The 72089-nt window shown below is 45.0% G+C and overlaps 2 protein-coding genes, 1 long non-coding RNA gene and 1 pseudogene across 3 annotated transcripts; 2 read left to right on the top strand and 2 right to left on the bottom strand.

Annotated features, from left to right (window-relative positions):
- Window positions 1-18472: 18472 nt before the first annotated feature.
- On the top strand, window positions 18473-22814 carry LOC139832117 (uncharacterized). The gene is made up of 6 exons (XM_071821621.1): window positions 18473-18646; window positions 18738-18950; window positions 19030-19206; window positions 21583-21642; window positions 22663-22767; window positions 22809-22814. The coding sequence occupies exons 1-6, from the start codon at window positions 18473-18475 to the stop codon at window positions 22812-22814; spliced, it is 735 nt and encodes a 244-aa protein (XP_071677722.1).
- A 73-nt stretch (window positions 22815-22887) lies between these two features.
- LOC127330906 (protein FAR-RED IMPAIRED RESPONSE 1-like) lies at window positions 22888-25452 on the top strand (annotated as a pseudogene).
- Window positions 25453-26081: 629 nt separating this feature from the next.
- On the bottom strand, window positions 26082-27817 carry LOC127337254 (uncharacterized). The gene is made up of 2 exons (XR_007873710.1): window positions 27167-27817; window positions 26082-26675 (listed from the first exon to the last, which is right to left on the bottom strand). It is a non-coding gene; the product is annotated as an uncharacterized lncRNA (long non-coding RNA).
- Window positions 27818-30314: 2497 nt separating this feature from the next.
- On the bottom strand, window positions 30315-30881 carry LOC127330916 (dirigent protein 1-like). The gene has a single exon (XM_051356990.2). It carries the CDS (start codon window positions 30879-30881, stop codon window positions 30315-30317), a length of 567 nt encoding a protein of 188 aa, XP_051212950.2.
- Window positions 30882-72089: the final 41208 nt, after the last annotated feature.

Raw genomic sequence — 72089 nt, forward strand, 5'->3', positions numbered from 1 at the left:
ATACTTAATGCAATTGTCTTTTGTTAGCAACTTAATACTGGAAGGGGTTCGGATGATAACCTGAAGGTGGACTTTTTAGGCATAGATGCATGCTGGATAGCGGTCTATGTACTTTGTCGTAATGCCCAATTAAATCTCACTATACTCATCATAATATGTATGTGCATGGTCATGCCCTCTTTATTTGTCAATTGCCCAACTGTAATTTGTTCACCCAACATGCTATTTATCTTATGGGAGAGACACCACTAGTGAACTGTGGACCCCGGTCCAATTATTTACATCTGAAATACAATCTACTGCAATACTTGTTCTACTGTTCTCTACAAACAATCATCATCCACACTATACATCTAATCCTTTGTTACAGCAAGCCAGTGAGATTGACAACCTCACTGTTTCGTTGGGGCAAAGTACTTGGTTTGTGTTGTGCAGGTTCCACGTTGGCGCCGGAATCCCTGGTGTTGCGCCGCACTACATCTCGCCGCCATCAACCTTCAACGTGCTTCTTGACTCCTACTGGTTCGATTAAACCTTGGTTTCATACTGAGGGAAAACTTGCCGCTGTACGCATCACACCTTCCTCTTGGGGTTCCCAACGGACGCGTGCTGTACGCGTATCAAGCAGATTTTCTGGCGCCGTTGCCGGGGAGATCAAGACACGCTGCAAGGGGAGTCTCCACATCCCAATCTCTTTACTTTGTTTTGTCTTGCTTAATTTTATTTACTACTTTGTTTGCTGCACTAAATCAAAACACAAAAAAAATAGTTGCTAGTTTTACTTTACTTGCTATCTTGTTTGCACTCTATATCAAAAACACAAAAAAATTAGTTACTTGCATTTACTTTATCTAGTTTGCTTTATTTACTGTTGCTAAAATGGGTACTCCTGAAAATACTAAGTTGTGTGACTTCACAACCACAAATAATAATGATTTCTTATGCACACCTATTGCTCCACCTGCTACTACAGCAAAATTCTTTGAAATTAAACCTGCTTTACTAAATCTTGTTATGCGAGAGCAATTTTCTGGTGTTAGTTCTGATGATGCTGCTGCCCATCTCAATAATTTTGTTGAACTATGTGAAATGCAAAAGTATAAAGATGTAGATGGTGACATTATAAAATTAAAATTGTTCCCTTTCTCATTAAGAGGAAGAGCTAAAGATTGGTTGCTATCTCTGCCTAAGAATAGTATTGATTCATGGACTAAATGCAAGGATGCTTTTATTGGTAGATATTATCCCCCTGCTAAAATTATATCTTTGAGGAGTAGCATAATGAATTTTAAACAATTGGATAATGAGCATGTTGCACAAGCATGGGAAAGAATGAAATCTTTGGTTAAAAATTGCCTAACCCATGGACTGACTACTTGGATGATCATGCAAACCTTTTATGCAGGACTGAATTTCTCTTCACGGAACCTATTGGATTCAGCTGCTGGAGGTACCTTTATGTCCATCACTCTTGGTGAAGCAACAAAGCTTCTTGATAATATGATGATTAATTACTCTGAATGGCACACGGAAAGAGCTCCACAAGGTAAGAAGGTAAACTCTGTCGAAGAAACCTCCTCCTTGAGTGATAAGATTGATGCTATTATGTCTATGCTTGTGAATGATAGGACTAATGTTGATCCTAATAATGTTCCGTTAGCTTCATTGGTTGCTCAAGAAGAACATGTTGATGTAAACTTCATTAAAAATAATAATTTCAACAACAATGCTTACCGGAACAATTCTAGTAACAACTATAGGCCATATCCTTATAATAATGGCAACGGCTATGGTAATTCTTATGGAAATTCTTACAAAAATAATAGGAACACACCCCCTGGACTTGAAGCCATGCTTAAAGAATTTATTAGTACACAAACTGCTTTTAACAAATCTGTTGAAGAAAAGCTTGGGAAAATTGATATACTTGCTTCTAAAGTCGATAGTCTTGCTGCTGATGTTGATCTTTTGAAATCGAAAGTTATGCCTCATGAAAATCATAATAATAATATTGTTACTACAGAAAATGCCATCCAAGTTAGAATTAATGAGAATATAAGATTGATGGCTGAATTGCGTGCTAGGTGGGAAAGAGAAGAAAATGAAAAAGAAGATAATATAGCTAAAGTTTGGACTATTACCACCACTAGTAATGCTAATGCTACACATGTTGCTGCACCTCCTACTATTAATGGTAAAATAATTGGTGTTGGCAATGTTTCCACTTCTAATGCAAAGCGCGAAAAACTGCCTGAAACTGCTAAAACTGCTGAAACTGCTTGTGATAAAGCTGCTGAATTTTTTTCCAACATTGGGGATGATGATCCCATTGCTTTAGATTATAATGGTTTGGATTTTGATGATTGCCACATCTCTGAAGTTATAAAGTTCTTACAAAAACTTGCTAAAAGTCCTAATGCTTGTGCTATAAATTTGGCTTTCACAAAACATATTACAAATGCTCTCATAAAAGCTAGAGAAGAGAAACTAGAACGCGAAACTTCTATTCCTAGGAAGCTAGAGGATGGTTGGGAGCCCATCATTAAGATGAAGGTCAATGACTTTGATTGTAATGCTTTATGTGATCTTGGTGCAAGTATTTCTGTTATGCCTAAGAAAATTTATAATATGCTTGACTTGCCACCATTGAAAAATTGTTATTTGGATGTTAATCTTGCTGATCATTCTACGAAGAAACCTTTGAGGAAAGTTGATAATGTTCGCATTATCGTTAACAATAACCTTGTCCCCGTTGATTTTGTTATCTTGGATATTGAATGCAATGCATCTTGTCCCATTATATTGGGAAGACCTTTTCTTCGAACTGTTGGTGCTATCATTGATATGAAGGAAGGTAATATTAAATATCAATTTCCTCTCAAGAAAGGTATGGAACACTTCCCTAGAAAGAGAATGAAGTTACATTTTGATTCTATTATTAGAACAAATTATGATGTTGACACTTCATCTCTTGATAATACTTGATACACACTTTCTGCGCCTAGCTGAAAGGCGTTAAAGAAAAGCGCTTATGGGAGACAACCCATGTTTTTACTACAGTACCTTTGTTTTTATTTTGTGTCTTGGAAGTTGTTTATTACTGTAACAACCTCTCCTTATCTTAGTTTTGTGCATTGTTGTGCCAAGTAAAGTCGTTGATAGTAAGGTTCATACTAGATTTGGATTACTGCGCAGAAACAGATTTCTTTGCTGTCACAAATCTGGGCCAAATTCTCTGTAGGTAACTCAGAAAATTATGCCAATTTACGTGAGTGATCCGCAGATATGTACGCAACTTTCATTCAATTTGACCATTTTCATTTGAGAAAGTCTGGTGCCTCAATAAAATTCGTCTTTACGAACTATTCTGTTTTGACAGATTCTGCCTTTTATTTCGCATTGCCTGTTTTGATATGTTCGATGGATTTTTCGATTCCATTGACTTTCAGTAGCTTTGTGCAATGTCCAGAAGTGTTAAGAATGATTATGTCACCTCTGAACATGTATATTTTGATTGTGCACTAACTCTCTAATGAGTTGTTTTGAGTTTGGTGTGGAGAAAGTTTTCAAGGATCAAGAGAGGGAGATGATACAACATGATCAAGGACAGTGAAAGCTCTAAGCTTGGGGATGCCCCGGTGGTTCACCCCTGAATATATCAAGAAGACTCAAGCGTCTAAGCTTGGGATGCCCAAGGCATCCCCTTCTTCATCGACAACATTATCAGGTTCCTCCCCTGAAACTATATTTTTATTCCATCACATCTTATGTGCTTTGCTTGGAGCGTCGATTTTTTTTTGTTTTTGTTTTGTTTGAATAAAATGGATCCTAGCATTCATTGTGTGGGAGAGAGACACGCTCCGCTGTTGCATATGGACAAATATGTCCTTAGGCTTTACTCATAATATTCATGGCGAAGTTTCTTCTTCGTTAAATTGTTATATGGTTGGAATTGGAAAATGATACATGTAGTAATTGCTAAAATGTCTTGGATAATGTGATACTTGGCAATTGTTGTGCTCATGTTTAAGCTCTTGCATCATATACTTTGTACCTATTAATGAAGAAATACATAGAGCATGCTAAAATTTGGTTTGCATAATTGGTCTCTCTAAAGTCTAGATAATTTCTAGTATTGAGTTTGAACAACAAGGAAGACGGTGTAGAGTCTTATAATGTTTACAATATGTCTTTTATGTGAGTTTTGCTGCACCGCTTCATCCTTGTGTTTGTTTCAAATAAGCCTTGCTAGCCTAAACCTTGTATCGAGAGGGAATACTTCTCATGCATCCAAAATACTTGAGCCAACCACTATGCCATTTGTGTCCACCATACCTACCTACTACATGGTATTTCTCCGCCATTTCAAAGAAAATTGCTTGAGTGCTACCTTTAAATATTCTATCCTCTACCTTTACAATATATAGCTCATGGGACAAATAGCCTAAAAACTATTGTGGTATTGAATATGTACTTATGCACTTTATCTCTTATTAATTTGCTTGTTGTGCGATAACCATGTTCCTGGGGACGCCATCAACTACTCTTTGTTGAATATCATGTGAGTTGCTATGCATGTTCGTCTTGTCTGAAGTAAGGGAGATTTACCACTAAAATGGTTAGAGCATTGCATAATGTTAGAGAAGAACATTGGGCCGCTAACTAAAGCCATGATCCATGGTGGAAGTTTCAGTTTTGGACAAATATCCTCAATCTCATATGAGAAAATTAATTGTTGCTACATGCTTATGCATATAAGAGGAGTCCATTATCTGTTATCTATGTTGTCCCGGTATGGATGTCTAAGTTGAGAATAATCAATAGCGAGAAATTCGATGCGAGCTTTCTCCTTAGACCTTTGTACAGGCGGCATAGAGGTACCCCTTTGTGACACTTGGTTAAAACATATGCATTGCGATGATAATCCAGGTAATCCGAGCTAATTAGGACAAGGTGCGGGCACTATTAGTATACTATGCACGAGGCTTGCAACTTGTAGGATATAATTTACATAATACATATGCTTTATTACTACCGTTGACAAAATTGTTTCTTGTTTTCAAAATCAAAGCTCTAGCACAAATATAGCAATCGATGCTTTCCTCTTTGAAGGACCATTCTTTTACTTTTATTGTTCAGTCAGTTCACCTATCTCTCTCCACCTCAAGAAGCAAACACTTGTGTGAACTGTGCATTGATTCCTACATACTTGCATATTGCACTTGTTGTATTACTTTACATTGACAATATCCATGAGATATACATGTTATAAGTTGAAAGCAACCGCTGAACCTTAATCTTCCTTTGTGTTGCTTCAATACCTTTACTTTGAATTATTGCTTTATGAGTTAACTCTTATTCAAGCCTTATTGATGCTTGTCTTGAAATACTATTCATGAAAAGTCTTTGCTATATGATTCAGTTGTTTACTCATGTCATTTACATTGTTTGGATCGCTGCATTCATTACATATGCTTTACAATAGTATGATCAAGGTTATGATGGCATGTCACTCCAGAAATTATCTTTGTTATCGTTTACCTGCTCGGGACGAGCAGAAACTAAGCTTGGGGATGCTGATACGTCTCCGACGTATCGATAATTTCTTATGTTCCATGCCACATTATTGATGATATCTACATGTTTTATGCATACTTTATGTCATATTTATGCATTTTCTGGAACTAACCTATTAACAAGATGCCGAAGAGCCAGTTGCTGTTTTCTGCTGTTTTTGGTTTCAGAAATCCTAGTAAGGAAATATTCTCGGAATTGGACGAAATCAACGCCCAGGGGCGTATTTTCACACGAAGCTTCCAGAAGACCGAAGAGTCAACGAAGTGGGGCCACGAGGCGGCCAGGAGGTAGGGCAGCGCGGCCCAAGCCCTGGCCGCGCCGGCCTGTCTCCTGGGCCCCTCGTGACGCCCCTTGACCTGCCCTTCCGCCTACAAATAGCGTTCGTCGCGAAACCCCCAGTACCGAGAGCCACGATACGGAAAACCTTCCAGAGACGCCGCCGCCGCCAATCCCATCTCGGGGGATTCAGGAGATCGCCTCCGGCACCCTGCCGGAGAGGGGATTCATCTCCCGGAGGACTCTACACCGCCATGGTCGCCTCCGGAGTGATGAGTGAGTAGTTCACCCCTGGACTATGGGTCCATAGCAGTAGCTAGATGGTTGTCTTCTCCTCATTGTGCTTAATTATTGGGTCTTGTGAGCTGCCGAACATGATCAAGATCATCTATCTGTAATGCTATATGTTGTGTTTGTTGGGATCCGATGAATAGAGAATACCATGTTATGTTGATTATCAATTTATATCTATGTGTTGTTTATGATCTTGCATGCTCTCCGTTATTAGTAGATGCTCTGGCCAAGTTGATGCTAGTAACTCCAAGAGGGAGTATTTATGCTCGATAGTGGGTTCATGTCTCCGTGAATCTGGGGGAGTGACAAGAACCCCTAAGGTTATGGATGTGTTGTTGCCACTAGGGATAAAACATTGATGCTATGTCTGAGGATGTAGTTATTGATTACATTACGCGCAATACTTAATGCAATTGTCTGTTGTTAGCAACTTAATACCGGAAGGGGTTCGGATGATAACCTGAAGGTGGACTTTTTAGGCATAGATGCATGCTGGATAGCCGTCTATGTACTTTGTCGTAATGCCCAATTAAATCTCACTATACTCATCATAAGATGTATGTGCATGGTCATGCCCTCTTTATTTGTCAATTGCCCAACTGTAATTTGTTCACCCAACATGCTATTTATCTTATGGGAGAGACACCACTAGTGAACTGTGGACCCTGGTCCAATTCTTTACATCCGAAATACAATCTACTGCAATACTTGTTCTACTGTTCTCTACAAACAATCATCATCCACACTATACATCTAATCCTTTGTTACAGCAAGCCGGTGAGATTGACAACCTCACTATTTCGTTGGGGCAAAGTACTTGGTTTGTGTTGTGCAGGTTCCACGTTGGCGTCGGAATCCCTGGTGTTGCGCCGCACTACATCTCGCCGCCATCAACCTTCAACGTGCTTCTTGACTCCTACTGGTTCGATTAAACCTTGGTTTCATACTGAGGGAAAACTTGCCGCTGTACGCATCGCACCTTCCTCTTGGGGTTCCCAACGGACGCGTGCTGTACGCGTATCAGCGCCGTGTCTAACTCTTTTAACTGCAAAAGAGAACACGAAGATACATCAAGAGGGACACATTTGTGGAATAAGGAACAACATGATGAGCAAGGTTAAGAGAAAGCCTTTTCTCACCTTGTTCTGCATGATCACGGTCATGGGCATGCTGCCTTGCGTGTGTGACCCACCTATCATTGTAGCTCTCTTTAGCTGTCCTGCTATGTGCCTCCTCTTGAACTCCTGCTCTAGGTCTTCAAAGTAAGGAAGCTTCCATAAGCATGGAATGTGGGTCCACCGGTGTGCCTCCCCGTATCCCAAGAAACCATTACCATCGGGGTTCGACACGAGAGCCTCTAACTCAGCCTTGGTATCCTTGCCGGTTGGCAGATGTGGACGCGGAGTATGGACAACAACGCCTTTCTTGAAGTTATTTTTGTCACTTCTGTATTTATGTTTCGCTTCAAGGTACTTTCGGTGTTCATCAAAGCAGGAATACTTGCCTCAGTTCTTCAGCCAGAAGAAAGTTATAGCCTACCTACACAGCAGGCACGACCACTTTCCATGTGTACACCAGCCGCAGAACAATGCACGTGCTAGTAGATCATGAAGTGATGTGTTGTACCAGGCATACATATCGAAGTGTTGCTTTGTTGTGGCGTCGTAAGTTCGCACCCGACGGTCGTTCCACTCGACAAGCAAGTCATCCACTAGCAGCTCCAGGTACACGTTCATGTTCTTCCCTGGGTATTTCGGCCCTGGTATTATCATCGATACAAACATGTTCTCGGATCTCATAACAACACCAGGAGGGAGGTTGAGGGGAATAACAAACACAAGCCAACAACTATACGTTGTAGCTGATATACCATATGGATTGAACCCATCGGTTGATATCATAACTTTTGTTGAATGTGCTTGATCTATACAAGTCATGCATGCAATATGTAACCTCCACTAGAATTTCCAAGACCATAGTACTATCTGCAATATCGGTTGTGAAACCTTATCAATGTTTTAAGCTATATTCACTACAGGAATGGGCCTATACGCCGACGGCCAAACCCTACGCCGAGGGCATTTTATCGGGGCCGTCGGCGTACGGCCTCGCCAGGGCAGCGCCGGAAGCCGACCGTCGGCGTCTAGGTACCGTCGGCGTATAGGCTCCTACGCCGAGGGCCGCCGTCGGCGTCTACCTGGCCCTCGGCGTAGAGGTCTCCATCACCTCCCCTCGCACCCGCACCGTCACCGCCCTCTCACGGCGTCAGACAGACGCCGAGGGCTACCCTCGGCATAGGGCATGGCCACCCTATGCCGACGGCCACCCTCGGCATATAGACTTTTTTTTTTATTTTTTATTTTTTCTCTCTCTCATATTACTTTATATTATGTTTCTATTATTTATTTACTAGTATGCATTATGTAAAAAATGGTTCTATTTTTTAAGAATTCGTAGATGGCATATGTAGGTCCCACGGGTGACGCTCTTCGCAGACGGGTCAACCGGAGCCACTAGGCCCAACATTTGCTATCGATGTACATATGGGTAGATCCGCGGGGTCCCCGCCCTACGGTTTCCCTAACCCTAACTCTAACCCTAACCCTAACCCTAACCCTAACTCTAACCCTAACTCTAACCCTAACTCTAACCCTAACCCTAACCCTAACTCTAGCCCTAACCCTAACCCTAGGGTTTCCACATACATTGCTAACTCTAACCCTAACCCTAACTCTAGCCCTAACCCTAACCCTAGGGTTTCCACATACATTGCTAACTCTAACCCTAACCTAACCCTAACTCTAACCCTAACCCTAGGGTTTCCACATACATTGCTAACCCTAACTATAACCCTAACAGATCACTTGGTAAAACCCTAACCCTAGGGGTCCCGCCCTAGGGTTTCCCAAGAAACAGATCACCGGAGCGTCGGAATTGGTGGAAAACTTGATTCTGCCCTAACATACATGTACAAGTGTGATGTAAGGTTTGGCTAACCTTGGATGTACCGGCGTTGACGATTTCCGCATAATGGGCTACCAGTTGGTAAAATCCAGGATCTGTATGTGGAAACCCCCGCCATGGCTCGAACGGAGCCTATTTTATGGTAAAGTATGCCCAACCTATCGTTTCCATGTACATATGTCCTAAACAAAGCAAACTAAATAAAAAAGTCCACTGGTAAACCCTCGCACGGAGAAAGCTATAGGGGTAGATGTGTGGGGTCCCCGCCCTAGGGTTTTCCAAGTTCTGAGACCACCGGAGCGTCGGAATCGCTGGAAAACTTGTGTGTGCCCACATGGCATGCACAAAAGTGATTTGAGATGGTTTTATATCCAAGGATACCCCCCAAGGTGTGTCCGGCTTCTCGGACAGGGGGTTCCTACACTTAGGCAGATTCTGGATGTATAGGGGGGAACTCCCTCGGAGGTGAACTGGAGAGAAAAGTGATACATTTAAGAACTTAAGACCCAGACACGATACAAAACACTTAAATAACTAGACCCACACACATACCAAAGCGCTTAAAGTACTAGACCCACACACGAACTGAAACACTTAAAGAACTACACCCACACACAGGAACCAACACACTTAAAGAACTACACCCACACAGGAACCAAAACACTTAAAGAACTAGACGCACACACAAACCAAAACATTTAAAGAACTACACCCACACACGAATAAAGCACTTAACGCTAGACACACGGACTCGACACACACACATATTAATCAGAGAAGTCAAAATCTTCGTCCTCGCTGGGGGTGTCCTCTGAAGCGGTGGTTGTGAAGATCCACGACCACCGTTCATCATCCTCCCCCCATGTCGACGCCTCTCCTTTGGCGTACTCTGCTTCAACCGCAGCCTTCCTCTGCCGCTTTCCCGCCCTCCTCTCTCTCCTGTACGTCTGCTTGTCCTTCCAGAATGCGCGCTCTGCCTCGACGGCTCCGGGATGGTCTCTGCGCCACTGTGCCATGAACTGCTCGTCCGCCTCGGTGGTATCAATCCGCCGCTGGCCAGACCTGTACCGCCGCGCTTCACCCTGTGAGCGAAGTAGCGGCTCAGTAGAGAGACTCTGAGCTTCCGTCAGAGACCTGACCTCCGGGAAGTTCATTTCGTGGCGCGGCCGGCCAAACCTCCAAGCCGCAACGTCATATGCGCGGGCAGCAGCCTCCTTCGTGTAGAAGGTGCCGAGCCACACACGCGTACCACCGGCGGTGATTTCAGCCGCGAAATGTCCCACAGGCCGCAGGCGAACGCCGATGAAGCCCGTGTTGCTACGGCGACGAGGAGCCATCTCAGCGGCAGCTCAGCTCAGAGGATTTTGTGGTGCTGTTGGATGAGAGAAGTGATGAGGGGAGAAATGTTGCTGGTGCTGTTAGTGGAGAAGACATGGCTATATATAGGCCGACGAGGGGCTGAAACGGCGGGAAAACTTGGCGGGAGAGAATGGGCGGGAAAACTTGGCGGAAGAGAATGAGCGGGAAAGGGTGGGCGGGAAAACTTGGCGGGAAATCATGGCGGGAAAAAAGGGCGGGGAAGAAGCAGCGGGAAAGGGTCAGCGGGAAAAAAGGGCGGGAGAGAAGTAGCAGGGCGTAGGGAATGGCCCCAAAACTTGTGTGTGTCCACATTGAATGCACAAAAGTGATTTGAGATGGTTTTATATCCAAGTCTACCCCCCAGGTGTGTCCGGCTTCTCGGACAGGGAGTTCCTACACTTAGGCAGATTCTGCATGTATAGGGGGGAACTCCCTCGGAGTTGAACCGGAGAGAAACTTGGGATCATATGTGATGATCCTTGTTTCCAAATGTACCTATGACCTAACCAAGCTCAAATGGAGGCATATGCCCACCGGGGGACCCCCGATGGGATGCAGTCAAAGGGGTAGACCGCGCGGTCAACAGAACTAGGGTTTCATCGGAAATCGAGCATCGGATCTAGGGAATGGCCCCAAAACTTGTGTGTGTCCACATGGAATGCACAAAAGTGATTTGAGATGGTTCTATATCCAAGGCTACCCCCCCAGGTGTGTCCGGCTTCTCGGACAGGGGGTTACTACACTTAGGCAGATTCTGCATGTATAGGGGGGAACTCCCTCGGAGTTGAACCGGAGAGAAACTTGAGATCATATGTGATGATCCTTGTTTCCACATGTACCTATGACCTAACCAAGCTCAAATGGAGGCATATGCCCACCGGGGGAGCCCCGATGGGATGCAGTCAAAGGGGTAGACCGCGCGGTCAATGTAACTAGGGTTTCGTCGGAAATCGAGCATCGGATCTAGGGAATGGCCCCAAAACTTGTGTGTGTCCACATGGAATGCACAAAAGTGATTTGAGATGGTTCTATATCCAAGGCTACCCCCCAGGTGTGTCCGGCTTCTCGGACAGGGGGTTCCTACACTTAGGCAGATTCTGCATGTATAGGGGGAACTCCCTCGAGTTGAACCGGAGAGAAACTTGAGATCATATGGGATGATCCTTGTTTCCACATGTACCTATGACCTAACCAAGCTCAAATGGAGGCATATGCCCACCGGGGGAGCCCCGATGGGATGCAGTCAAAGGGGTAGACCGCGCGGTCAACAGAACTAGGGTTTCATCGGAAATCGAGCATCCGATCAAGGGAATGGCCCCAAAACTTGTGTGTGTCCACATGGAATGCACAAAAGTGATTTGAGATGGTTTTATATCCAAGGCTACCCCCCCAGGTGTGTCCGGCTTCTCGGACAGGGGTTACTACACTTAGGCAGATTCTGCATGTATAGGGGGGAACTCCCTCGGAGTTGAACCGGAGAGAAACTTGGGATCATATGTGATGATCCTTGTTTCCAAATGTACCTATGACCTAACCAAGCTCAAATGGAGGCATATGCCCACCGGGGGACCCCCGATGGGATGCAGTCAAAGGGGTAGACCGCGCGGTCAACAGAACTAGGGTTTCATCGGAAATCGAGCATCGGATCTAGGGAATGGCCCCAAAACTTGTGTGTGTCCACATGGAATGCACAAAAGTGATTTGAGATGGTTCTATATCCAAGGCTACCCCCCCAGGTGTGTCCGGCTTCTCGGACAGGGGGTTACTACACTTAGGCAGATTCTGCATGTATAGGGGGGAACTCCCTCGGAGGTGAACCGGAGAGAAACTTGAGATCATATGTGATGATCCTTGTTTCCACATGTACCTATGACCTAACCAAGCTCAAATGGAGGCATATGCCCACCGGGGGACCCCCGATGGGATGCAGTCAAAGGGGTAGACCGCGCGGTCAATAGAACTAGGGTTTCGTCGGAAATCGAGCATCGGATCTAGGGAATGGTCCCAAAACTTGAAAAATACAAAAAAAGGGGCTATGCCGAGGGCTGCCCCCGGCATATGCCTGGCCCTCGGCATAGGGACGGTCGGCCGGGTCAGTTTTATGTGCTGGTCTGGCTCGACCAGCACCTAACCCTAACCACCACGCGCCCTCTCCCCCGAGCCCGAGCTCCCGCCTGCCCGCCGCCGCCTCCCGCCTTCCCGCCGCCGCCTCCCGCCTGCCCGCCGCCCTCCGCCGCCGCCTCCCGCCTGCCCGCCGCCCTCCTCCACCTCACTCCTGCCCTCGCCGCCCTCCTCCGCCGCCCTCCTTCCCCGTCCCGCCATCTCCCCTTGCCGCCCTCCTCCCGGCCCCGGCCTGCTCGCGCCGCCCTCCTCCGCCTCCACGCGCCCCTCCCGCCTGCCCGCCGCCCTCCTCCTCCTCACGCCCCCCCCCCCCGGCCCCCCCCCCCCGCCCGGCCTCCCCCGCGCGCCCCCGCCCACCGAGCTCCCTCGGCCGGCCTCCTCTCGCGCCCCCCGCCCACGGTAAGATTTTTTTATTTGTGTATTGGTTTTAGTTGTTGAAATTGAAATGTGTAAGAAAATAGTAATTGAAATGTGTAATTGATTTGAAATAGAAAGAAAGAAATAGTAATTGAAATTGAAATTGAAATTGAAAGAAATAGAAATTGAAATTGAAATTGATTTGAAAATTGGAAAGAAATAGAAATGAAATGGAAATGTGTAATAGAAATAGAAATGAATTTGTTTAATAATGGAAATAGAAATGCAAATGTGAATTTGTTGTAATAATGTGAATTTGTAATAGGCCATGTGGTGACCGCCTCGTCATGAGCACCCCGGCGTGACGATCCCGGATCTTTGACGCGCTTCTCGACGTTCGCCGACATCGACACTCCGTTGTTGGACTACTTCCTCTTCAGCCGAGGGTGAGCTAAATTTCCAACTTCTTCTCCGCATTTTCTTATGTCACTAGATTCATTTTCCAAGTCCAGTTGCGTAACCTAGGTGTCACTTCCCGTCCGCGAGCGTTACGCGGATAAATATGCATTAGTGGTCCGCATATTTTGAACCGTAACGCTTGCGGCATTTACGGACAGTCGGCGGATGCGTAGTTGTCTACGTTTTCCATGTTCTACTCCGGTCCGAGTCAGGATTTCGGCGGCGCTCCCCGTTGTTCTCCGGATGCACATCCTCTCGGCTTTTTGCCGAGACGTGTATCGGGAGAGCAGCGGGAGGTGCTGCCGAAATTCTGACTTGGACCGGGTAGAGCATGGAGAACGTAGCCAACCACGGATCCGGCGGCTGCTAGGAGCCCACCTAGTAGAGATGTAGGTTGATGCATGCGTTTCGCCGGTAAAATAAATAAAAATATGATGCATTTAATTTCCTATTTGATATAAATGCTATGTCTGTGGTTTGGCTCCCAATAAAGCAGAGGATGGCTGATAATGGATGGATGTACAATGAGCGTGTTAGTGCGACTGAGAAAACAGATGAGTGGACAAGGAAGACCCATTTTCTAGTGAATGAGTTAGCGCGTGGTACAAAGGGGCTGGTTCGGGCACTTTGCCCCTGTGTTCGCTGCGTGAAGTGTCAACGTCGTGGGAAGGATGAAATGTATAGACACCTTCTGCAATATGGGTATATGCATGGGTACGTCACGGAAATCGACTTTGATGAGCGCGAACGTGACAGAGGTGAGGTGATGCGGCAGCGGCTCAATGGCAATGCGTACGATGGAGTTAGAGACTTTCTAGATGATCTCGTCCATGCCGATGTCCCGGATTCGCCGCGAATCCGGAGGCGCCGCCAACCGGAGGCGCCGCCGTAACCGGAGGAACCAGGAGCCAACCGCGAAGGCCTTCTATGATATGATTGCCGCGGCTAAGAGGCCTCTCGTACGAGGGCGCCGCGATTTCTCAGCTCGATGCCATCTCCCAATGTCTAGCCGACAAGACCGGTACAACACCACCCGTGAGGGCTTTGAAGCAAGTCTGAAAACAATCGGTAACATGTTGCCCAAAGATCATTGTCTGCGCTCAAAGCCTCGCACGCGACGAGGAGAATGATGAAGGACCTCAACATGGATTATCAAAGGATAGACTGTTGTCCGAAAGGCTGCGTTCTATTTTGGAGACAAGATGCGGAGGACAAGTACTTGTCCCATCTGTAAGGCAGTCTAGGTATGAAGAGGTAACGGGAAAGGATGGTCGGTGAGGCAGTCAAGCACCGCAAAGTCGATTCTTCGATATCTCCCATTCATAAAAAGAATCCAGCGGCTTTACATGCACGAGGAGACAGCCAAACAGATGACGTGGCACAAGTATGGGAAGAGATTCGTGGACGAAAACAAGCAGTTGAAGATGGGACATCCATCCGATGGTACGGCATGGAAGAACTTCGATACAAAACACCGCCTTAAGGCAGCCGAGGCTCGGAATGTCAGAATTGCGATAGCAACAGATGGCTTCAATCCATATGGTATGTCCAATTCCAATTACAGTTGCTGGCCCGTGTTTGTTATTCCGCTCAATCTCCCTCCCGGAGTCCTAATGACGAGGAAGACCATGTTTCGTCGCTGATCATTCCAGGCCCTCATTACCCGGGGAAGAATTTGAGTGTCTACATGCAGCCGATTGTGGAAGATTTGAACCACTCTTGGCACCACGGGACATTGACGTACGACCGAGCATCGAAGACAAACTTCTGCATGAGAGTTTGGTTGCAGTATACCATGCATGACTTGCCCGGGTACGCCCTAACATGTGGATGGTGTACAGCTGGTAAGTGGCCATGCCCAGTGTGCAGGCATCGGCTTGAGTTCCTTTGGCTACAGAAGGGTCGCAAGTATGTTGCGTTTGACACGAATCGACAGTTCCTCAAAAGGAGGCATCCGTTTAGAGAAGACAAAAAGAACTTCAAGAAGGGCAAAGTTGTGCATGAAAAAAGATGTGCCGAAGTTTGATGGTACACTTGTTGAAGCCGAGCTACGTGCTCTCGTGCCGGCAGCCGACGCCTAACCGGCCATCAATTTGAGGGATATGGTGTAACGCACAACTGGACTCACGAGGCGGCTTTAACGAAGCTCGAGTATTACAAGGACCTCGAACTTCCCCATAACATCGATGTGATGCACACTGTAAAGAATGTCGCGGAGTCCGTCTTTCACACATGCCTGAACATTCCCGGGAAGTCAAAGGATAATGTCAAGGCTAGAGTCGATATTGAGATCCTCTGTGATAGGGAAAAATTACACATGAAGCGTCCTATTGGCCGTCAAAAGAATTGGTTCAAGCCGCATGCCAACTTCTGCCTTGATTCCATCCAAAAGAAGGAGGCATTCAGGTGGCTCAAATACGTCGTGATGTTCCCGGATGGTTATTGCTCGAATATGAGTAAGGGAGTTAATCTTTCGACGGGAAAAGTCACCGGGCTCAAGAGTCACGACTATCATATATGGATTCAGCGGCTCATGCCGGTGATGCTTCGAGGGTATATCCCCGAGAAAGTCTGGCGAGTGCTTGCGCAGTTGAGCCATTTCTTCCGCACGCTCTGTGCTAAGCAGATATGTCCCGAGGTTATTGCAAAGCTACAACATACAGTGCCGGAGTTGCTATGCAATTTGGAGATGATATTTCCGCCAGGCTTCTTTACTCCGATGGCACATCTCATTGTGCACCTCGCCAACGAGGCACTCTTGGGTGGTCCGGTGCAGTTTCGTTGGCGCTCCGTATTGAGAGAGAGTTTAAGTATATTCGAAAGATAATCGGAAACAAGGCCAAGATTGAAGCATGCATAGCTGAGGCAATATGCCTTCGGGAGATGGCAGATGCCGCGACAACGTACTATCCCGATGATGTTCCCACTCAGCATAACCCGGTCACTCGTTACAATGTCGACGTGCCCGAGAATGACCCCAAGCTAAAACTATTCCAATTCCCCGGTGGCAAGGCTGGTAAAGGAACAAAATATAAATTGGAGAACGAAGAGAAGGATTGTATAATGCTATATGTGCTTATGAACATGGAGGAAGTGATCCCATTCGTAAGGTAAAATGGTGAACAAATTACTTTGCGGCTAAACTAGTAACCTCGTCTCGGTCTAATGCTTATTTTCTCCTTTCAGCGAATTCACGGATGAAATGTGGCCGTATGATGAATTGCCCGAAACCTCGGAGATGGACACTCTACTGAAAGACGGTGCTCCCAGAATTAATAAAAACTTTGTGACATGGTTCATGGAAAAAGTAATTTCTAACCTTTCCTCTTACATTGCAACACGTGACTTGTCCCTCTTATTACACATAACTAATGCACACAACAAATTTGAAATGTTCTTGTAGGGCCGTGAGAGAAACGTTGATATGATAGATGAGTTGAAATGTGTTTCCCAAGGTTGTAGCCGTGAGGTGACCAAGTATGAGAAGTATGATGTGAATGGGTTTCGCTTCCACAGAGACGCACCGTAAGGGCCGGCGAATCCCAAAACGATAAATACCGGGGTCTTCACCAAAGGAGCCAACAACTTTGATTACTACGGTTTAAGGTTACAAAGTGTATACGAGTTGACATTCAATCGTACGAACGTGCAACTCAATATCGTCGTGTTCAAGTGTCATTGGTTCGACCCAATAGGTGGACAGAGAAGTGATAAGTCCATTGGGTTAGTTGAAGTTAAGCCTTCAACCACCTATAGCGGAGCCGATGTCTTTATTGTGGCTCACCAAGCCAAGCAAGTTTATTATTTGCCCTACCCATGCCAGAAAGCGGAACTCAAGGGTTGGGAAGTCGTCTTCCAGGTATCGCCACATGGTAACCTACCGATTCCCTCTGAGGATGATTACAACAACATTGACCCCGTGACATACGAGGGGATTTTCTATCAAGAGGAACAGGACTTCGGGGAATATATTTTAGAACCGTTTGTTCAAGAGGACCTCGGTAACGATGCAGAAACTCGTGGTGAGTCAGTGGTGGATCTAAAGGACATATCTATGCTCGAGAAGTTACTTGAGGCGAATGACAATTATGATGAGCCTCCACCCGTCGACCCTTCAACTTTGTACTCACAAGATAGTGATAGTGATAGTGGGCCAGAGAAAGAGAAAGAGAAAGAGATGGAGTATGAGAGTGAGCATGAGAGCGATGATGGCTGGTGAGGGTCTTTTATTCTTAGTATTTATTATGTCAACATGCTTCTTAATTGCATTGTGCCTTTTATTCTTAGTATCTTCATTTTATTATGTCAACATGCTTCTTAATTGCATTGTGCCTTTTATTCTTAGTATCTTCATTTTATTATGTCAACATGCTTCTTAATTGCATTGTGCCTTTTATTCTTAGTATCTTCATATAATATGTCTTTGTGCTTAACCGTTTTATTCTTCTCAATGCAGGATCGGACAATATGAGCAGCGGCAAGGCAGACTCCGAGAGCTTGCTTAAGACGCCGGCGCAGGTGAAGAGGAATATTCCTAGACCCACTAGACGGAGTGATCGAGCCCCGGTGCAAAATCCGCGTTACGCCGATGGTACCGATGGAGGACGAGGACGAGGAGGACGAGGTGGAGGTCGAGGACGAGGACGAGGAGGACGAGGTGGAGGACGAGGTGGCGGCGGGGTACACACGGACTTTGACGAGCCACCCTCCGCTTCTGGCGACGTGGCTCCTGAGTTGTACCTAGAGGGTCCGTCTAGTGGGGAGGTGGAGATGGAGACGGAGTCTACACACGAGTCGGACTCTAGGGCTGAGTTGGAGGTGATGGAGGATGGGGGTGCGCCGAAGCCCTTGAAGCTTCGTGGAGAAGCTAGAGTCCCCGATGCGAGGAAGGAGCCGAAGACCCATGATGACAAGGCCCTTATCATTCCTTCGAGCGATGAGTAAGTGTACTACTTCAGAAATTTCGAACATGTATTTTCATCTTGGGCATAATAAACAATTTGGCATGTGTACTAATGTGTGATTTATATGCACAAACTGGACATGGGATGCCAAGCCCCCCCGCATGCCTAACAGCTTGCTTGGGGCTCTGATTAAGAAGTTCTGGCCCGGCAGATACACTCCCCTTAGCACGGTCCCCGGTGGCCCGACGAAGCTAGCCACAACTTGGGCGGACTATGAGGATGCCCCTGCCGTAGGCTTCGCGACAGCTGCTGAGGCTGTGACCACCAAGTTCTGGGTAAGGCATATATTTCTCGAGCACCGTTCATAGTTGATGACCCTAATGTGCTAACTCATGACTTTCACAACTGATTTATGCATGATTGAAGTGCTTCTATCGTGTGGACCCGGAGCATGACACGCAGGCGCGTCTCACTTTGCGTGGCGCTTGCGAGAGGTTGACACCGCAGCAGTGGTACAACCAAAAGTTCACCAGCGCTAGTGCCTTCTGGGCTAACAAGGGTAAGAGGGTCAAGAAGGAGTACTATGTTGGTAACGAGCCTACGGAGGAATGGGCAATGACCATTGAGGAGTACATGTCGGTGAGTAAAATGTCAATGAGATTCTACATTGCTGCTAAGTTTTCATTGAATTATCTTGAGCTGAGTATTGCGTTTTCAGGTTTGTCCGGAGTGGGCCGAGCAGCATAGGGAGGCATGGGAGGAGCTGATTAGGGCGAGGTGGCTCAGGCAGGACGACGAGTTTGCAGCCGTGTCGAGGCGTAACATGGAGAACCGAGGCACCGGTGGCACACACTGCGCGGGAAACCGCGACTACACCCGCTTCAAGGGGAAAAAGGTATGTATATACATGGAACGACCTTCATTCATTTCCCGCCATGTCTCATTTGTGAGTACGCTTAACTTTTCTTTTCGCGATGCGGTGGCCGAGGCACCACTCCGGGGTGGTGCTTCATGATGCCTGATATATGACATGATGCGGACGAAGCGAAGCCCAATCCCGCATTGCCTCAGCCACGATTACTACGGCAATGCCAAGGCCGCCAAGGAGGACTACTGCGACATGGTCAAGTCTCGTCACCCCGAGGTGGATGACCCCTTGAGCATTCCGGTCGACGAGGAGTCGTTGGTCCTGTCGGGGCACGGGCGTCCGCATGGCCGTTTCCTTGGATGAATAAGGCGGTCAAGCCTACCCACTCCACGAGCTACACGCGCCTCAAGCATACCCTCACCGCCGACAGCCCCCAGCCTCGTCCACGGCCTGCTCGTCCACCCGCCTACGATATAAGTTTCCTCATTTTCATCCTCTTTCCGGTTTTCCTTCCTACATGGCTAAGTGTTTACGAGATTCATTGTTTCTGAAATTGTAGCCTGACTTCGAGGCGGCCTTCGAAGCCTGCAATGAAGCGTATCAGCAGGCCGTTGCCCAGTGGAATAGGCAGAATACGGCCTATATCACGTATATATCAGTAAGTCTGAATCTTCCTTCTCGCGCAAGTAGATGACAAGTCTCGCTTTGATGCTTTATTTACGCAAAGCCTAACTTGTAACCTATCTTGCAGGAAATGATGATCTCTATGTCTACTGGTACACCGCCACCGGATCGAGTTGCCGTGGCGGGGGACATGCCTATCATGCCATCGAGGGCAGCTTTCGCTGCGACTTACTACGGATCCACACCGGAGGTAAGTTCTTTGCCAAACCGGTAGTTACCACTTTCCTTTGCCTCGCAAGTTGCTAACATGTAGGGAACACGTAGGGAACGGGATGGTCCGGGAACCAGGCATCGCCGGGTGGGCGCGAGGTCACACCGGTTCATGAAGGTGGTCGGTCTGCGGGCGTTCGCTGGTGTCTCTCCGTCGACTACTCACCGGGACTACTCCCGGTGCCTCTCCGTCGACTTCTCTGGGCGTGCTACCGGTCCTTCTCCGGTGGTTCTTCTGCAGCTTCTACCGGAGCGAAACCCGGGCTCCTCGTTTCGCCAACGATGTGGGCGGACACACCCGGCCGGGTCCTTCCTCCGCTAGTCAGCACCGGGCTTCTTGCTTGCCATCATTTGCTAGCTACTACTATGTATTGGATGACATGGCACTCTCCTCTTGTATGCTACTACATGCACCATGTATGCTACTATGTGGATTTCATGCTATTTATGTGAATTATGGTGATTTTGGATGAATTATGGTACATTTGGTTGATTTTGGATGAATTTGGTCGATTTTGGATGAATTTGGTCGATTATATGATATTTATGTGAATTTGGTCGAATTTGGTCGATTATATGAACTGGAACTGGATTGCAACGAGCTAGGCCCAGGCTTGACAAAAAAAAAAAAAAAAAAAATGGCAGGCGCTATGCCGAGGGTAATGCCGTCGGCATAGACCCTGACATAGGGCCATATGGTCAGGTCTATGCCGAGGGGGTTGCCCTCGGCGTAGCCCGACGCGCCAGGTGCTGCCGCGTGTCCACGGTGGCGCTGCATGGGGCATGCATACGCCGAGGGGGTTGCCCTCGGCATAGCCTCTGGCTAGGGTGCGCCTCCGTGCGCCACGTCGCCTCTCCCGTCTCTCTACGCCGAGGGGTTGGGCCGTCGGTGTCTCTGGCCGCTCCGTTAACGTCGACGGCGCGCCGCCACGCTACGCCGACGGCGTCAACGCCGAGGGGCTTCTTCACCGTCGGCATAAAGCCAGGACGCCGAGGGTTAGCTCTACGCCGACGGCCCACCTACCTATGCCGAGGGACCCAGACGCCGAGGCGACACGCCGAGGGCTGCCGTCGGCGTAGCCTACGCCGAGGGCAAGGCGTGGCTACGCCGAGGGCAGCCGGCCGTCGGCGTAGAGTAACATTCCTGTAGTGATTTGCCTTATCAGCTCAAGAAAACAGTGGGCCTCACATCAGCGTGCGTTTCTCACATCACACTCTATAAAACTGTGCTCTCTGCTAGAGTGCTCCGGAAACCACGACGAACGCAACTTTTGAGACGTGCAATGGATCGAGTTATGCAACCGTTGCTGGACGAGCTGGGAGTTGATTAGCAATAATGCTAAACATACGGATGTTTACGGACGACTTACGGGGCGTGGCTCGTCTGCAGTACAGTTGATACTGTACGGTACAGTAATGAGCTCCATCTGCCGTCCATTGCATCCGACGACGTACAACTAGCTCCTAATTCCAGTAATCTCAATGTCTTCTTCCTCTGCGCGTATGAAGCCACAGTGCCGCACTACCTCTGATATCAACGCGCGCCCGCAGCAGGCAACTGCTCAACCGGTGAGTCCATGGACTTAGCTGCCGCAAGGAAGGGCATGTCTGGCACTCCGCTGACTGTTGTGCTTGGTCTGCTACGAGCAAAAGGGTCATAATCGACCAGGCATATGGCCATTGACAATCTCTAGGGGCAGGATTCCTTGTGGATCTGCTTGTGCCCTGCGCTGCGCCGGAGTGCCATTGCTAAAGGCCTGATTCCTACTGGAACTGTCGCGGTCGAACAACAATAAATGCATGTACGAGGTCGTGTGCGGAAATCGATGGCCACCCGATGAACGGTGACTCTGAAGACGATTAGTCTCGCATGCTCCCGTTCCAGGACTTTGGGCTGTTCGGCAGGGCCAACACGCATACTGCGCAGCCAATGGAAAGCGAGTTTCCCATCCGCCTCCCTTCTTCACCAAACGTCGCCGGATACCAGTACCTCGTCGGAGAACCCCGCAGCAGCGGTCCATGATAACGGCGCTCTTTGCTACGCGCGGACTTGCAGAAACCGGGGAAGAAGAAGAGATTGAAGGTAGCATCTGAGATTGTCTTTGGATGCAAATCAACGGCAGATAAGTGCATTACTGTACGCATACAGTAATAGTTCTACTGCAGACGAGCCACGCCCGGCTGGCTGACGAGGCCTGGATCCTACATGGAGGCTGAACGGAAAAAACAATCGCGGAAAAAGGCAGGGGCTGCCGCTAATTTTGCAACGAAAAGCTGAAACTGCTCCGTATGTTTTGACCTTCTTTGAGATCGGAAACTGCACCTTCGTCTTCGTCGTGATCGGCTGGACGTGCATACGGAGAGCACCGTCTTCCTCAACCTCAACCTGCAGATAGACCTCGCCGTCGTGCCACCGGCCGAGCTGCTCCCCTAACACCGGACTTGCCACTAATTATGTGAGAAAGAGAAACTGCAACGTAAGTTTGGCACCTGATTCAGATCGGGGAAGACAGAGTTGCCTGCCTCCATGCTGTCGTCAATGCAAGGCCACATACCGGTAGATCACTCTTTTCTTTAAACCGCATGCAGGTAGACCTCGCCGTCGTGCCGCCTGCCGAGCTGCTCCTTGTTGATGGACGCCCACCCAAGTACCCGGACTCACATACGGCCAAGCTTCTCGAGTCTATCAAGAAGGTTTGCCATCATCCAGATCAACCCAAACTGAAAATCTGCAGGTTTGATGTCCATATAAATAGGTTAAAGTGCGTCATGTAATATCCTTCATGAGCTGAAATTTATTTATGATTTGTCGGAATGGATGATCAAACTTGCACTGTTCAAGATTCAAGTGACATGACTATTTCAAGCGATGACGATGGCATTGAGCATCAGAAGAAAAGCAGTGTGGAACTTGAAGAGGACCAGAGTGCAACTCAAGCAGATGTGTTACTTGAAGATCCAGAATTGGGGATGACATTTGACACTGAGAATGATGTGCACGAGTACTACAAAAATTACGCTAAAGCAAAAGGGTTTGGTGTGACGAGAAGAAGCTCAAACAGAGACGAAAATGGAGAGCTGAGGTACCTCACAATTTGTTGCTCTCGTCATGGTAAGACTGAGTCCAACTCAAGAAATATATTGAAGCCAAAGCCAACAGCTGGGTTAGGATGTAAAGCTAAAGTTAATATTGTCCATGGTCCGTCGATGGTCATTTTGGGTCATAATCATACACTAAGTCTGCATAAATCTCAGTTATTTAGATGCAACAAAAGGTTGAATTACAGTGTTAAACGCAGGATTGAGTTGAATGACCGGGCTGGAATACGAGTAAACAAGAATTTCAATTCTCTTGTTGTGGCAGCGGATGGTCTTGAGAATTTGACCTTTGGTGAGAAAGAATGTCGCAATTATCTAGAGAAAACTAGAAGATTGAAACTTGGAAGTGGTGATGCCGAGGTTGTTTGTAACTATTTTATAAAAATTCAATCAAACAATCTAAACTTTTTTACTGTCTTGGATGTTGATTATGAATCCCGACTTAGAAATGTCTTTTGGGCTGATGCAAGAAGTAGAACAGTATATGATTCATTTGATGATGTCATAACTTTCGACACCACATACTTGGTTGCCCTTTGCTTGTTTTGTTGGAGTGAATCATCATGGACAATCTGTGTTGCTAGGGTGTGCTTTATTATCGAATGAAGATACTCCAACATTTGTTTGGTTATTTGAAGCATGTATGTCAAATCGTCAACCAAAAGCTATTGTGACCGATCAAGCAAAAGCTATCAAGAATGCCGTAGAAAAAGTTTTCCCAGATGCCCGATACAGGTGGTGCTTGTGGCATATAATGAAGAAGCTACCTGAGAAGTTAGGCGGATATGATGAACATGAGTATACCAAGACTACAATTGGCAAAGCAGTTTATGATTCGTTAACAATTAAAGATTTTTAAGATTCTTGGATGGGTATGCTTGAGAGGTATAATATTTCTGATAATGAATGGCTTAAAGGGCTCTATGAAAATCGGCACCGTTGGGTTCCAACATTTGTGAAAGATGCATTTTGGGCGGGTATGTCCACTACACAACGTAGTGAGAGTATGCGTGCATTCTTTGATGTGTATGTTAATGCCAAGATAACATTGAAGCATTTTACCATCCAATATGAGAATGCTCTTCGTGATAAAGTTGAGAAAGAGATACTTGCTGATTTTATGTGTGCTGACTCACAAGAAAATCAAGCAGATCGGTGGAGAAAAAAATGTAAAAAGAAAACACAATTTTATCCGGTGCACATATGGAGGCATGTAAGACTCTCCTGTTGCAAAACGTTTTGATAAGTTGTGCAATTTTTTCTTCCCACTTGCTGAGACAGGCTCCATCTCAGAGGAGTCATGCAATGATTTGATTGAACAACTTCGCAATCTGAAAATTAAACCATCTGGTAACTCAAGTTCTGAAAATAGCAACGAACATCTTGGTACAGAGGAAGGTGGTGCACCATCTATTGGGGAAACAAGTAAAACTATACTGAGTCCAATAGATGTTAGATGTGCCGGACGTCCTCCTTCATTGAGAAAAGAATCTAAGGTTGATAAGCTTATTCGTGAAGCAAGAGAAAAGAAGAAAAAGGCCGAACAAAGGGAGAAAAAGAAAGATGCACAAAGGGAGAAGAAGAAAGCTAAACAAGAAGTATTTATGCCAATATCTTGTTTCATTGAAAATCTCTACATATTTTAAGTTTACTAATTTAGTATTTATTTCAGGCTTGCTCCACGAAATTGAAAAATAAAAGATCCAACGCAAAAAGAAAATCTTCGGAGAATGACATTCTACAACAACAAAATATGGAACATGAGGTACATATTTTAGTTTCATTGCTATTCAAGTATGCATTTCTTTATTTTCAGTACATACTTGAGCATCCATGTCATTTTATGGCTTTATTTGGAGCAGGAATCTTTTCAATTTGGCATTAGTTCTGGCAACATAAATCCGCTCATCACAACTCTAGTACCATATGGCACTAGTAGTGACCACATAAATCCAACCATGACAACTACTATCCCATCTGGAGCAACTAAGGTATCTTTATTTTCATTTCTTTATTTCTAATAAGTACTTCTACATACAATTCACCATATGAATTTGCTTCGTGCAGGAATCGTTTGAATTTGGCGTCAACAACATAAATCCAATCATGACAGCTACATTACCATTCGGAGGTTCATCGACTGTTGCTACTCCTCCTGTTCTCGGGAAATATACGAGCAGGTTGTTTCAAGTTCAGCAATGCTCCACTGCTCTGTCCAGATCTCCACGCTTACATTTTGATGGAACTGAAGGGCCCAGCAATACTATGGATCATATTTAGAACGATTTTTGTAATAAAAAAAGATGTTGGGCGTAGTCCTTTTTTATGCACTTGACAACTTAATGCTGCTATCAGTGTTCAGCCCAGTAGAGTTCATCGGCAATACTGCCCAGTAGAGTTCATCTCCTTTTGCAATTTATTCTACTGGTTCTTGTTCCTCAGAAATGTAATATGGTTTGATTTTATCTTATAGTGCGGAATTCAGCTTTCAGCAATCTTAGCTTGCATGTTCCAGTCTCCTATTGTACTATGCTTTTGGAATCATGTGTGAGAAGCCAATCCTACTTCAGAATAGGTGTACTAGCCTTAACATCTTAATTTTGATTTCTCCAGTTATAATCTTCTTAACTTGGTTGATCATTTTCTCCAATCGTATAATTCCCTTGTATTCTATCTGCTTTGATAACTTCCATCCACCAACGAAACACAAGAAATACACAGTTATAGTTTCTAGTTTCTGATTTCTCAACTATCACTAAGAATACCCTGAGAAAAATGTACTTCATAATAGAAGACATCAAACAAAGCCTTTTTAGCCATCGGTAATAGTGAGAAGAATTAGACAAGTATTCAAACTCCAACATATCTACAATGTATCACATCTGCCAATCAAGATAACAGAATGCAAATTTGCCAATCAAACATGTTTCTTATTCATGATCACAGCATACATCATGTCACTTTATTTTAGCAGAACAAAGCTACAAGCTGCAGCATTTGCAATTTCTCATACATTTGATAGTTCAAATTCACACAAATGAGACCAAAAGCTGATGCTTCTGACAAGTGATCTCACGAGATGCTGCTTCTTGCAATCTACACAGCGAGACCACCATTTGCCGGAGAGGAGGAGGTCACACTGCTGCTTCTGAAGATAGCGAGCTCAGCTGTTCGCCGACCAATAGCGTTTTTTTTTAGATTCAAGGCTCCACGAGCCCGACTTTAAATTAATAAAGCCCACAACGGCCAGAGTTTACAAAATGCTGAAAGACAGCTTACAGGAGACGAAGAACAAGCACTAAAAAGAAAAAGACATTGAAGCAAAGCTTGATCTACGACGCCATTGTTCCGCGCTGCGATCTGACTGAAGAGGAAGTGAGATTCTGGGAGCACGCCACATAGGACTCGTACCATCGTCGAACACCATAGGAAAGCACAATGCCAGACGCTCCACCTCCGAAGAAAACCCCTGTTTTCTCGCCCCGGATCGGGGGGCGCCGCACCTGTCAAGAGGGGGATCTGCTCACCTGAGCACGCCTGGGCAAAGCTATGAGGTTGGGAAGACGCTGGTCACCGCCACACCGCGTCGCTACCGGAGACCGCCACCGCCGCCATAGCAACCATCACCACGCCGCGACCCAAACTGCCAGAAAAGAACACACCGAAGCTGCGGGAAAGAAAGTGCCAGTGCCCATGGTTGGCACCCTAGCTCAACCACCGGATCACTGCGGCTACCGGAGAAGGGACCCTTCCCCTCTCACTCACCAAGGCAGAGAGCGCCGGGGAAAGCAGAACGCCGTGCCAGCACCAGCCCTGCAACATAGAAGACGCTCGCTCCCAGCAGCCAAAACCACCATCGAAGACACGACCACTGACCTAGCCATCCCAAGGCGGCGCCTTCAGGAAGGGGACGACGCCGGAGCGCCGCCGCCGCCCAAGCCGAGACTTTTGGGTTTTCACCCGAGATAGGGAAGACAGGGAGGGGGTAGAGTACCTCGAAATCGCCTTCAAGAAGGAGATCGGCGCCAATAGCGTCGACGACTTCGTGGCCGCCCCGTCGGCCAAGGGTTTCCCCCGGTCCAGCGCTCCACCTCCAACTGCAGCAACCCAGCAGAGCAAGTCCAGGGTTGGGCAGGGTCGATCTTGACGCAGAAAGGCCACAGCTCCAGATCCGGCGCGGTAGACCACCGGGGCGATCTCCCCACCGCGTCCCTTCCACCGGCGCCTCGCCACCCGCGTAGCCAAGGCGCACGGCAACCAGCATCAGCAGACGGAGCCCGCCGGCCAATAGCGTTGAGCCGCCGAGGACGAGGAGGTCGACCCCAGCTGCCGAAGAGGGCGAGCTCGCCGCGCCGCTTCCGAACACGGAGGGGGTCGTCGCCGCGCTGCTTGTGTAGAGGCGAGCTCGCCACGCCGCCAATGACGACCAAGAGTTTGTTGATTCGCTTCCGATGAGGTGGAGGTCGATGCGCCGCCGTCAGATGAAGGGGAGGTCACCTGGGCCACTTCATAAGAGGGTCAGCTCGCCGCTCTCCTCCGAAGAGGTCTCGCAGCTTCTGTCGCCAGCGTCGCGGCGCCGCCACCGGCGAGTTGGAGATGGGGATCGAGGAGCAGTGCGGTTGTACGGATGGTTCTATCTCGTGGGAGAGATTAATTTTCCTTTTTCTATTTCCTTTCATGGTTCTGATCAAGTAATCCACACGTCAGCGCGTAAGAGCATCTCCACTCGTCTCCCCGACGAGGCCCCCACCACTGCGTTTTGTCATCCGGACGGCGAAATTCGCCCAGTCGCGCCCCCGGTTCCTCGTTTTCGTCCGGATTTGGGCCTAAATTCATCCGGCGATTCCACGCCATCCCCAGCCCCCCGGGGAGCTCTCGGGGAGTCCGGACGAAACGAAAACGCGGGAAACGCCGAGGAAACTTCCCGCGCGTCTGGTGGCCCCAACTTGTCGGCGAGGGACACCGATCGTCGTCCTCATTGCATCGTCTTTCGCGCGCTGTAAAAGCCTGCCGCCGTTCAGCATTCGCCGGCCGCGTAGCTTCCACGCGGCGAGTTAATGTCGTCGCATCGTCTTCCGCGCACGCATCGTCTTCCACGCACGCATCGTCTTCCACGCGGCATTAATCGCCGGCGCCCGCCGCGCCTATATAAGCCGCTCCACTCGCCGCACCGTCCCTGCTCCACTCTTCCTCCATTCTCCCTCCACTCACCCTCCACCGATGGCGTTCTACGACGACGACGGCGCAGCCAACAACGGCTTCCCTCGCCGATCGCTCCACGCGTGGGAGGGGCACCTCCTCCACCAGGCGGGGTACCCCTGCCCGCCGGACATGAGGCCCCCGGCGGCGGGTGGCGGCTAAGCGCTGGTGGCGTGCCAATCCCGTCGCCGCCCCAGGGCCACGGCCTCGACGTTGCCATCGAGGAGGCGCGGATGGCGATGACGGAGGAAGAACGCGCCGACCCGCACCACCACCCCGAGAACTACACTCGGTGGAACTCTTTCTTTCTCCGGCGGTGGGAGCGCGAACTGGCGTCCTACGACGGCCCGCCACCTCCGCCTCCGCGCAACAACGCCGCGGGTCGCCGGCGTTGGTGGAGCGTCCCGAATAGGACGCTCCATAACGTCCTCGAGCACATCGAGGGCGGCAACTCGCCGAGGCTCACGATGCCCCCTCCATCGAGGGCATCGACCAGCCGCCAACGGGGAAAGAGCTGGCAGCCACGGCGCATGGCTGCCAGTTCCTCGTCGTCCGGTTCGGCGGTGAGGTCGATCTCCTGGTCGGCGCCGGTGAAAAAGGAGCCGGATTCCCCGCCGAGCCACCGCACGCGCGGCGGCGGCATCGTCATCCGCGAGCCATCGACGGCACAAGGACGGCGCCGCCCCAAGCGCGAACATGACACCTCCGGCGAATGGAAGCGAAAACCGGCGAAGGTGAAGGTGGAGGAGGACGAAAGCGCCGAGGACGCTGCCATCCTCGAGGCCGTCATCGCGAGGTCCCTACAGGACCTCGTCCCCACCGACAACGCCATGCCGCTCGACCAGGCCTGCGCCTGGTCGAGGGAGCAGTGGGAGAAGGAGGAGGCGAAGCGGCAGGCGAGGCTCCTCCAGGACGTCGCTCGCTACCGGCGGCCTGCGACTCCTCCATCTGGCGCCACCGTCCCCACCGTCGACCTCGAAGCCTCCGACGACGACCTATACAAGCCATCACCGTCCCCGCCTCGCACCAGTGGCCGGTGGGGAGACGCCGGCCAAGGCAGCAGCCAGGCGGCTTCGGCGCCGCCGCAGTTCGACGACGACGGCTCCGACGACGATGGCGGCGACTACACGGTGTTCTACCGCCATTTCGGCATGCCGTGTTTTTATATTTACAGTTGTATTCCCCTAGCCGAATTCGAAATATAGTTGAATTCGGTCTCTATGTATGAACTTCGTCCTCTATATAGTAAATATCATTAAATTTAGTCTAAATTTGACCGTTTTATGCCGTAGTTTGTCAAGTTTCCGTTTTTCAAATTTAGATCGCCGTCTTCGCCTTAGATCGCGGCTGGGAAACTACTCCTCCTCACGCCAAATTTACGTCCAATCCGGACGTAAATTTCCCCGGATTTCGGCGTGGGGAGGGCAAACGAGTGGAGATGCTCTAAGGAGTCCGTAGGCTGTTTAGTCCCTAGGTGTAGCATTATTGGTTAATTAGAGCGATCTTCACTGTCACCTCCTCTCCAGGCAATCGCCAACATCAGACATAGCTAGTGTGTGTGCTGGTGTGTGGGTTCTTTTGTGTTCTTGTTGTTATACTTCTTGTTGTTATACTTCATTAAGCTTACTGGTTGAATCTGTAAAACTTAAGCTGAAATGCCCAGCTGATGATGTGCTACTGTTGGTTAGGGGCTTTATTAATTTAAAGCCGGAGGCACGCAAGATGTGACCTCCAGTTGCTTAGGGCCGGCCGTGGAGCGTAAAAGGTATTGTAAAAGTTTTGTATATGATGCGACTCACACTCAGAGACAGTGAAGTTGACAAACTCCACACGTACCAATGCTAACGGCAAGCAATGCAACGATCACGTTATTCCCAACCCAACAAACTGAAAACACAAGCTAAAACAACCCAGCAAATTAAACCATGAATGGGGCGTTCATTTCATGCACCGGCGGCGGCGGGACTAGCGTAGACATAGGCATCCAGCTCGAGGACGGCATTCCTCCCGCGCCAGCTCGCGGTTTTCCAGAGCACGTAGCCGGTGGCCATCCTGAAAGCCCCGGTCCCGCCGACCACCGCCAGCTCCCTCTCCGGCATGGCGATGTCGTTGCGGCCCATCACGGCGAGCGAGCTCCCGTTGTAAGGCCCGTCGTCGGTGAACAGCACGTTCATGGAGAGGAGCATCGCGGGGTCGCCCTGGGACGCCGTCACGTAGAATCCCTGGGCGTGCCCGATGACTCTCGACGCCGGTGTAGGGCCCTCGGTGAGGCGGTCGTCCATGACCACCGTGTCGCCGAAGCGGGCGCCTCCGCCGGAGCCCTTCAGCGGCTGGCCGGTCCCGTTGACGATTAGGACGGCGGTGGGTTTGGGGCCAGTGTAGCCGTCGTGCATGTAGAAGTGGAGATGTTTGGGGGCATTCTGCGTTCCGGTGCCGTCTATGGAAGAAACGGTGGCCATGATGCCGGTGAGTAGCGTAGCTAGAGACACAGAGGTGAGTAGGGAAGCCATGTTTGATTGTTGCCGGTGTGTTGATGTTCTTAAATAGTCCACTAAGGCTCGTATGATCGCGTTGGCGCTCGTAGGAAGGAGAGGACAGCGTATTGTAGGTAGGGCGATCGAATGAATTGCTTCCGAGTGCTGCTGACACTGTTGGGACTTCGCCGTCGACCCCTACATGCACATACGCAAACAATGTTAGTATAGTAGATGGTGCGGTGCGCGCTGGTAATTAATTTAAGGAAGTCGATCGAGGGAGGTATTTTGGAGCGGAAAAAAGGTAGCCGTTGGGTGCCGAGGACTACAGACCGATCGACGAAGAACTCGAACGTGACCGCGCATGCACAGCTGCATTGATGGAGTACATACGGAGCAGGGGTACTTCTTTTTCTTCTCTCACTTTTTCCCTGTCGGCGGTTGAGCTCCTAATAAAAACAACTGTACGTTCACTAGGGAAAACAGCACTTTGCCTTGCAACGATTTGCACGGCAAAGAGCTCCATATACATGGCAAAGCCTTTGTTGTGCGACGCCGCACGGTAAAGATCATACGGCAGTGCTGTCGACGGCAACGGTTTCTTTACCGTGCGCGCCCCGAAAGTTGCACGGCAAAGCCTTTGCCGTGCTCGCCGTTCGCTGCCGTGCGCCCAACAGACTACCGTGCAACGATCCTTTGCCGTGCGCTCGCAATCTTTGCCGTGCGCTCAGACGCTGCCGTGCGCCATGGTCGTTGCCGTGTGTTGGGGCTTTGCCGTGCGTCAGCCCAGTGCCATGCAACGACGCTTTGTCGTGCGCCCTGCCCCTGCGTGCAAAGGCACCTCCATTTTTCAGATTTAGATGTTTTTCATTGTTCTCTGTATACAATTCAATATATATGATATATATCCATAACAACAATATATGTAGCACTTCAACAACATATAACACGTGCATATAGTCCATACAAGTGCATATAGAGTCCATACAAGTCCATTACAATGACGACAAGTGCATAATCCAACAAGTTCATAGAGTTCATAGAATCCAACAACGACAAGTGCATAGTCCAAAGATGAAAAGGAAGAGCATGACGACAAGTTCATAGAATCCATATGGCATTAACCTTGTCCTCCTCCATTGCTTCCCATGGCACCATCTTCATTGCTTTGTCCTTCTCCTACAAGGTGAAAAGGAAAAGCACGACATGCGATGCATTTAGCATGCATGGCTACATTTACATATTGACATGGAATTAGCATTTGCATATTGACATGGAATTGAACAAGTATTAGCATTTGCATATTGACATGGAATTGAACAAGCATGGCTCTATGGCTACATTTTAACAAGTATTAGCATTTGCATATTGACATGGAATTGAACGTGGTGGCATGGAATGGCTAAATTTACAAGTGTCATGACATTCTACCTAGAAGCACGTTGGGCACAAGTGTAGGAGAACTCACCGGGGACCAGGTTCCGGATGATGTTCGTGTTGCTGACGGTGAAAAGTGTCACTGGGCTCTGAGTGAGCGGTACCTGGATGAGCGGCATGTTCGGCATCATCTGCGAAGGCGCCCCTGCAACTGATGTCATGATTAGTCAATAAGACAAGAGAAAGGACATTTGGTGGAGATATGGAGTTAACCACTTACCCACAGCAAGGAGAAAGGAGGAGTAGGAAGACTCCCCGGTGGAGAAGATAGAGCGGCTTGGCTCATCATCCAGCTCATCTGCTGCTGCTACATCTGCTGCATCATCTGCAGCAGCTGCTGCTGGTAGTCCCTAAGCTGCTGCTCCAGATGCGCCTGCCGCTCCTGGGCCTTCTGTTCCCTTGCTGCCATCTCCACCTACGTTGTGTTGTCGTGATGTCATTAACATTTCAATGGAAAGCATGTAAAGAAACATAGAGGACCGAGGAAGAACATACCCGTAACCGCTCGACAGCTAGATCCGAAACTCGTGGCCGGGTCTCTACCTGAGGCTGGCCGCTCTGACGACCATGACGGATCTGGCGAAGAGTTGGACCAGTCGCTGGGTCGACGTACCCGTCACCAAGTCATTGGTGTCGATGCTTCATGCCTTCTCCCGCAAGCACCGCAACCTCAACGTCAAAGTCCTCGGCCTCTGGCTGGGAGGTCTCGTCGTGCTTCTCCTTGAACTTCGAGACATATGCCGTACACTGGGTCTCGGCTTGCTCGTTGACCCACGTGGACCCCGTCTCAGGATGCGGCGTGCGCCTTTGCTTCATCTTTCGAATCAAGCAAAAGAGAACATGTAATTAAGTGAAGTGGGACACCCTTGCGAAGTTAACAATATATAACGTGAATTCAAAGAATGAAGGAACCATTTGCTCACCTCGGCCTGCATGTGAAGAGAGATGGGGATGCTGCCTTGGATATGCAATCCACCTTGCATCTCTGGCCGCTTATGCTAGCCCTCCTCGTGCTTCTTGAGGTACTCGGGGCATGTCCACCACATGACCATCGCCAGAAAGCACTTTTGGTCGTTGCCGATGTACTGAGGAGGGTTCTACATGCACAAGATAGACCCATTATGCTAAAATAAACTACATGGTGATAAAGAAATCAATAACACATAAATGCAAATACCTGGAGGTACTGCCACGGTCCCATGAGTGTGTCCCGAGCGTCCTTGATACGTCTCAAACGTATCTATAATTTTTGATGCTCCATGCTTGTTTTACACCAATTCATATATGTTTTGCTTACACTTCGTTGCATTCTTACATGATTTCCGGCACTAACCTTGACGTGGGCATTACCCTTCGGGTAACCAATGTTGCCCTATCATGTATTTCCTAGTTGGAGGCCCATGAAGGCACTCGATGGCAAGATGGGCCACTAAGGCGGTGCAACGGAAGATTCCTTGAAGTACAAGACGCGGAAGGAGCCGAACAAGGAAAGTCTAGAGATAGATATACTGTAAACCTAGTCGTACTCGACTAGACCTCTTGAGACCTGGCCTCCTATATAAAGGCCAGGAGAGGGGCTGTCGAGACACACAACCAATCTTAGCGATCTTAGCCAACAGAAGCTTAGAGCTAGGTTACCCTAGTACTTAGCCATCTCGACGAGATCTCAGCCGAACTATTCGGCACCCCATTGTAACCCATTATCATCATAATCAAGAACATACAGGCAGGACGTAAGGGTTTTACCTCATCGAGGGCCCCGAACCTGGGTAAATCGCTCTCCCCGCTTGTCTATGAACCGATGTCTCGTGTCAGCTTGCAGGATTCCATCAACCCTAAGCCCCTATCGGAGGGTATTGCCGAGGAGCACCCTCGACAATTGGCGCCATCTGTGGGAACCCTGTCGACACAAGGCAGGACATCGGCAATACCAGTCACGTCTGCGGCGTTCGTACTCGAGTCGCCAACGCCACCAGATCCAGAAGACCCGATCCGCTGCGGATCCTTTGAGTTCATACCACATCTCGAGCCACCACATTCGATCTCTGCAGAATCGCATGACGGCATGACCACAACTTTCGGAGGCGTTCACTTCATCATCGACTCCGGAGGCTTTCTTCGCCTCCCTAGGGCAAGTACATCTGGCTCAAGAACCTCAGTCTCGGCAGGTGACGTTCCGGCGGCAACCTTGGAAATCCCGCCCAGAAACGCGCAGGGAGGCAGCCGAGGAAGTTTCGACCTCGCAACGGGACGAAGGAAAAGACGAAGGGATTCGCACCGTGGAGAGGAAGAACGTACAGCGACTCACCCTCGCCAATCTGAACGAGGGCAGCAGGACATGCAACCGATCCACGGCCGCACCCGTTCGCCATGTTTATCGGCTACAGAGCAACTCGAGGCACCATGTTACCTCCACTCCTACATTGATCCGAAGGATGGTCGAGAGAAATCCAGTCACCTACTAAGGAACTGCCGACACTTCCTGGAGATTCGACAGTTCTGTGATGATCTTAGAGCCGAAGCCATATCAAGAGTTCACATGATGGAGAAGAGGGCAAGATCTTACGGCCATCCGCCAGAACCGTATGTACCAGAGCCGTACGAACCAATGGAGAGAGAGGAGTATGTACCAGCCGAAGCATTCCCAGAGCCACGCGGACAGGTCAACATGATCCATAAAACCAGCTTTTCAAAAAGGGAAATCAAGAAATTCTCGCGAGAAGTGAAGTATGCAGAAGTAGCTATGGTTGACACACCCGAATTCATCGACTGGTCGGAGCAAAGTATCTCCTTCGACAGGACAGACCACCCGAAAGCCGTCCCTAGACCGGGTCACGCAACCCTTGTCCTTGAGGCGCAGATTGGAGGGTACAACATGAGCAAAGTATTCATGGATGGAGGAAGTGGCTTGAACCTACTATTCGCAAACACAATGAGAGCAATGGGTTTAACAGTCGACATGCTAAGAGAGTCTGACACAGGGTTCCATGGCATCATACCGACTCGACCCACTTATTCCCTTGGTAAAACATCACTGGATGTAGTCTTTGGAACACCCAACAATTTCAGGAAGGAGAAGATCGAGTTCGAAGTAGTCGACTGGGAGTCTCAATATCACGCCATCCTCGGCAGGCCCGCGTTTGCCAAATTCATGGCCCTACCTCATTATGCGTACCTAAAACTGAAGATGCCAGGCAACAACGGGACCCCAATAACCGTTCATGGGAGCTTTGCTCGATCAGACACCTGCGATAGGGAGTTCCAGAAAATCGCCTCGAAGTTCAGTGCCAAGGAAGAACACAATGCAATCGATGCTGCCACAGATCATATGCAACCACCAGCCGACAATTGAAATGTAAGATCCGATGAATTCGATGCTACAAAGGAAGCCAAGAAGCTGCAGGTGCATCCCACTGACCCGAAGAAAACGGTCAATACGTCGGCTGACCTTACGGTCGCATAGGAAGGCGCGCTCATCGAGTTCCTCCGTGAGCGCTGGGAGATATTTGCATGGGAACCATCCGACATGCCAGGTATCCCCAGGGAACTCGCTGAGCACGCCCTTAATGTTGACCCGACAGACAAACCAGTGCAGCAGTCGATGCGCCGATTTTCCGAGCCTAAGAGAAGAGCAATTGGCGAGGAAGTCAATCGACTTCGCAAAGCAGGATTCATCCGAGAGCTCAAGGAATCTGAGTGGGTGGCCAACCCTGTTATGGTGCCCAAAAAGGACACCACCGCTCTGCGTATGTGTATCGATTACACCAGCCTCAACAAACACTGTCCGAAGGACCACTTCCCGCTGCCTCGTATTGATCAGATAGTCGACTCCACAGCCGGATGTGATCGCCTCTCCTTCCTTGATGCGTACTCCGGATATAATCAGATCAAGCTGAAGAAAGAAGACCAGGAGCTAACCGCGTTCATCACACCACACAGCGTTTTCTGTTACAACGTCATGACATTCGGATTGAAAAACGCAGGAGCAACTTATCAACGTTGCATGCAGGCTTGCCTTGGAGAGCAGATCGGGAGAAACATCGAAGTCTACATTGACGATATCGTGGTGAAAACAAAGCACATTGCCACTCTCGTCGATGATTTGCGGGAAACTTTTGACAACTTAGACAAGTATAAAATCAAGTTGAATCCCAAAAAATGTTTCTTCGGAGTGCCAGGGGGGCAAGTACTAGGGTACTTCTTCTCGGTCAGGGGAATTGAAGCCAACCCTTTGAAGATCAAAGCTATTCTCGACATGGAGCCGCCAAAGAATCTGCACCAAGTGCAGCAACTAGCAGGACGATTAGCAGCGCTCAGCAGGTTCATCGCCAAGCTAGGAGAAAAAGCTTTGCCCTTCTACAATTTGATGAAAAAATCAGAAAAGTTCGAGTGGACAAAGGAGGCGCAGGAATCCTTCGACAATCTGAAGAAAATCTTGTCGACATCTCCAGTCCTCGTAACCCCCCGTGAGAAGGAAACACTGCTAATGTATATAGCTGCGACATCCCAAGACTTTAGCAGCGTCTTGGTCGTCGAACGAGAAGAAGCAGGGAGAGTTCATGGCGTGCAAAGGCCCGTTTACTACCTCAGTCAAGTGCTCACACTGATACGCGTAGATGACGTATTGTCTTTCCGTTCAACACGCATCCTTTGGGAACCCCAAGAGGAAGGTGTGATGCGTACAGCGGCAAGTTTCCCTCAGTATGAAACCAAGGTTTAATCGAACCAGTAGGAGTCAAGAAGCACGTTGAAGGTTGATGGCGGCGGGATGTAGTGCGGCGCAACACCAGGGATTCCGGCGCCAACGTGGAACCTGCACAACACAACCAAAGTACTTTGCCCCAACGAAACAGTGAGGTTGTCAATCTCACCGGCTTGCTGTAACAAAGGATTAACCATATTGTGTGGAAGATGATTGTTTGCAGAAAACAGTAGAACAAGTATTGCAGTAGATTGTATTTCAGTAAAGAGAATTGGACCGGGGTCCACAGTTCACTAGAGGTGTCTCTCCCATAAGATAAACAGCATGTTGGGTGAACAAATTACAGTTGGGCAATTGACAAATAAAGAGGGCATGACCATGCACATACATATCATGATGAGTATAGTGAGATTTAATTGGGCATTACGACAAAGTACATAGACCGCCATCCAGCATGCATCTATGCCTAAAAAGTCCACCTTCAGGTTATCATCCGAACCCCCTCCAGTATTAAGTTGCAAAGCAACAGACAATTGCATTAAGTATGGTGCGTAATGTAATCAACAACTACATCCTTAGACATAGCATCAATGTTTTATCCCTAGTGGCAACAGCACAACACAACCTTAGAACTTTCATCACATCGTCCCGGTGTCAATGCAGGCATGAACCCACTATCGAGCATAAGTACTCCCTCTTGGAGTTACAAGCATCTACTTGGCCAGAGCATCTACTAGTAACGGAGAGCATGCAAGATCATAAACAACACATAGTTATAACTTTGATAATCAACATAACAAGTATTCTCTATTCATCGGATCCCAACAAACGCAACATATAGAATTACAGATAGATGATCTTGATCATGTTAGGCAGCTCACAAGATCCGACAATGATAGCACAATGGGGAGAAGACAACCATCTAGCTATTGCTATGGACCCATAGTCCAGGGGTAGACTACTCACACATCACACCGGAGGCGACCATGGCGGCGTAGAGTCCTCCGGGAGATGAATCCCCTCTCCGGCAGGGTGCCGGAGGCGATCTCCTGGATCCCCCGAGATGGGATCGGCGTTGGCGGCGTCTCTGGAAGGTTTTCCGTATCGTGGCTCTCGGTGCTGGGGGTTTCGTCACGGAGGCTATTTGTAGGCGGAAGGGCAGGTCAAGAGGCGGCACGAGGGCCCCACACCACAGGCCGCGCGGCCAAGGGGGGGCCGCGCCGCCCTAGGGTGTGGCCCCCTCGTGGCCCCTCTTCGTCTCTCTCCTTCGGACTTGGAAGCTTCGTGGCAAAATAGGACCCTGGGCGTTGATTTCGTCCAATTCCGAGAATATTTCGTTACTAGGATTTCTGAAACCAAAAACAGCGAAAAACAAAGAATCGGCACTTCGGCATCTTGTTAATAGGTTAGTTCCGGAAAATGCACGAATATGACATAAAGTGTGCATAAAACATGTAGATAACATCAATAATGTGGCATGGAACATAAGAAATTATCGATACGTTGGAGACGTATCAGCATCCCTGCTTAGTTACGCTCGTCCCGAGCAGGTAAAACGATAACACAGATAATTTCTGGAGTGACATGCCATCATAACCTTGATCATACTATTTGTAAAGCATATGTAGTGAATGCAGCGATCAAAACAATGTATATGACATGAGTAAACAAGTGAATCATAAGCAAAGACTTTTCATGAATAGCACTTCAAGACAAGCATCAATAAGTCTTGCATAAGAGTTAACTCATAAAGCAATAATTCAAAGTAAAGGCATTGAAGCAACACAAAAGAAGATTAAGTTTCAGCGGTTGCTTTCAACTTGTAACATGTATATCTCATGGATATTGTCAACATAGAGTAATATAATAAATGCAATAAGCAAGTATGTAGGAATCAATGCACAGTTCGCACAAGTGTTTGCTTCTTGAGGTGGAGAGAAATAGGTGAACTGACTCAACATTGAAAGTAAAAGAATGGTCCTCCATAGAGGAAAAGCATCGATTGCTATATTTGTGCTAGAGCTTTGATTTTGAAAACATGAAACAATTTTGTCAACGGTAGTAATAAAGCATATGTATCATGTAAATTATATCTTACAAGTTGCAAGCCTCATGCATAGTGTACTAATAGTGCCCGCACCTTGTCCTAATTAGCTTGGACTACCGGATCATCACAATGCACATGTTTTAACCAAGTGTCACAAAGGGGTACCTCTATGCCGCCTGTACAAAGGTCTAAGGAGAAAGCTCGCATTGGATTTCTCGCTATTGATTATTCTTCAACTTAGACATCCATACCGGGACAACATAGACAACAGATAATGGACTCCTCTTTTATGCATAAGCATGTAACAACAATTAATAATTTTCTCATTTGACATTGAGGATATATGTCCAAAACTGAAACTTCCACCATGGATCATGGCTTTAGTTAGCGGCCCAATGCTCTTCTCTAACAATATGCATGCTTAACCATAAGGTGGTAGATCGCTCTTACTTCAGACAAGACGAACATGCATAGCAACTCACATGAAATTCAACAATGAGTAGTTGATGGCGTCCCCAGTGAACATGGTTATCGCACAACAAGCAACTTAATAAGAGATAAAGTGCATAATTACATATTCAATACCACAATAGTTTTTAAGCTATTTGTCCCATGAGCTATATATTGCAAAGGTGAATGATGGAATTTTAAAGGTAGCACTCAAGCAATTTACTTTGGAATGGCGGAAAATACCATGTAGTAGGTAGGTATGGTGGACACAAATGGCATAGTGGTTGGCTCAAGTATTTTGGATGCATGAGAAGTATTCCCTCTCGATACAAGGTTTAGGCTAGCAAGGCTTATTTGAAACAAACACAAGGATGAACCGGTGCAGCAAAACTCACATAAAAGACATATTGTAAACATTATAAGACTCTACACCGTCTTCCTTGTTGTTCAAACTCAATACTAGAAATTATCTAGACCTTAGAGAAACCAAATATGCAAACCAAATTATAGCATGCTCTATGTATTTCTTCATTAATGGGTGCAAAGCATATGATGCAAGAGCTTAATCATGAGCACAACAATTGCCAAGTATCACATTACCCAAGACATTTATAGCAATTACTACATGTATCATTTTCCAATTCCAACCATATAACAATTTAATGAGGAAGAAACTTCGCCATGAATACTATGAGTAGAAACTAAGGACATACTTGTCCATAAGCTACAGCGGAGCGTGTCTCTCTCCCATAAAGTGAATGCTAGGATCCATTTTATTCAAACAAAACAAAAAACAAAAACAAACCGACGCTCCAAGCAAAGCACATAAGATGTGATGGAATAAAAATATAGTTTCAGGGGAGGAACCTGATAATGTTGTCGATGAAGAAGGGGATGCCTTGGGCATCCCCAAGCTTAGACGCTTGAGTCTTCTTAGAATATGCAGGGGTGAACCACCGGGGCATCCCCAAGCTTAGAGCTTTCACTCTCCTTGATCATGTTGCATCATACTCCTCTCTTGATCCTTGAAAACTTCCTCCACACCAAACTCGAAACAACTCATTAGAGGGTTAGTGCACAATAAAAATTAACATATTCAGAGGTGACACAATCATTCTTAACACTTCTGGACATTGCATAATACTACTGGACATTAATGGATCAAAGAAATTCATCCAACATAGCAAAAGAGGCAATGCGAAATAAAAGGCAGAATCTGTCAAAACAGAACAGTTCGTATTGACGAATTTTAAAATGGCACCAGACTTACTCAAATGAAAATGCCCAAATTGAATGAAAGTTGCATACATATCTGAGGATCACTCACGTAAATTGCCATAATTTTCTGAGTTACCTACAGGGGGATTTTGCCCAGATTCGTGACAGCAAAGAAATCTGTTTCTGTGCAGTAATCCAAATCTAGTATGAACTTTTCTATCAACGGCTTAACTTGGCACAACAAAACACTAAACTAAGATAAGGAGAGGTTGCTACAGTAGTAAACAACTTCCAAGACACAAAATAAAAACTAAGTGCTGTAGGTAAAAACATGGGTTGTCTCCCATAAGCGCTTTTCTTTAACGCCTTTCAGCTAGGCGCAGAAAGTGTGTATCAAGTATTATCAAGAGACGAAGTGTCAACATCATAATTTGTTCTCATAATAGAATCAAAAGGTAACTTCATTCTCTTTCTAGGGAAGTGTTCCATACCTTTCTTGAGAGGAAATTGATATTTTATATTACCTTCCTTCATATCAATGATAGCACCAACAGTTCGAAGAAAAGGTCTTCCCAATATGATGGGACAAGATGCATTGCATTCAATATCCAAGACAAAAAAATCAATGGGGACAAGGTTATTGTTAACGGTAATGAGAACATTATCAACTTTCCCCAAAGGTTTCTTTGTAGAATGATCAGCAAGATTAACATCCAAATAACAATTTTTCAGCGGTGGCAAGTCAAGCATATTATAAATTTTCTTAGGCATAACAGAAATACTTGCACCAAGATCACATAAAGCATTACAATCAAAATCTTTAACCTTCATCTTAATGATGGGCTCCCAACCATCCTCTAGCTTTTTAGGAATAGAGGCTTCGCGCTCTAGTTTCTCTTCTCTAGCTTTTATGAGAGCATTTGTAATATGTTGTGTGAAAGCCAAATTTATAGCACTAGCATTAGGAATTTTAGCAAGTTTTTGCAAGAACTTTATAACTTCAGAGATGTGGCAATCATCAAAATTCAAACCATTATAATCTAAAGCAATGGGATCATCATCCCCAATGTTGGAAAAAATTTCAGCAGCTTTATCACAGGCAATTTCAGCAGTTTTAGCAGTTTCAGGCAGTTTCTCGCGCTTTGCATTAGAAGTGGAAACATTGCTAACACCAATTCTTTTATTATTATTAGTAGGAGGTGCAGCAACATGTGTAGCATTAGCATTACAAGTGGTGGTAATAGTCCAAACTTTAGCTACATTCTTTTCTTTAGCTAGTTTTTCATTTTCTTCTCTATCACACCTAGCACGCAGTTCAGCCATTAATCTTATATTCTCATTAATTCTAACTTGGATGGCATTTGCTGTAGTAGTAATTTTATCATCGAAATCCTCAGGTTTAGCAGCCATTTTATTAATTAAAGAAGATTGTGATGCAGACATGTATGAGATTCGGTTTTCAGCATTAGCAAGTTTAGTTTGCAACCCCGAGATCTCCCTATTCAGATATTCAAGTTGATTCCCTATATTCTTCAACAAGGTAGATTGCTCATTCATTGATTTAGTAAACAATTTATTTTTCTCATATTGTGATTGCATAAAGCTCTTAGTGGATCTTTCAATTTCTAGCATCTTCTCTTCATTAGGTGAAACATATCTACCATGAGAATTACCATTAGCAGGATATGGCCTAGAATCATTGTAATTGTTATTTTTAATGAAATTCACATCAACATATTCTTTTTGAGCACCCAATGACGCTAACGGAACATTATTAGGATCAATATTAGTCCTATTATTCACAAGCATAGACATAATAGCATCAATCTTATCACTCAAGGAAGAGGTTTCTTCGACAGAATTTACCTTCTTACCTTGTGGAGCTCTTTCCGTGTGCCATTCAGAGTAGTTGATCATCATATTATCAAGAAGCTTTGTTGCTTCACCAAGAGTGATGGACATAAAGGTACCTCCAGCAGTTGAATCCAATAAATTCCGTGAAGAAAAATTTAGTCCTGCATAGAAGGTTTGGATGATCATCCAAGTAGTCAGTCCATGGGTTGGGCAATTTTTAACCAGAGATTTCATTCTTTCCCAAGCTTGAGCAACATGTTCAGTATCTAATTGTTTAAAATTCATTATGCTACTCCTCAAAGATATAATTTTAGCAGGGGGATAATATCTACCAATAAAAGCATCCTTGCATTTAGTCCATGAATCAATACTATTCTTAGGCAGAGATAGCAACCAATCTTTAGCTCTTCCTCTTAATGAGAAAGGGAACAATTTTAATTTTATAATGTCACCATCTACATCTTTATACTTTTGCATTTCACATAGTTCAACAAAATTATTGAGATGGGCAGCAGCATCATCAGAACTAACACCAGAAAATTGCTCTCGCATAACAAGATTCAGTAAAGCAGGTTTAATTTCAAAGAATTCTGCTGTAGTAGCAGGTGGAGCAATAGGTGTGCATAAGAAATCATTATTATTTGTGGTTGTGAAGTCACACAACTTAGTATTTTCAGGGTTGGCCATTTTAGCAACAGTAAATAAAGCAAACTAGATAAAGTAAATGCAAGTAAACTAATTTTTTTGTGTTTTCGATATAGCAAACAAGATAGCAAATAAAGTAAAACTAGCAACTAATTTTTTTGTATTTTGATTTAGTGCAGCAAACAAAGTAGTAAATAAAACTAAGCAAGACAAAAACAAAGTAAAGAGATTGAGAAGTGGAGACTCCCCTTGCAGCGTGTCTTGATCTCCCCGGCAACGGCGCCAGAAAAAGCTGCTTGATACGCGTAGATGACGTATTGTCTTTCCGTTCAACACGCGTCCGTTGGGAACCCCAAGAGGAAGGTGTGATGCGTACAGCGGCAAGTTTCCCTCAGTATGAAACCAAGGTTTAATCGAACCAGTAGGAGTCAAGAAGCACGTTGAAGGTTGATGGCGGCGGGATGTAGTGCGGCGCAACACCAGGGATTCCGGCGCCAACGTGGAACCTGCACAACACAACCAAAGTACTTTGCCCCAACGAAACAGTGAGGTTGTCAATCTCACCGTCTTGCTGTAACAAAGGATTAACCGTATTGTGTGGAAGATGATTGTTTGCAGAAAACAGTAGAACAAGTATTGCAGTAGATTGTATTTCAGTAAAGAGAATTGGACCGGGGTCCACAGTTCACTAGAGGTGTCTCTCCCATAAGATAAACAGCATGTTGGGTGAACAAATTACAGTTGGGCAATTGACAAATAAAGAGGGCATGACCATGCACATACATATCATGATGAGTATAGTGAGATTTAATTGGGCATTACGACAAACTACATAGACCGCCATCCAGCATGCATCTATGCCTAAAAAGTCCACCTTCAGGTTATCATCCGAACCCCCTCCAGTATTAAGTTGCAAAGCAACAGACAATTGCATTAAGTATGGTGCGTAATGTAATCAACAACTACATCCTTAGACATAGCATCAATGTTTTATCCCTAGTGGCAACAACACAACACAACCTTAGAACTTTCTGTCACTGTCCCAGGTGTCAATGCAGGCATGAACCCACTATCGAGCATAAGTACTCCCTCTTGGAGTTACAAGCATCTACTTGGCCAGAGCATCTACTAGTAACGGAGAGCATGCAAGATCATAAACAACACATAGTTATAACTTTGATAATCAACATAACACGTATTCTCTATTCATCGGATCCCAACAAACGCAACATATAGAATTACAGATAGATGATCTTGATCATGTTAGGCAGCTCACAAGATCCGACAATGATAGCACAATGGGGAGAAGACAACCATCTAGCTACTGCTATGGACCCATAGTCCAGGGGTAGACTACTCACACATCACACCGGAGGCGACCATGGCGGCGTAGAGTCCTCCGGGAGATGAATCCCTCTCCGGCAGGTGCCGGAGGCGATCTCTGGATCCCCCGAGATGGGATCGGCGTTGGCGGCGTCTCTGGAAGGTTTTCCGTATCGTGGCTCTCGGTGCTGGGGGTTTCGTCACGGAGGCTATTTGTAGGCGGAAGGGCAGGTCAAGAGGCGGCACGAGGGCCCCACACCACAGGGCCGCGCGGCCAAGGGGGGGCCGCGCCGCCCTAGGGTGTGGCCCCCTCGTGGCCCCTCTTCGTCTCTCCTTCGGACTTCTGGAAGCTTCGTGGCAAAATAGGACCCTGGGCGTTGATTTCGTCCAATTCCGAGAATATTTCGTTACAAGGATTTCTGAAACCAAAAACAGCAGAAAACAAAGAATCGGGCACTTCGGCATCTTGTTAATAGGTTAGTTCCAGAAAATGCACGAATATGACATAAAGTGTGCATAAAACATGTAGATAACATCAATAATGTGGCATGGAACATAAGAAATTATCGATACGTTGGAGACGTATCACACACCCGCAAGACAGAGGTACCCCCATCATCAGAAGCTGGCATACGCAGTGTGGAGGTCAGCTCGCAAGTTACGGCACTACTTCACAGAGCACCCGATTATCGTCGTGAGCGAAGCACCACTGAAGAACATAATGACCAATCCAGAGGCCACATGTCGAGTGTCCCAATGGGCTATCGAGATAGCACCACACGACATAACCTACGTCAATCGAACAGCGATAAAATCCCAAATCCTCCCAGATTTCGTGGAAGACTGGATCCAATCACAGACACCAGCAGCACCCGACATGTCGGGGTCGTGGATAATGTACTTTGACGGGTCAAAACGAAGCACAGGTGCAGGAGCAGGAGTGGTGTTGATATCACCGCAGGGAGACAAGATGAAGTACATACTACGTATGAATTTCTCACTGCCGACGAACAATGAAGCAGAATACGAAGCGCTGCTGCACGGAATGAAAATGCCAAAGGAATGCGGTGCAACTCGTCTGGAAATCTATGGAGACTCAAACTTGGTGGTGCAACAGTCGATGAACCTGTGCGACGCGGTCAGCGATAACATGATCGCCTATCGGCAGCTGTATCAAAATATGGAAGCTAAATTCGAAGGATGTGAGCTCAAGCATATTAACAGAGCCAGCAACGAGGAAGCCGACACTTTGGCAAACATCGGGTCCATGTGCTCCCCTATTCCAGACGGAGTGTTTTACGAAGTGATCACTCAGCGATCAATAAAAGAAAAAACATCGGCACCTCCAGAACCGTCGGCTGATGAATTGGAGGCAAGCTCGCAGCAAGCTGCCGAAGAATCTCCAACTCCTCCTGCCGAACAAGTCCTCCTCCTCGAGCCACTATGGACCAAGCCGTTCCTAGCGTATCTAACGAAGCAGGAGTTACCAGAGGATCCGGTAGAAGCAAGACGAATCGTTAGGCGATCGAAAGCCTTCACCATAGTGAACGGTGAACTTTACAAGCGCAGCATTTCCGGTATTTTCCAAAGGTGCATTGCCATTGACGACGGAAGAGCACTGTTGCGTGAGATACACGAAGGAACTTGCGGACATCACGCAGGAAGCAGGGCCCTCGTGGCGAAGGCCTTCAGAGCAGGATTTTACTGGCCAACAGCAACATCGGATGCTCGCGATCTGGTCATGAAGTGCGATCCCTGTCAGCGACTTTCACCAAAACCACATGCCCCTGCCACAGACCTGATGACGATACCTCTGGCGTGGCCGTTCGCTCAATGGGGACTCGACCAAGTTGGACCGCTGCCAAGATCATCGCCTGGAGGACACACGTATCTATTAGTCGCGGTCGACAAATTCACAAAGTGGATCGAGGCAGTACCGGTGCGAAACCAGAAAGCAAAAACAGCAGTACAATCCTTCAGGGGAATAACATGTCGATTTGGTATGCCTCACAGTATCGTCACAGACAACGGAACCAACTTTGGCTCCAAAGAGTTTCGAAAATTTTGCGATGACGGAGGAATCAAACTAAAGTTTGCATCAGTGGCCCACCCACAGACCAACGGCCAGGTGGAAAGGATCAACGGTCTCATAGGGGATGGCCTCAAGAAACGCCTTACAGGTGCAGCTGGAGCTTGGGTCGAAGAGTTACCATCCGTACTTTGGAGTTTGCGTACTACGCCTAACAGGTCGACTCAGTACACCCCATTCTTCTTGGTGCATGGAGCCGAGGTAGTCCTGCCAGCCGACGTTCGGTTCGAAGCACCTCGGGTGACAGCATACACGGAGTCTTCTTCCAATATCACGCTACAGGACGCTGTGGACCTCCTCGACGAGGCGCGAGATATTGCCTTGGCAAGAACGACGGTATACCAGCAGGCGCTGAGAAATTATCACAGTCGACGAATACGCAGTCGAAGCTTTAGTGTCGGGGATATGGTGCTACGGCTGAAGCAGGAGAGACCCTTGAAACTCGAATCCCCATGGGAAGGACCGTATATCGTCACTGAAGTGATACCAGGAGGAGCCTACTGGCTCAAAAACCCAGCTTCAGGAAAAGACGTTGAGAATCCATGGAACATTGCACATTTGCGACGGTTCTATACATAGGATACGATTGTTTTTAATTACTCGACAGCCCTTAAGGTTGCTTTTGCACTATGAATACAAGTTCTAATCAGGTTTTCTACCTTTTTTCTTGCTCCAGGCCTTATCATCCGAACATACCGTATGAGGCCCTACCATTGGCTCTTACTCCCATCGGGAGCGCTGGCCTAAAACATACGCTTACACAGTGTCATTAATTAAATACTCTCAACGGGAGCTAAGATTAATGATGCACAAAAACAACCAATCCAAGCCTCGAGAAAATACACGAGTGCTGCAGTCGATGGTTATATTATCACAAAATAAGGCTCAAACCGGTGCACCGTGTGACGAAGCCAAGTGTCTAATTCCCTCGACTAAGTCGATGGGTCTCGCTCTTACAAAACATACGTAGAGGCTTCGCAATAACATTGCATAAATCAACGAAGTCGTCGAGAGAGCAGGTTGAACTGATCACTCAGCCGCCCTCGACAATAAAAAATCAATCAAACTAACATAGCGTGCAACGTACGCAATAAAATTGTACAAAACAATCTTATGCAGGTATAAGGTCATTACATTCATGATCGGGTTCCCCGGTCCCAGTGGGCCTTCAGATCCTTCTCAAAGCATGACTCCATCCGAGAAACAATGGTGTAAGCAGGACCTCTAGCAATGTCATAATATTGGCCTAAATCCCTCTCAGTATTTGCTACGACTCCCAAGTCTAAAGACGGATGGCACGCCAATATTGAAGCAAAGGCCAACTCAGCACCAGCCAGGAGTTCTTTCCGCACCAACTGTCGAATCCTTTCGGGAGATTTGAATCGGGTGAACAGGGCAGATAAGGTTTCGGGTGCTTGGTCCAGAGGGAACAAGGTGTTCCAAACCATCGTGAGATGAGCGTGGAACTTATCAAAGTAATAATGCGCCTTCTCCACCCGATACTTAAACTTCGCCATGACAATAGCCTTCGGACGATGCAGCCATAAATCGTGCTTCGGGTGCGCAACGTCAGTCATCGCCTCAACCTCTTCATGGATCTTCTTGTTCTCCTCAGTTGCATCCGAAGCTACGACTGAAAAGGAACGAGTGTCAGTTAAAAAAACATTCAGGCTATGTCAGGAATCAGAAGATGGGCTAATACTTACAGCCCAAACTTTCGGTAGCAACATGAAGACCATCGAGAGCGTATTGCTCGATGGCAGTCGCTATCTCCCCCTTTTTCTTCACCAAGGCTGCCATCGCCCGAAGAGAAGTAATGTCTTTATTTAGACAAGACACTTGGTCACGCAAGCGGCGAACAAGGCCTGATTCATCATTACTCGAAGGGTCTGGAAAAAGCTCAGCACGGGAAGAAGATGAAGGAACCTGCAGTATAGTCCCCAGTTCAGACCAGCATTAACATAAAAACTCCCATCGGGAGCGCTTGGCATATATGATACATTCAAAATGATGTTCGAATTGGCAACAGAGCCGAAATAAAACTGGACTACGTCAAGTTACGGTTGATCTTATTTACAACAAGTCAAACAAAAGTTCAAGGGTTCGCCGATGATGAACCAGGGGCAGATTCAGGAATAGGCTTGGCTTGTGCTTCATCTACTAGCTTCAGAAGTTGATTGGCACAAGTTACTGCCGATCTTTTGAAGGGTTCAAGGTCGACTAAATGGTTGTCATCGTCGACAGGTAATGCCTTAGATAACTTCTCCAATTCTGACCCCATCCCATGGCCCATAAGCAACTGGAAAGTAAGAACCGCCCCGAATAAACGGTTACGGCGTTTCAATACCTCCACAGGCTCGGAAGGATCAACAAGGAAAGCATCCGCCATCTCGTCGAGAGTCTTGTCCTGCTTCATTTTCGGGAAGATCATCGAGTATAGCCTCGACAATGCTCCTTTGGTCTTTTGCAGAAGTCCAAGGACTTGGACATTAGACTCAGCGGCAAGCGACAAGGCATCGGCTGTAGAGTCCTCCCGAAGCTGATGACGTCGAGTGACAGTTATGTCGGCGGCCTCTGAAAGAAAGACAGATCAATAATCAATGAAGAAACACCAAGAAAGAAACGGTGTACCATGGATCTTACCTAATAAATTCTTGATGGACTCGCAGAGGACGCCTTCCTTCTTGTCGACTGCAGCCGCCGCCGCACGCCTGGCATCTTGTTCATCCTTCATCTGCTGCTTCAGCTTCTTCACCTCCTCCTTCAGCAAGGCGTTCTCATTCTTGGCGTCGGTAGCAAGCCTGTTGGCTTCAAGCACCTGGTCAGCCGAAGATCTGATAGTCTTTCGAAGTTGGGAGTTTTCAGCCTCAAGTCGGGTGAATTGATCGGCGAAATCCGCTACAGCATCGACTGTGACGTAAATCGGCTGCAGCAGGAAAAATCAAGAAGACTCAGTCGACAGAAACTCGACAAAGCAGGGCAGATTAAATACTTACATGATCACGACCAGCCGATGGAGTGGGAGCATCGCCAGGAGGAATAACTTTCGACACTGGAATCTGATACGTCTCCAACGTACCTATAATTTCTGATGTTCCATGCTTGTTTTATGACAATACTTACATGTTTTGCTTGCACTTTATAATGTTTTTATGCATTTTCCGGAACTAACCTATTAACAAGATGCCGAAGTGCCAGTTCCTGTTTTCTGTTGTTTTTGGTTCCAGAAAGGCTGTTCGGCAATATTCTCGGAATTCGACGAAATGAAGACCCAACATCTTATTTTTCCCGGAAGACCCCAGAACACCGAAGGAGAGTCGGAGGCGGGCCAGAGGGCCACCACACAATAAGGCGGCGCGGCCCCAGGCCTGGCCGCGCCAGCCTATTGTGAGGAGCCCCCAGGCACCCTCCTGCGCCGCCTCTTCGCCTATAAGACCCCTTTCGACCTAAAAACGCGATACCAATTGACGAAATTCCAGAAAGACTCCAGGGGCGCCGCCACCATCGCGAAAATCCAATTCGGGGGACAGAAGTCTCTGTTCCGGCACCCTGCCGGGACGGGGAAGTGCCCCCGGAAGCCATCTCCATCAACGCCACCGCCTCCATCATGCTCCGTGAGTAGTTCCCCCATGGAACACGGGTTCTAGCTGTAGCTAGTTGGTATTCTCTCCCCCATGTACTTCAATACAATGATCTCATGAGCTGCCTTACATGATTGAGATTCATCTGATGTAATCGGTGTTGTGTTTGTTGGGATCCGATGGATTGTTACATTATGATTAGTCTATCTATAAAGTTTGTGAAGTTATTGTTGCTGCAATCTTGTTGTGTTTAATGCTTGTCACTAGGGCCCGAGTGGCATGATCTTAGATTTAAGCTCTATACTTATTGCTTAGATTGTATCTACAAGTTGTTTGCACATGTCTATGTCTGGAACCTAAGGCCCCAAAGTGACAGAAATTGGGACAACTGGAGGGGAAGGCTTAGATATGAGGATCACATGTTTTCACGGAGTGTTAATGCTTTGCTCCGGTGCTCTATTAAAAGGAGTACCTTAATTTCCAGTAGATTCCCTAGAGGCCCGGCTGCCACCGGCTGGTAGGACAAAAGATGTTGTACAAGTTTCTCATTGCGAGCACGTATGACTATATATGGAAAACATGCCTACATGATTAATAATCTTGATGTTCTGTCTTAATACTATTTCAATCCTATCAATTGCCCAACTGTAATTTGTTCACCCAACACTTGTTATTGGAGAGTTACCACTAGTATAGATAGTTGGGAACCCCGGTCCATCTCTCATCATCATATACTCGTTTCTACATGTCATTGGAAGTAGTATCAACTATTTTCTGGTGCCATTGCTCTCATATTACTGCTCTTTGCTCTTTATTCTTGTTACTACTGCTCTCATATTACTGCTGCTTTCACATCACCCCTGTTACTAGTGCTTTTCCAGGTGCAGCTGAATTGACAACTCAGTTGTTAAGGCTTATAAGTATTCTTTACCTCCTGATGACCCACAAGTATAGGGGATCGCAACAGTCTTCGAGGGAAGTAAAACCCAATTTATTGATTCGACACAAGGGGAGACAAAGAATACTTGAAAGCCTTAACAGCGGAGTTGTCAATTCAGCTGCACCTGGAAACAGACTTGCTCGCAAGAGTTTATCAGTAGTAACAGTTTTATAGCAGTAGCAGTAGTGAAATAACAGCAGCAGAGTAACAAAGACAGCAGTAGTGATTTTAGTAAACAGCAGGATTAAAATACTGTAGGCACGGGGACGGATGAACGGGCGTTGCATGGATGAGAGAAACTCATGTAACAGTCAAGCAGGGGCATTTGCAGATAATAATAAAACGGTATCCAAGTACTAATCAATCTATAGGCATGTGTTCCAATTATAGTCGTACGTGCTTGCAATGAGAAACTTGCACAACATCTTTTGTCCTACCAGCCGGTGGCAGCCGGGCCTCTAGGGAAACTACTGGATATTAAGGTACTCCTTTTAATAGAGTACCGGAGCAAAGCATTAACACTCCGTGAACACATGTGATCCTCACATCACTACCATCCCCTCCGGTTGTCCCGATTTACTCACTTCGGGGCCATTGGTTCCGGACAGCGACATGTGTATACAACTTGCAGGTAAGATCATAAACAACGAATATCTTCATGAATCAATAACATGTTCAGATCTGAGATCATGGCACTCGGGCCCTAGTGACAAGCATTAAGCATAACAAGTTGCAACAATATCATAAAAGTAACATCTACGGATACTAGGCACTATGCCCTAACAATCTTATGACTATTACATGACCAATCTCATCCAATCCCTACCATCCCCTTCAGCCTACAGCGGGGGAATTACTCACACATGGATGGGGGAAACATGGTTGGTTGATGTAGAGGCGTTGGCGGTGATGATGGCGATGATCTCCTCCAATTCCCCGTCCCGGCGGAGTGCCAGAACGGAGACTTCTGGCTCCCGAGATGGAGTTTCGCGATGTGGCGGCGTTCTGGAGGGTTTCTGGCGACTTCCACTTCTCCCCGTGCATTTTTAGGTCGAGGCCGATAAGTAGTCCGAAGGAGGGCGTCGGAGGCCGGCCGAGGGGGCCACACCATAGGGCCGCGCGGGCCCCCCCTAGGCCGCACCGCCTTATGGTGTGGGGCCCTCGGGCCTCCACTTGATTTCTCCTTCTGGCTCCGTCAGTATTCTGGGAAAATAGGGCCTTCTGTCAAAATCCCGAGGTTTTTCCTGAAAGTTGGATTTCTGCACAAAAACGAGACACCAGAACAGTTCTGCTAAAAACAGCGTTAGTCCGTGTTAGTTGCATCCAAAATACACAAATTAGAGGCAAAACAACAGCAAAAGTGTTAGGGAAAGTAGATACGTTTTGGACGTATCAACTCCCCCCAAGCTTAGCTTATTGCTTGTCCTCAAGCAATTCATTTAACAACTGAGCGATAAAAGAACTTTCACGAACACATTTGCTCATATGATGTAAATATTCTCATGCTATGGCTAACACTTAGGCAGTTCATAATAAGGTACATGCAAATAAGATCATCCATAGCTATGTCAATCATGGAAAGGTACCAACAATTAATAATAAGCATCATGAACCATGTATATAAGCACGATTGCAATGTTCATAAAAGAATATGATAGAGTGGTATCTCGCTTGCCTATATTTGATCAGCAAAACATAAATGCTCAGGCACCTCTGAAGTTCATAGAAAGACTAGAAATAGTGATTGTCAAAGATAAAAGCATCAAAGTTATACCACAATCAATCATATTTTGAGACAAGCATATTATACTAAGAATGACAGTTGTGCTCTCAAGAAAGTGCTCAAAGAAAGGATGGAGACACAATCATAAAAGTAAAAGATTGACCCTTCGCAGAGGGAAGCAGGGATTAACATGCGCTAGAGCTTTTCATTTTTATAAAGACAGAAGTAAAATGGTTTTGAGAGGTGTTTGTTGTTGTCAACGAATGGTAATGGGTACACCAACTACCTCGCCAACCGGACTTTCAAGAGCGGCTCCCATGAAGGACGTTATCTCTACCAGCAAGGTAGATCATCCCTCTTCTCTTTTGTTTACACACGTATTTAGTTTTATTATGGGTGACACTCCCCCCAACCTTTGCTTACACAAGCCATGGCTAACCGAATCCTCGGGTGCCTTCCATCAATCACATACCATGGAGGAGTGTCTATTTGCAAAATTAAGTTGCTTACTGATGAATCAGAGCAAAACATGTGAAGAGAATTATTAGTGAAAGTTGATTAATCGGGGCTGGGAACCCCATTGCCAGCTCTTTTTGCAAAATTATTGGATAAGCGGATGTGCCACTAGTCCATATGAAGGTCCATCAAGAGTAAATGACAAGGTTGAAAGTTAAACACCACATACTTCCTCATGAGCTATGAAACATTAACACAAATTGAGAAGCATTTCGAAGGTTTAAAGGTAGCACATGAGAATTTACTTGGAATGGTTTGAAATGCCATGCATAGGTATTTATGGTGGACACTCTGGAATAACTTGGTTTTCATGTGTTTGGAAGCACGAGCAGCGTTCCCGCTCAGTACAAGTGAAGGCTAGCAAAAGACTAGGGAGCGACAAATCAAGAGAGCAGTAACTGTCATAATCATGCTTGCGGCAAAATAAATTAACCGAGGCATAAAAGTGATACAAGAACTCAAGCAATGTAAATCATTGAGGCTTAATTGACTCTTGTTCAGTCATATGCATGCGTGAGCATGTGCCAAGTTAATTCAAACGAATTATTCAGAGGAGGATACCACAATATCATACCTATCTATGAATAAAACAATGTAAGCAAACATCCATGACATGCTACTCATATTAATAAATTGGAGCTAAACATGAGAGATCATGAACTACTAGACTTTCTTAAATGACATATACCTCACATGAACCAACTAAGCATGCTCACATGGATGAGTATATGTACAAAAATGAAAACAAATAGAGTTCATACCAGCCTCTCACCACAATCAGATTGTCGTAGATCGTCATTATTGCCTTTTCACTTGTGTAGCTTGGATAATATGAAATGAAAACCACGCTCCAGCCACCGAAGACCATTGAACTCATAATGAACTTTACAAACCAAAGAAGAACAGCAAATATTTTTGGTGTTTTCGAATTTGAGAACAAGAACAAAAGGAAACAAGCAAACAAAGCAAAATCTTTTTGGGTTTTCTTACAGCAAACTGGCAATAGCAAATAAAGCGAAACAAATGCAAGAAACCAAGATAAACAAATGGTGAAGAGAAACAACAGAAATATTTTTGGTCTTTTTGTGTTTTAGGAAAGAAACAAAGCAAGAACAAGAAAATGAAAACTAAAAGAAACACAGAAAAGCGAGATGGCAGAAATCTGCCAAAACCTGACAGCAGTACAGAAATCGATTTTTACAAAAATCTTACGTTGCTCAGCTCGAAAAGTGTTCAACTAATGAAAGTTAGATAACAACCTGGGGAACCTGCACAAAAATTGGCAGCTCAAAATAACGTTCTGGCTGTGCGCACGAATTTTTCTAGTAACAGTCCAGAATCTGTTTTCAGGCAGCACTTCCCCAAATATCATCTCCCTCTCATGAGAAAACCACTCAAAGAGACTAAACAAGTATGTACAAATATCCAGCAACCATAATATGCAAAGAATGAGTGATGCCGGTATACCCCCCCCCCCCCCAAGCTTAGGCTTTTGGCCTAAGTGGAGTTCAATCCCATCGAGGGTCTGGGTTCCACGTCGGTGGATCATACATGGAGTAGTCATAATAAGGTACCGATGCAGAAGAAAAACGTGGGGGTTCCTCATACCCAGCTTGTGGATGCGAAGAGCTCGCTGCATCGGATGACGAATCGAGATGTTCCTCGGCCTCCTCCGTGTTGCCTCTTGCACGATGGTTTCCTCCCTCTATGTATGCATTAACTGCACTTTCTGTGACTGACCAATCCTCCCTGGAATCAAGGTTAAACAGAGAAGGTGCAGGCAATCCTACTAATTTTTCAACTTTCTTAGTTATTGTCCAAGATTTCTTGTAAAATGTTATTCTGTAAGACAGGTTTCTCAAATTAGACGAATCAGAAACAAATTCATGCTTAATCATGGAGACTATGTCAAGTTTCTCTATGGGGAGCTGAATATCAAGATGGTGAGGTTCTACATTATGCATAGCTAATAAGCGAGAGGCGATGACACCTCCACAAATTCCTCCCTTCCCACGGTTAGTAGCAAGTCTGTTGGCTATCAAAGCTCCCAAGTTATAAGTCCTATTACCTTGTAATGCAGTAGCTAGAAAGGCTAGATCCTGGATAGATACTTTGCTTCCATTCTTTCTTGCTAGAATGCACTTGGTAATGAAATAAGCAAAGTAACGAATAGCTGGGAAATGAATGCTACTGATTTTACCACCATCCTCTGAGAAGCTTCTTCCATGACAAATCATCTTGAAGAGGTCCAAGAACTCTTGCGGCGATCCCTTTATCTTCTCGCATGATCCCCACTGTGGCACTCTGATTGCTGCACAAAAATCATTGAATGGCAAGTTGACAGTTTTATTATAAATTTTGTACTGAACCATGGGGTTAGATCGTGACCAATTGAACTTAAAATCTTGCACTACTGACATAGTCAGTTTTGCATACTGGCATGGTTCACCATCAACAAAATCATCCAATCCTGCATGAGAGATTAGTCTTTGAACATCTTGCAAGATTCCTGCACTTCTCATAAAATCCACGCACGGGTAGTAAGCGGGGTATACTCCTTCTTCGCGGTGAACTCTCATGACCTGTTGCACCTCCAATTCTTGTTGGTTGAGTTGGTGCCTACTCCCTTCCATTTTCTGAAATTTTTTAACAAGCAATATAAAACTTGATTTGGTGACATATAATAGAGAGAAACTACCATAGGAACTTGCTAGAGTACTAAACATGCATCAAAACTAGTTTATACATCTTAGAAAAAAGCATGCAAGCTCACTAAACATGTTACCTACAGCAGCAAAATATTCAAGATATACTCCACCAAACAAAATTCTACTTGGATAGTTGAAGGAGTCACATACCGGAGAGCAAATGTGCCAAATTTCAGACAGAAATCTGGGCTGAGCAAAGAGATCGAGAAATCTGGAGCTCTTGAGCAAAAACGCGAGTGAGAGGAACCTGGTGCGAGTTTTTTCGGGAGAGAGAAGATGCTGGGAGAAAGAGATGAAATAGTGGGGCAAAGAGGGGCCCACACCACAGGGTGGCGCGCCCACCTCCTTGGCCGCGCCGGCTGGTGGTGTGGCACCCTGTGGTGCCCCACAGGTCATCCTCTGGTGCTCCCAGGTGCCTCGTCGAAAAATAGGACCAACGGTATAATTTTTGTGAATTTTTGAAAACTTTGAAAAATGCACATTTCTGGGTATTAAGTTTATTATTACTGGCCAGAAAAATTTTTGAAATCTCCAATTAACTAAGGAACTTTGCAAATTAAAAGTGCTACAGCAACTAGAGCAAGTGGAGGAAGAAAGAGATGTTGTTTACCTCCTCTATGCATATAAAAAGTATTTGTTAACAAGGTTGATCAAGTCTTGCCACCAAATAAATTTTACATAGCATAAGAAGAAATAAACCTCAAATCAATCATGTTACCTTGAATTGTATTGATATGGATCCAATCACGAGAGTTTGATATTCTTCTTTAGGCTCATATATAGGACAATCAATAGTTCCCACTTTGATAGTTCTCACATTAGAAATAGTATTAACTCCACACGCTTTCTCAATCCTCTTGGGAAAATAAACGGTATGCTCCCTATCATCAACATTGAAAGTAACCTTTCCTTTATTGCAATCAATAACAGCCCCTGCGGTGTTAAGAAAAGGTCTCCCAAGAATAATAGACATATTATCATCTTCAGGCATTTCCAACACAACAAAATCAGTTAATATCAAGCAGTTATTAGTAATTTGAACAGGAACATCCTCACATATACCAACAGGAATAGCAGTAGATTTATCAGCCATTTGCAAAGATATATCAGTAGGTATCAACTTATCTAAGTAAAGTCTCTTATAAAGAGAAAAAGGCATAACACTAACACCGGCTCCCAAGTCACATAGAGCAGTTTTAACATAATTATTCTTAATAGAACAAGGAATAGTAGGTATACCTGGATCGCCCAACTTCTTTGGAACTTTGCCATTGAAAGAGTAATTAGCAAGCATAGTGGAAATTTCCTCATTGGGAATTTTCCTTTTGTTAGTAACAATATCTTTCATATACTTTGAATAAGGAGGCAATTTAATAGCATCAGTCAAAGGGATTTGCAAGAATAAAGGTTTCATCCAATCACAAAATTTATTATAGTGTTCTTCTTCCTTTGATTTTAGTTTCTTAGCAGGAAAGGGCATTTGCTTTTGCACCCAAGGTTCTCTTTCATTACCATGTTTCTCAGCAATAAAATCTTCTTTAGTATACTTTTTATTTTTAGCATGCTTTTCAGGTTCTTCTTCAACCTCTTCTTTATCAGGAGTATCATTCTTATCATTATCTTTATCATGTTCATTACCACTTTCAGTTTCAGCATCAGAAATAGAAATACTATTAGGATCATTAACAGGTTCAGAGGATTCTACAACATTCTTATGTTTCTTTTTCTTTTTCTTAGATGGAGCACTAGTTTTAGTTCGTTGAGAATCTTGTTCAACTCTTTTGGGATGCCCTTCAGGATATAGAGGATCCTGGGTAGAGACACCGCCTCTAGTTGTTACTTCATAAGCATGTTTTTCTTTAGAATTATTTCCCAACAAGTCATTTTGCACTTTAGTGAGTTGATCAATTTGAGTTTGAACCATATGAAAATGTTTAACAAGCATCTTAACATCATTGGAGGTTCTCTCCACAATATCATGCAAATTACTAATAGCTTGAGAATTTTCCATTAGATGATTCTCTACTCTCATATTAAAATTTTCTTGCTTAACAATATAATTATCAAACTCATCTAAGCATTGCGCAGGAGGTTTTGAATACGGAATATCTTCCCTAGTAAAGCGCTGAAGAGAATTTATCTCAATCATGGATGAAGGGGGAATTATCTCACATATATCTTCTATGGGAGGAAGATTCTTCACATCTTCAGATTTAATACCTTTCTCCTTGAGAGACTTCTTGGCTTCCCTCATATCTTCATCATTCAATTTAATTAAACCCCTCTTCTTCAATATTGGCGTTGGAGTTGGTTCAGGCGTAGTCCAATCATCATGATTCTGGCCTATTTTAGCCAATAATTCTTCAGCGTCGTCTGGAGTTCTTTTCCTGAAAACACAATCAGCACAACTGTCCAGGTATGCCCTAGACTCAATGGTTAGTCCACTATAAAATATATCAAGTAAATCATGCTTTTCCAAATCATGGTCAGGCCAAGCTCTAATAAGAGAGCAAAATCTCGCCCAAGCCTCAGGCAATTTCTCTCCATCTCCCTGGTCAAAATTATAGATTCTCTGCAAAGCAATATGTTGAGCACTAGCAGGAAAGTATTTACGGAAGAAAACATCAAGCAATTCTTTTGGACTTAATAGAATTAGGTGGCAAACTATTATACCAAGTTTTAGCGTCATCCTTTAATGAGAATGGAAAGATTTTAGCAACAAAGTAAGTACGCTTCTTAACATCATCAGAAAACAAGCTACTCAGAGTAGATAACTCAATCATGTGTTCAACAGCACTTTCTTTTTCAGTACCACAAAAAGGTGTTTTCTCAACAATAGCTATATGAGATAGATCAAGAGAAAATCATAATCTTTATCCTTAATGTTTATAGGAGATGTGGCAAATTTAGGATCAGGAGACAGTTTATATCTAACAGCATGCTCTGCAAGCAACTTTTTAATTTTTCTTGCATCAGTAGTAGCATTGCATTTTTCAATAAAATCATCATCAAGTTCCACATAATCTTCATCAAGATCATCACTAGAGTATTCAACAGACTCAGGTGAATTAACGGGTGTAACAAAGATTTTCATTAGGAGTTTCAGTATTTTCAATTTGTCTAGACCTAGCAATTGTAGCATCTAGAAAAGATCCCAATGAACCACTATCATCAAGCACAACAGAAATATTATCAATATTATGAGAGTTTTCAGATTCAGCAGAAGTACCCGCATGTGAAGCATGTGGCGGTGAAACAAGTTTATCAATCACAGATGGTGAATCAAGAGCAGCAGAGGTACTCAGAGTTGTACCTTTTCTTGTAGTGGATGGTAATATGGCGACCTTAGTATCGCGAGGTTTACCCATGATGGAGAATTTGCAGCGAACAATATCAATCCAAGTGAACTTCCAAATAAAGCTATGCTCCCCGGCAACGGCGCCAGAAAATAGTCTTGATGACCCACAAGTATAGGGGATCGCAACAGTCTTCGAGGGAAGTAAAACCCAATTTATTGATTCGACACAAGGGGAGACAAAGAATACTTGAAAGCCTTAACAGCGGAGTTGTCAATTCAGCTGCACCTGGAAACAGACTTGCTCGCAAGAGTTTATCAGTAGTAACAGTTTTATAGCAGTAGTGAAATAACAGCAGCAGAGTAACAAAGACAGCAGTAGTGATTTTAGTAAACAGCAGGATTAAAATACTGTAGGCACGGGGACGGATGAACGGGCGTTGCATGGATGAGAGAAACTCATGTAACAGTCAAGCAGGGGCATTTGCAGATAATAATAAAACGGTATCCAAGTACTAATCAATCTATAGGCATGTGTTCCAATTATAGTCGTATGTGCTCGCAATGAGAAACTTGCACAACATCTTTTGTCCTACCAGCCGGTGGCAGCCGGGCCTCTAGGGAAACTACTGGATATTAAGGTACTCCTTTTAATAGAGTACCGGAGCAAAGCATTAACACTCCGTGAACACATGTGATCCTCACATCACTACCATCCCCTCCGGTTGTCCCGATTTCTGTCACTTCGGGGCCATTGGTTCCGGACAGCGACATGTGTATACAACTTGCAGGTAAGATCATAAACAACGAATATCTTCATGAATCAATAACATGTTCAGATCTGAGATCATGGCACTCGGGCCCTAGCGACAAGCATTAAGCATAACAAGTTGCAACAATATCATAAAAGTAACATCTACGGATACTAGGCACTATGCCCTAACAATCTTATGACTATTACATGACCAATCTCATCCAATCCCTACCATCCCCTTCAGCCTACAGCGGGGGAATTACTCACACATGGATGGGGGAAACATGGCTGGTTGATGTAGAGGCGTTGGCGGTGATGATGGCAATGATCTCCTCCGATTCCCCGTCCCGGCGGAGTGCCAGAACGGAGACTTCTGGCTCCCGAGACGGAGTTTCGCGATGTGGCGGCGTTCTGGAGGGTTTCTGGCGACTTCCACTTCTCCCCGTGCGTTTTTAGGTCGAGGCCGATAAGTAGTCCGAAGGAGGGCGTCGGAGGCCGGCCGAGGGGGCCACACCATAGGGCCGCGTGGGCCCCCCCTAGGCCGCGCCGCCTTATGGTGTGGGGCCCTCGGGCCTCCACTTGATTTGTCCTTCTGGCTCCGTCAGTATTCTGGGAAAATAGGGCCTTCTGTCAAAATCCCGAGGTTTTTCCTGAAAGTTGGATTTCTGCACAAAAACGAGACACCAGAACAGTTCTGCTAAAAACAGCGTTAGTCCGTGTTAGTTGCATCCAAAATACACAAATTAGAGGCAAAACAATAGCAAAAGTGTTAGGGAAAGTAGATACGTTTTGGACGTATCACCTCCCCTTGTGTCGAATCAATAAATTTGGGTTTTACTTCCCTCGAAGACTGTTGCGATCCCCTATACTTGTGGGTTATCAAGACTATTTTCTGGCGCCGTTGCCGGGGAGGCATAGCTCTACTCATAGGTTCACCTGGGGAGTGATGGCGTGTAATACACACGTTCGTTGGGAACCCCAAGAGGAAGGTATGATGCGCACAGCAGCAAGTTTTCCCTCAGTAAGAAACCAAGGTTTATCGAACCAGTAGGAGCCAAGAAGCACGTTGAAGGTTGATGGCGGCGGGATGTAGTGCGGCGCAACACCAGGGATTCCGGCGCCAACGTGGAACCTGCACAACACAACCAAAGTACTTTGCCCCAACGAAACAGTGAGGTTGTCAATCTCACCGGCTTGCTGTAACAAAGGATTAGATGTATAGTGTGGATGATGATTGTTTGCAAAGAACAGTAAAACAAGTATTGCAGTAGATTGTATTCAGATGTAAAGAATAGGACCGGGGTCCACAGTTCACTAGAGGTGTCTCTCCCATAAGATAAATAGCATGTTGGGTGAACAAATTACAGTTGGGCAATTGACAAATAGAGAGGGCATGACCATGCACATACATGATATGATGAGTATTGTGAGATTTAATTGGGCATTACGACAAAGTACATAGACCGCTATCCAGCATGCATCTATGCCTAAAAAGTCCACCTTCAGGTTATCATCCGAACCCCTTCCAGTATTAAGTTGCAAACAACAGACAATTGCATTAAGTATGGTGCGTAATGTAATCAATAACTACATCCTCGGACATAGCATCAATGTTTTATCCCTAGTGGCAACGGCACATCCACAACCTTAGAACTTTCTGTCACTGTCCCAGATTTAATGGAGGCATGAACCCACTATCGAGCATAAATACTCCCTCTTGGAGTTAAGAGCAAAAACTTGGCCAGAGCCTCTACTAATAACGGAGAGCATGCAAGATCATAAACAACACATAGGTAATAGATTGATAATCAACATAACATAGTATTCTCTATCCATCGGATCCCGACAAACACAACATATAGCATTACAGATTGATGATCTTGATCATGTTAGGCAGCTCACAAGATCCGACAATGAAGCACATAAGGAGAAGACGACCATCTAGCTACTGCTATGGACCCATAGTCCAGGGGTGAACTACTCACTCATCACTCCGGAGGCGATCATGGCGGTGAAGAGTCCTCCGGGAGATGATTCCCCTCTCCGGCAGGGTGCTGGAGGCGATCTCCTGAATCCCCCGAGATGGGATTGGCGGTGGCGTCTCAGTAAGGTTTTCCGTATCGTGGCTCTCGGTACTGGGGGTTTCGCGACGAAGACTATATGTAGGCGGAAGGGCAGGTCAGGGGGCCACACGAGGGCCCCACACAACAGGCTGGCGCGGCCAAGGCCCAGGCCGCGCCGCCTTAGTGTGTGGCCGCCTCGTGGCCCCACTTCTTATCCCCTCCGGTCTTCTGGACGCTTTGTGTAAAAATAGGCCCCTGGGCGTTGTTTTCGTCCAATTCCGAGAATATTTCCTTTGTAGGATTTCTGAAACCAAAAACAGCAGAAAACAGCAACTCGCTCTTCGGCATCTTGTTAATAGGTTAGTGCCGGAAAATGCATAAATATGACATAAAGTATGCATAAAACATGTAGATATCATCAATAATGTGGCATGGAACATAAGAAATTATCGATACGGCGGAGACGTATCAGCATCCCCAAGCTTAGTTCCTGCTCGTCCCGAGCAGGTAAACGATAACAAAGATAATTTCTGGAGTGACATGCCATCATAACCTTGATCATACTATTGTAAGCATATGTAATGAATGCAGCGATCAAAACAATGGAAATGACATGAGTAAACAAATGAATCATAAAGCAAAGACTTTTCATGAATAGTACTTTCAAGACAAGCATCAATAAGTCTTGCATAAGAGTTAACTCAAAAAGCAATAAATCAAAGTAAAGGTATTGAAGCAACACAAAGGAAGATTGAGTTTCAGCGGTTGCTTTCAACTTATAACATGTATATCTCATGGATATTGTCAATGTAAAGTAATATAACAAGTGCAATATGCAAGTATGTAGGAATCAATGCACAGTTCACACAAGTGTTTGCTTATTGAGGTGGAAAGAGATAGGTGAACTGACTCAACATAAAAGTAAAAGAAAGGCCCTTCGCAGAGGGAAGCATTGATTGCTATATTTGTGCTAGAGCTTTGGTTTTGAAAACAAGAAACAATTTTGTCAACGGTAGTAATAAAGCATATGTATCATGTAAATTATATCTTACAAGTTGCAAGCCTCATGCATAGTGTACTAATAGTGCCCGCACCTTGTCCTAATTAGCTTGGATTACCGGGATTATCATCGCAATACACATGTTTTAACCAAGTGTCACAAAGGGGTACCTCTATGCCGCCTGTACAAAGGTCTAAGGAGAAAGCTTGCATTTGGATTTCTCGCTTTTGATTATTCTCAACTTAGACATCCATACCGGGACAACATAGACAACAGATAATGGACTCCTCTTTAATGCATAAGCATGTAGCAACAATTAATGTTCTCATATGAGATTGAGGATGTATGTCCAAAACTGAAACTTCCACCATGATTCATGGCTTTAGTTAGCGGCCCAATGTTCTTCTCTAACAGTATGCATGCTCTAACCATTAAATGAATGGTAAATCTCCCTTACTTCAGACAAGATGGACATGCATAGCAACTCACATGATATTCAACAAAGAGTAGTTGATGGCGTCCCCAGGAACATGGTTATCGCACAACAAACAACTTAATAAGAGATAAAGTGCATAAGTACATATTCAATACCACAATAGTTTTTAAGCTATTTGTCCCATGAGCTATATATTGCAAAGGTAAAGAATGGAAATTTTAAAGGTAGCACTCAAGCAATTTACTTTGGAATGGCGGAGAAATACCATGTAGTAGGTAGGTATGGTGGACACAAACGGCATAGTAGTTGGCTCAAGGATTTTGGATGCATGAGAAGTATTCCCTCTCGATACAAGGTTTAGGCTAGCAAAGTTATTTGAAACAAACACAAGGATGAACCGGTGCAGCAAAACTCACATAAAAGACATATTGTAAACATTATAAGACTCTACACCGTCTTCCTTGTTGTTCAAAACTCAATACTAGAAATTATCTAGACTTTAGAGAGACCAATTATGCAAACCAAATTTTAGCAAGCTCTATGTATTTCTTCATTAATAGGTGCAAAGTATATGATGCAAGAGCTTAAACATGAGCACAACAATTGCCAAGTATCAAATTATTCAAGACATTTTAGAATTACTACATGTAGCATTTCCCGATTCCAACCATATAACAATTTAACGAAGAAGATTCAACCTTCGCCATGAATATTATGAGTAAAGCCTAAGGACATATTTGTCCATATGCAACAGCGGAGCGTGTCTCTCTCCCACACAATGAATGCTAGGATCCATTTTATTCAAACAAAAACAAAAACAAAAACAAACCGACGCTCCAAGCAAAGAACATAAGATGTGATGGAATAAAAATATAGTTTCAGGGGAGGAACCTGATAATGTTGTCGATGAAGAAGGGGATGCCTTGGGCATCCCCAAGCTTAGACGCTTGAGTCTTCTTAAAATATGCAGGGGTGAACCACCGGGGCATCCCCAAGCTTAGAGCTTTCACTCTCCTTGATCATATTGTATCATCTCCCTCTCTTGATCCTTGAAAACTTCCTCCATACCAAACTCGAAACAACTCATTAGAGGGTTAGTGCACAATAAAAGTTTACATGTTCAGAGGTGACATAATCATTCTTAACACTTCTGGACATTGCACAAAGCTACTGGACATTAATGGAACAAAGAAATTCATCCAACATAGCAAAAGAGGCAATGCGAAATAAAAGGCAGAATCTGTCAAAACAGAACAGTTCGTAAAGACGAATTTTAAAGTGGCACCAGACTTGCTCAAATGAAAATTCCCAAATTGAATGAAAGTTGCGTACATATCTGAGGATCACTCACGTAAATTGGCATAATTTGCTGAGTTACCTACAGAGAATTAGGCCCAGATTCGTGACAGCAAAGAAATCTGTTTCTGCGCAGTAATCCAAATCTAGTATGAACCTTACTATCAACGACTTTACTTGGCACAACAATGCACAAAACTAAGATAAGAAGAAGTTGCTACAGTAGTAAACAACTTCCAAGACTCAAATATAAAATAAAGTACTGTAGTAAAAACATGGGTTGTCTCCCATAAGCGCTTTTCTTTAACGCCTTTCAGCTAGGCGCAGAAAGTGTGAATCAAGTATTATCAAGAGATGAAGCATCAACATCATAATTTGTTCTAATAATAGAATCAAAAGGTAACTTCATTCTCTTTCTAGGGAAGTGTTCCATACCTTTCTTGAGAAGAAATTGATATTTAATATTACCTTCTTTCATATCAATGATAGCTCCAACAGTTCGAAGAAAAGGTCTTCCCAATATAATGGGACAAGATGCATTGCATTCAATATCCAAGACAACAAAATCAACGGGGACAAGGTTATTGTTAACGGTAATGCGAACATTATCAACTCTCCCCAAAGGTTTCTTTGTAGAACGATCAGCAAGATTAACATCCAAATAACAATTTTTCAATGGTGGCAAGTCAAGCATATTATAGATTTTCTCAGGCATAACAGAAATACTTGCACCAAGATCACATAAAGCATTACAATCGAAGTCATTGACCTTCATCTTAATGATGGGCTCCCAACCATCCTCTAGCTTTCTAGGAATAGAAGCTTCACGTTCTAGTTTCTCTTCTCTAGCTTTTATGAGAGCATTTGTAATATGTTTTGTAAAGGCTAAATTTATAGCACTAGCATTGGGACTTTTAGCAAGCTTTTGTAAAAACTTTATGACTTCAGAGATGTGGCAATCATCAAAGTCTAAACCATTATGATCTACAGCAATGGGATCATCATCCCCAATGTTGGAAAAATTTCAGCAGTTTTATCACAGGCAGTTTCAGCAGTTTTAGCAGTTTCCGGTAGTTTTGCAGGCTTTGCATTAGAAGTGGAAACATTGCCAACACCAATCCTTTTACCATTATTAGTAGGAGATGCAGCAACATGTGGAGCATTAGCATTGCTAGTGATGGTAATAGTCCAAACTTTAGCTACATTATTCTCTTTAGCTAGTTTTTCATTTTCTTCTCTTTCCCACCTAGCATGCAATTCAGCCATCAATCTTATATTCTCATTAATTCTAACTTGGATGGCATTTGCTGTAGTAACAATTTTATTTTCAATATCCTTATTAGGCATAACTTTCAATTTTAAAAGATCAACATCAGAGGCAAGTCTATCAACCTTAGAAGCGAGAATATCAATTTTATCAAGCTTTTCCTCAACAGATTTGTTAAAAGCAGTTTGTGTACTAATAAATTCTTTAAGCATAGCTTCAAGTCCAGGGGGTGTGTTCCTATTATTGTTGTAAGAATTCCCATAAGAATTACCATAACTATTACCATTAGCAGAAGGATATGGCCTATAGTTATTACTAGAATTGTTCCGATAAGCATTGTTGTTGAAATTATTATTTTTAATGAAGTTTACATCAACATGTTCTTCTTGAGCAACCAATGAAGCTAACGGAACATTATTAGGATCAACATTAGTCCTATCATTCACAAGCATAGACATAATAGCATCAATCTTATCACTCAAGGAAGAGGTTTCTTCGACAGAATTTACCTTCTTACCTTGTGGAGCTCTTTCCGTGTGCCATTCAGAGTAATTAATCATCATATTATCAAGAAGCTTTGTTGCTTCACCAAGAGTGATGGACATAAAGGTACCTCCAGCAGCTGAATCCAATATGTTCCGCGAAGAAAAATTCAATCCTGCATAAAAGGTTTGGATGAACATCCAAGTAGTCAGTCCATGGGTTGGGCAATTCTTTACCAAAGATTTCATTCTCTCCCATGCTTGAGCAACATGTTCATTATCTAATTGCTTGAAATTCATTATGCTACTTCTCAAACATATAATTTTAGCGGGAGGATAATATCTACCAATAAAAGCATCCTTAAATTTAGTCCATGAATCAATACTATTTCTAGGCAGAGATAGCAACCAATCTTTAGCTCTTCCTCTTAATGAGAAAGGAAACAATTTTAATTTTATAATGTCACCATCTACATCCTTATATTTTTGCATTTCACATAGTTCAACGAAATTATTGAGATGGGCAGCAGCATCATCAGAACTAACACCAGAAAATTGCTCTCGCATAACAAGATTCAGTAAAGCAGGTTTAATTTCAAAGAATTCTGCTGTAGTAGCAGGTGGAGCAATAGGTGTGCATAAGAAATCATTATTATTTGTGCTAGTGAAGTCACACAACTTAGTATTTTCAGGAGTATTCATTTTAGCAATAGTAAATAAAGCAAACTAGATAAAATAAATGCAAGTAACTAATTTTTTTGTGTTTTTGATATAGGGAACAAGACAGTAAGTAAAGTAAAGCTAGCAACTAATTTTTTTGTGTTTTGTTTAAGTGCAGCAAACAAAGTAGTAAATAAAATAAAGCAAGACAAAAACAAAGTAAAGAGATTGGATTGTGGAGACTCCCCTTGCAGCCTGTCTTGATCTCCCCGGCAACGGCGCCAGAAAATATGCTTGATGGAGTGTAATACACACGTTCGTTGGGAACCCCAAGAGGAAGGTATGATGCGCACAGCAGCAAGTTTTCCCTCAGTAAGAAACCAAGGTTTATCGAACCAGTAGGAGCCAAGAAGCACGTTGAAGGTTGATGGCGGCGGGATGTAGTGCGGCGCAACACCAGGGATTCCGGCGCCAACGTGGAACCTGCACAACACAACCAAAGTACTTTGCCCCAACGAAACAGTGAGGTTGTCAATCTCACCGGCTTGCTGTAACAAAGGATTAGATGTATAGTGTGGATGATGATTGTTTGCGAAGAACAGTAAAACAAGTATTGCAGTAGATTGTATTCAGATGTAAAGAATAGGACCGGGGTCCACAGTTCACTAGAGGTGTCTCTCCCATAAGATAAATAGCATGTTGGGTGAACAAATTACAGTCGGGCAATTGACAAATAGAGAGGGCATGACCATGCACATACATGATATGATGAGTATAGTGAGATTTAATTGGGCATTACGACAAAGTACATAGACCGCTATCCAGCATGCATCTATGCCTAAAAAGTCCACCTTCAGGTTATCATCCGAACCCCTTCCAGTATTAAGTTGCAAACAACAGACAATTGCATTAAGTATGGTGCGTAATGTAATCAATAACTACATCCTCGGACATAGCATCAATGTTTTATCTCTAGTGGCAACAGCACATCCACAACCTTAGAACTTTCTGTCACTGTCCCAGATTTAATGGAGGCATGAACCCACTATCGAGCATAAATACTCCCTCTTGGAGTTAAGAGCAAAAACTTGGCCAGAGCCTCTACTAATAACGGAGAGCATGCAAGATCATAAACAACACATAGGTAATAGATTGATAATCAACATAACATAGTATTCTCTATCCATCGGATCCCGACAAACACAACATATAGCATTACAGATAGATGATCTTGATCATGTTAGGCAGCTCACAAGATCCGACAATGAAGCACATAAGGAGAAGACGACCATCTAGCTACTGCTATGGACCCATAGTCCAGGGGTGAACTACTCACTCATCACTCCGGAGGCGATCATGGCGGTGAAGAGTCCTCCGGGAGATGATTCCCCTCTCCGGCAGGGTGCCGGAGGCGATCTCCTGAATCCCCCGAGATGGGATTGGCGGCGGCGTCTCAGTAAGGTTTTCCGTATCGTGGCTCTCGGTACTGGGGGTTTCGCGACGAAGACTATATGTAGGCGGAAGGGCAGGTCAGGGGGCCACACGAGGGCCCCACACAACAGGCCGGCGCGGCCAAGGCCCAGGCCGCGCCGCCTTAGTGTGTGGCCGCCTCGTGGCCCCACTTCTTATCCCCTCTAGTCTTCTGGAAGCTTCATGTAAAAATAGGCCCCTGGGCGTTGATTTCGTCCAATTCCGAGAATATTTCCTTTGTAGGATTTCTGAAACCAAAAACAGCAGAAAACAACAACTCGCTCTTCGGCATCTTGTTAATAGGTTAGTGCCGGAAAATGCATAAATATAACATAAAGTATGCATAAAATATGTAGATATCATCAATAATGTGGCATGGAACATAAGAAATTATCGATACGTCGGAGACGTATCAGGGAGTACACTCCACCTCTCTCTCTGTTTTATTTTATTTTGTTTTGCTTAGTTTACTTTTCTCTAGTTTATTTGTGCTTAGTTTATTTCTGTCTAGTATTATTTTGCCTAGTTTACTTTTGTCTAGTTTCTTTTTGTCTTGTTTTATTTTCCCTATATACCCGAAAATCCATAAAAATTTGAAAAACCTAAAAATTAAAAAACTGCTATTATGGGAGAACCTACAATCTACTTGGAGCTTATAGAATTATATAATAATTATAGAGAATCAAGAACGGGAAAAGTTATGAGTGCTGTGATAGAAAAACTGAATACAATTGCTAAAATCTTGCTTAAACGCCATGATATAAACTGTTGCTCTAAACAGGATACTAAACATCTTAAATTTCAATGTGGCTTTAGTGAGGAAGTTTTAATTAAGAACTATAATTGGAATAGCTATCTTCATTTTGGGTTCGAAGAAGTAGAACAATTTGTCTTATTTATGGGAGCTTCTGAGATCGAATCCTTCATATCTAAAAATTATGAAACTTGTGTTGTTTGTAAGGACCTTAAAGATTATGTCTCTTCTATCTTTAATTTTTGCATAGAAAGTTACAGTGATAATCCTTATATCATTGATTATAAAGAGAGACTCATTAATGCACAAGAATGCACTCACAATTTGCAGGAACCCGTGGAAGAAGAAATTGATGAACCTGAAAGCTCATTGGATGAAAAAGAGGAGCAAATTGATGAACCTGAAAGCTCATTGGATGAAAAAGAAGAGGAGAGTGATGAACAAAAGGAGGACGAATGGATTAGCTACCCATGCCAACCTTCCAATGAGAGTAACTCTTTATCTCTTACACTATTTGATTGTCCTCCATGCTTACCAAAGGAGGATGAATGTTATGTTCCTGTGGATTCTCTTGAAATATTCCCTATGAGTAAAACTTGTGAGAATAATTATGCTACTGTTATTTATGATAATCCATGCTATTTTGATAAATCTTATGATAATGCTTTGTTTGTGCCTGATGTCGAAATGCATGGTACTAAAGAGTTTTGCTTAGCAAATGTTTATGATAAATCTCTACATGATGGTCCTATGTTACTTGATAATATTAATTGTACTACTAATGAAAATGGGATTGGAGAGGTCTTGACTTTATCTATGAGTCCCATATCTTTTGAGATTGATCAATCATTTTGTTACATTATTGATAAAACTGGGTTTGAAAGTTTTAATCCCACTATTTTTGAGCTTGATAAAAATTATGTGTTTATGGATCATGAAAAGCATGCTTTATGTGATAGTTATATTGTTGAGTTTATTCATGAAGCTACTGAAAATTATTATGAGAGAGGAAAATATGGTTGTAGAAATTTGCATGGTACTAAAACACCTCTCTATATGCTGAAATTTTTGAAGTTACTCTTGTTTTATCTTGCTATGCTTGTCACTTTGTTCTTCATGAATTTATTTGTGTACAAGATTCCTATGCATATGAAGTGGGTTAGACTTAAATGTGTTTTGAATTTGCTTCTTGATGCTCTCTTTTGCTTCAACTCTTATTTCTTGCGAGTGCATCATTAAAACTGCTGAGCCCATCTTAATGGCTATAAAGAAAGAACTTCTTGGGAGATAACCCATGTGTTTATTTTGCTACTGTTTTGTTGTGTTTTGGAAGTTGTTACTACTGTAGCAACCTCTCCTTATCTTTATTTTATGCAATGTTGTGCCAAGTGAAGTCTCTAATAGAAGGTTGATGCTAGATTTGGATTTCTGCGCAGAAACAGATTTCTTGCTGTCACGAATCTGGGTATGATTCTCTGTAGGTAACTCAGAAAAATCTGCCAATTTAAGTGAGTGATCCTCAGATATGTTCGCAACTTTCATTAGTTTTGAGTTTTCTGATTTGAGCAACGGAAGTACCCCTTAAAAATTCGTGTTTACTGGCTGTTCTGTTTTGACAGATTCTATCTCTGTTTTTTGCATTGTCTCTTGTGGACTTTAAGCAAGGTTTTCTAGACGTGGAGAGCTGTAGCTAATGTTTTATTGAGTTCTTGTAATGTGTCACTACAGGGCTAAAGTGGATTAAAGTTTTTTTTAGTACTAAACCCTCTAATGAAGTTTATGAGAAGTTTGGTGTGAAGGAAGTTTTCAAGGGTCAAGAGAGGAGGATGATATATGATCAAGAAGAGTGAAAAGTCTAAGCTTGGGGATGCCCCCGTGGTTCATCCCTGCATATTTCAAGAAGACTCAAGCGTCTAAGCTTGGGGATGCCCAAGGCATCCCCTTCTTCATCAACTTATCAGGTTCTTCTATTGAAACTATATTTTTATTCGGTCACATCATATGTTCTTTACTTGGAGCGTCTGTGTGTTTTTATTTTTGTTTATGTTTGAATAAGATTGGATCCTAGAAATCCTTGTGTGGGAGAGATAGACGCTCCGCTTTTTCATATGAACACTTGTGTTCTTCGTTTTACTTTTAATGTTCAATGATAAAAGTTGGAAGCTATTGCATTTATTGCTATTTGGTTGGAAAAAGAAAATGCTTCATATTGTCTTGGATAATTTGATACTTGGCAATTGTTTTGAGCTCTCAAGTAGATCATGAGTAAGCTCTTGCATCATGTAGTTTAAACCTATTAGTGGAGAAATACAGTAGAGCTTGTTGAAACTGGTTTGCATGATTGGTCTCTCTAAGGTCTAGATATTTTCTAGTAGAAGTGTTTGAGCAACAAGGAAGACAGTGTAGAGTTTTATAATGCTTGCAATATGTTCTTATGTAAGTTTTGCTGTACCGGTTCATACTTGTGTTTGCTTCAAACAACCTTGCTAGCCCAAAGCCTTATACTGAGAGGGAATACTTCTCGTGCATCCAAA

This window comes from Lolium perenne, chromosome 1 (assembly GCF_019359855.2).
Source record: "Lolium perenne isolate Kyuss_39 chromosome 1, Kyuss_2.0, whole genome shotgun sequence".
Taxonomy (NCBI): domain Eukaryota; kingdom Viridiplantae; phylum Streptophyta; class Magnoliopsida; order Poales; family Poaceae; genus Lolium; species Lolium perenne.

Coding starts and splice junctions, on each gene's coding strand:
- LOC139832117 (XM_071821621.1), top strand. CDS start 18,473: ATGCCTAACAGCTTGCTTGGGGCTCTGATTAAGAAGTTCTGGCCCGGC. Junction 18,951..19,029: donor CCATTGAGGAGTACATGTCG/GTGAGTAAAATG, acceptor TTGCGTTTTCAG/GTTTGTCCGGAGTGGGCCGA. Junction 21,643..22,662: donor AGCAGGCAACTGCTCAACCG/GTGAGTCCATGG, acceptor AACCGCATGCAG/GTAGACCTCGCCGTCGTGCC.
- LOC127330916 (XM_051356990.2), bottom strand. CDS start 30,881: ATGGCTTCCCTACTCACCTCTGTGTCTCTAGCTACGCTACTCACCGGC.